At 50.5% G+C, this 69,731-nt stretch overlaps 2 protein-coding genes across 2 annotated transcripts; one reads left to right on the top strand and one right to left on the bottom strand.

Moving 5' to 3' along the window:
• The first annotated feature begins 13,208 nt into the window (after positions 1 to 13,208).
• Positions 13,209 to 59,768, top strand: PTPRJ (protein tyrosine phosphatase receptor type J). Its single transcript, XM_057749761.1, has 23 exons — positions 13,209 to 13,612; positions 15,897 to 16,103; positions 19,004 to 19,225; positions 20,618 to 20,836; positions 23,296 to 23,562; positions 26,215 to 26,466; positions 32,188 to 32,445; positions 33,221 to 33,499; positions 35,950 to 36,240; positions 39,798 to 39,929; positions 41,285 to 41,495; positions 41,599 to 41,723; positions 42,534 to 42,621; positions 44,782 to 44,823; positions 45,914 to 45,922; positions 46,020 to 46,107; positions 46,657 to 46,747; positions 49,103 to 49,176; positions 49,274 to 49,408; positions 51,867 to 51,986; positions 55,074 to 55,234; positions 56,514 to 56,649; positions 58,773 to 59,768. The coding sequence occupies exons 1-23, from the start codon at positions 13,261 to 13,263 to the stop codon at positions 58,929 to 58,931; spliced, it is 3,918 nt and encodes a 1,305-aa protein (XP_057605744.1). The 5' UTR covers positions 13,209 to 13,260; the 3' UTR covers positions 58,932 to 59,768.
• Positions 59,769 to 67,021: 7,253 nt separating this feature from the next.
• Positions 67,022 to 67,593, bottom strand: LOC130861275 (60S ribosomal protein L17-like). The gene has a single exon (XM_057749975.1). The coding sequence runs from the start codon at positions 67,591 to 67,593 to the stop codon at positions 67,048 to 67,050; it is 546 nt and encodes a 181-aa protein (XP_057605958.1). The 3' UTR covers positions 67,022 to 67,047.
• Between the last annotated feature and the right edge of the window lie 2,138 nt (positions 67,594 to 69,731).

Raw genomic sequence — 69,731 nt, 5'->3', positions numbered from 1 at the left:
GGGCTTTGCTGACAGTGTTATGATTCTGCATTCTTTTCATTGCTTAGATATCAAATAGGAGTGTTTACTTTGTGACGTCACAGGCTCCCCTGGGCGATGCACGCAGGTGCCATTTCATCAAAGGTCCGTCTTAGAGAAGATGACGGTATGGCCTTGCCTGGAAAAAAAATTTTATTTTTTGGCGGTGAAGGTATGCAGGTTGTTGTGAGAAGCGGACCGGAGAACCCTTGTCTGGATGCTCCAGTATCGTAGGCAGAAGAACCTGCGTAAGAACGGACCGGCCCCACCGCCACCCGGAGACTGTCCTGGCGCGTGCGGAGGAGCTGGGCCGCGTCCTGCGCCCCGTCCCGCCGGCCGCGTGGGGAGCGGGGCCGCGGTGGGTCTGCCGAGAGCATCCTTCTCCCCGGGCGGGCGCAGGACGGCCCCGGCGCAGCCCTGGCCGTGCCGGGTGGCGTGGGACGGGGGCGCGGCCAGCCCGGGGATGTCGGCCCAGGTCCCTCTAAACGGCATCCGAGACGCCGGCGCCCTTCTCCGCCCTCTTGCTGCTGTGTTAGCCGAGACGCCTCCTGGCGCTGCTTTTTGCTCCCCCCCCCCCGCCCCGCGTCAGCCCGGGAGCCCCCCCGTCCCCGCGCTGGCCAGCGTGCCCCGGCTGACGTGCGGCTCGTGGCTCGTGTCCCCTGGGCCCGCCGGGTGCCGGGCCCGCAGAGGCCGCGGGGACTGAGGCGCGCGGGCGCTCGGGACGTGAGCGCACCGGCCTCCCCGTCTCGCTGGCGCGCGGCGCGCCCAGGACGCAGGTCCAGGGCTGCGCGCAGGTCCAGGGCTGCACGCAGGTCCAGGGCTGCGCGCAGGCCGCGGGGCTTCTCCCACTTCTCTGTTCGCTCGTCCGCAGCGCTGCGGGGGTCCGGGGGGCGGGGCCCCGCTCCTGGGCATCTCTGTCTGCGGACCTCGGAAGAACACAGGGTTACTCCGGGACGGTTTCCAGGAGGGCGTGGAGGGCTTCCGGGTCTGTTGACATCGCTGGTGGCCCCGGTGGCCTGGAAGACAGAATCCACACGTGGCCTTTCGGCAGGCGTTCATGCATAGCGAGAGGCCCTTTAGCTCTTGTGGTCAGCTGAAGGCAGAGCGTGCAAAGCTGGCACCTGGCGGCCTGACGTGCAGGCCCCTCCGGGACGCAGGGGGAGGGGTGCCGGGGGCCGGGCAGCCGGGAAGGCGTGGACCGTGCATGCCCCCAGCTGGGGTGGCGGCGGGGAGGCTTCCCTGAGGGGCCGGCCCTGAAGGTAGCAGGCCCTCGGTAGATGGTGACGCTTCGCTATTTTCATCGGTACCCTGAGGTGGGTGGGCAGTGCAGGAGGGAACTGGTGGGATTTATGGAGTGGTTTTATTCAGATTCAAGAGGAGGAAGTGAAAGTCCTCAGCTGAAAGATCAGAACTGCCCACCCGGGCTTTGCGCCTTTCTGGGGGTGGTGGTGGCATGGAGGAGCAGGTCAGGGGACGCGTGGAGCAGTTAAGGGGCAGGCAGAAGGGTCCGTTGTTTCCATCTGGACATAATTCACATCTGACGTTGGCCGGAGGTCTCTTCCTAAGAGAGAAACTCAGAACTGGTAAACATTCCTTAATAATTGCAACCCACGAATTCTGCAAACTGCGCTTCAGTCAACAGTCAGAAACTCCAGTGGTGTCAGGGGTTGTTGGAAACATAAATAAATGGAATAGCCCAGGTGATGTAAAGTCACAGTGCCTCGTGATCTTTTAAATGCTCACGTTTGATAGAGAAAACGAACCGTGTGGGCGCCATGTTGCCTGGCAACGGCCGCCTGTCCTCGGCGTGGAGGCGACAGTGCTGCGGAGTGGTGGTGAACTCCAGGCACTTACCCAGGGAAGGGGGGCGGATGCTTAGATCCAAGTTGTTGCTTAAATGTGGCCAGATCTTCTTCTTCTTCCTCTTTTTTTTTTTTTAGAAGCTAAAAATCAGGATTTAGAAAATGCTGTCTCCTGATTTTAAAATATGTGCTTACGATTTTAAGAAACACTGTGGCATCATGTTTTATACTATAAATGGATGCACTCTTTATGTGTCAATTATATCTCAGTAAAGCTGGAAAAAATACAGCAAGGAAAATAAGACAGTGCTCTGATGGAGGTAAATTAAAAAAAACACTGTGAAATAAATAAGAACGTCAGTGAGCTGGATTTGGACAGGGGAGCTTCACCTCCGGACCCCCAGATTTATCGTGTGACGTGGCGGCAGCATTCAGACAGGGCCTGGTGCTGCCACCCCTGGTCCTCTCGAGCGGCGGGGAGGCGAGTCCTGCGGGCGGCCACGGGTCTGTGCTTTAGTCTCAGAGCTGGGTGGTCTGGGTCCCGTCGCTGAACCACTCGGGGACTGACGTGCTTCCTTCATGAGGTCAAAGGGGGAGGTCGATCGCTAGTTTACAAACTGCATTCCTTGAGGTGCATTCGGGGTTCCAGAAGTGTTTCCTGTGAGTTTCATAAAAAACACGTCCTCCTCCAACCCCTTCCAGCTTGGCTGTGTGAAACGGCAGTGCAGTCATAATGGAAACACTCGCCCAAATCTGTGTTACACCAAGTTTTATTACACTGAAGAACACCAGTGTCCTCACTTGTTCATGCATCTATTATATTGAAAATAAGAACAAAGTAACTTGAACTTTAAATGTATAGGGAAAAGATTGCTTTTATCCAAGTGTACATATGTACATATAGACATACCAACATAGACATATATGACATGTGAAACTCCATGCATAGAGTTTTTCGTAAGATTCTTTTTGAAAAAAATAGTTCTGCTGCTAAAAATACCTATGGAAACGTCTGGCCTGGGATTTCCAAGGTCATCTTCAGCTCTGCATCTCAGAGTTCACATAGCCTCACCAAAATAGCCCCTCTGCTTACTTTTTCCTCTGTGCATTTGAAAGGGAAATGTTCGTCAAGCCTTCAGGTGCCCCAAGAGGCAAGAGACGAGCCAGCTGGTCTTTGCAGGGTAGCTGTTGCTCATGCCTCTGTTGGAGCCTCACCCGGCTTTTTTTTTTTTTTTTTTGAATAATCTTTGGCTGTGTTGCATCTTCGTTGCTGCGTGTGGGCGTTCTCTCTGGTTGTGGTGAGTGGGGGCTATTCTTCATTGTGCAGGCTTCTCATTACGGTGGCTTCCCTTGTTGTGGAGCACGGGCTGTAGGTGCGCAGGCTTCAGTAGTTGTGCCGCGCAGGCTCAGTAGTTGTGGCGCACGGGCCTAGTTGCTCCGCGGCACGCGGGATCTTCCCGGACCGGGGCTCGAACCCGTGTCCCCTGCGTCGGCAGGCGGATTCCTAACCCCTGCGCCACCAGGGAAGCCCCTCACCTGGCTTTTTTGGGGGCACAGAATTATGGATCTTGCCTGCCCTCCTCCACGGTCCCTTTTGATGAGGGAGTCAGGTTCAGAGAGTCCTGTGTTTGCAGACGAGGCGGAGGCAGCCTGCCCGTTGTCGCCTTGGTGGGCCTGGCACCACACTGTCTGCCCCCGGCCGGTGGACCCCAGGGTGGAAACGGGTGCCAGGTGTTCAGGCCGCCCCGCGGTGCCGCACCTGTGTTCTGGAAGGTTTCCCATAAAGGTGTTTATTGCCTGGCTTCTGGGTTCCAAGGGAGCTCCCAGCCTTTCTACCATTCTCGTGATCTGTGATTTACCTTTTTATACCAGTTTTAAAGGGAGCTGTTGGGTGATCTTCACAAAGGAGACAAAGGGAAGGAAGAATGGCCCCTTAGAATGGAAGTTTGTGCGCACACCGAATCCCGTAAAGTGCTATTTGATTGTAAAAATCGCTTGAAGCGGTTCACATTTCGGTTGCTTACGTCGGTGGGTAGAAATAACTATTGTCATATGGCGTGTGGGCTCGGTTTTAAAGGACAGAGAATCTGCTGTCGCCCACTGTGTTATCCCGTCACTTACGACCCAGCTCTCAAAGCTGAACGTGTGTGACAGGAGACCGTCGGCTTTGCTGCTGGCCGGGACGCAGGCTCTGTGAGGTCGCCCTCAGGCTCTGCTCCTCCTGGGGACAGTGCGGAAGCCTTCTTGGTTCAGTCACTGTACGTGGGCGGGGGAACCTGTCCCCAGGGCCCGTGACCGGAGGTGTCTTCGGGTTCCGTGGTCTCGGGGGCAGTCTGTCCACGGCACAGGCGCCGCTCAGCGCCCCCGGGAGTGCTTCAGGGTCAGGCAGACCTGGGCCGGGACCGCAGCCTTGGGAGCTGTGGGATCCCGGGTCAGGATCTCCACTTTTCCAGGCTCAGTGTCTTCATCTGTAAAATGGGACCGACACAGTTCCTGTCGCCCAGGTCCTCGTTGTCAGGCTTAAAGGAGAGGGCGGACGTGGTACCCGGAGCGTGGAGGCGGGCCAGGAGGGGCTGCCGGGACTGTCACGTGCAGAGCCCACCAGCCTCCAGTTCCCGCACGAGATCGCTCTCAGCCGCCCGCGTCCCTCCCGCTCTGTCCTCCCGGCTCCCCCTCTGCTGTGCACTGTCCTTGTCTCTGCTGCTGCTCTCGCCCGTGGCTCCCGGGGAGGCAGAACCACCTGGTGTGCCCTGGTACCTCTGGCACCCAGCCCAGGGCCTGGCGCAGAGCAGGGCTGAAGGAAAAGGCACGGGTGGCGAGGGCCGAGAAGGGGGCCCAGAGCCTGGGGAGCTCCTGGGGCTGGAGGGGTCGTGGGTAGCCCGTGCGTAGCCGCTGCGGAGGTTCCGGGGGGCAGGAGGAAGGCTGTGAGGCTGGGGGCACAGGGGCCTTGCTTCGTGAGAGCCCCGGGAGAACTCAGACGTGGGATCGGTCCCGCGTACGTCCTTCTGCCGTTTTATACCTGACGGCACGGGAGCCCTGGTGAGACGGAGGCCCCGAGTTCACAGGTGTCAGGCGGCGTGCACCCTAAATCTCTTGATCGCCTGCTGGGCCGTGTCTCCCGTATTTGCGGGCTTTGCGGCGACGGGACGGGCGCTCTGTGCCGGGGCTCTTCCACGTGCCCCTGCACGCCCCCTCCCCCCCGCCCACGGGCACGAGGCTGCCCTCTGTGGTCTACACCAGCACCCGCGGGTGCCCTTGACCGGCAGCAGGCCCCACTGGAGACGGGCAGGCGGCCCTCAGCCTGGTTCCTTGTCCCGCCCGCTGCCGCCGCCTCTAGGACTCCTGCCGGCTCTTGGTGGCTTCCCTTGACTCCACCCTTGTAAACAGACCCTTTGAGACGCTCCTCAGTTGCCCTACGTTTTAGGAGGAGTAACCTAGCAGTTCTGTTCACGTGTTCCCCTGTGCACCGAAGGGAGAGACTGGAAGAGAGGCATCCAGCTGTGTGGACGAAGGCACAGGGGCTCGGTTTAGCTCTCGGCCTCTTGTATCCAGGTGAGGGATTTCCGACAGAGTCCCAGCAGTTCTCCGACAGGACTGCCACAAGCACATACTGCAGCAGATATCACTCTCTGCTGGCACTTAATTAAAAAAAATTATCCCATGCTAGTGATTGTGTGTGTGTGTGTGTGTGTTTTTGGCCATGTCATGCGACTTGTGGGATCTTAGTTCCCCAATTGGAGATCGAACCCAGGCCTCCTGCAGTGAAAGCGTCGCGTCCTAACCACTGGACTGCCCGGGGACGTCCCCTTCATTTCTTTTTGGTGTGTGTGCTCAGAGCTTCAAGATGTGAAAATGGAAATGATCTGTCTGTATCAGCCCGAGGATGGGGCTGTTCTCTGTTCGGTAGGGCTGAGGGTTGTGAGGTCTTGGTTTAGGTTGGCCACAGGACGGAAGTGGGACGTCCAGGTGCGCTGAGCAGGGAAGCCTCTTTAGGACGTGACCGCCGGGTGAAGGGTGAAGGGAGGGAGGAGTCAGAGGTTGTCCTGAAGTTTATGGACTGTGGACGGAGCAGCCACAGAGGGACTGGGAGAGGGGAAGAGAATAGGTACAAGTCTGTTTCCGTGTGTATCTGGGAGTAGTGTTTCGTGGAGAGGAGCTGGGGAGAATTTAGAAGTTTTAGGTAAATGCACCTAGTGAGATCCTGCGACTTAGGTGTTTGGTAGGAAGAATCCAGTGTTCAACGTGGACCCCTGATGTCATGACTGTAGCTTTGCCCAAGCTGGGGTGGCACTGAGGGCAGTGTCAGCAGTTTTTGTTTTCTCTGGGCCCGGAGGAAGATCCTTGTGACGGGAACCACAGTCTCAGGACTAGGGAGGTGGGGGTGGGGTTCCCAAAGAGGGGGAGGGAGAGCTCTGGCTCATAGCATAACCAAGGAGGTTGTGAAACAGGAACACATCCCCAGGGGAGGGGAGTGATGAACAAGGCTGAAAGTCTTGGTTGGGGCGGGGGCGGGGGCGGGGGGTGGGGGGAGGTTTGCTCCTTAGAAAAGAAGGCCGCTGTGCAGTGTTGGGCGATCTTGGGTGTGGTTAATGCCTGGCCATCTGGTCGACCAGTGGGTGGCCCGCACCTGGGGTATCTAGGTAACGGGAAGTCCTTGGCAGAACTGAGGACAGTATCATATTCTGTTTTCATGCGTTGGCATGTCTTCCTCCTAAGACAGCGCGCTTGGTCTCCCTTCTCGGTGTTTGCTCATTTTGCCCAGCTCTGGGGGCCCGCAGAGGCCTTGGGCCGCCTGTGTGGGTGATGTGCAGGGGAGCAGTGAGAAGGTGCGTGCTCCATCTGGGTCTGCGTCCCAGGAGAGGGGGCACCTGAGGCCAAGACAGAGGTCAAGATCTGGATTCCATGTCTGGTGCGTCCTGCCTGGCCGTGGGTCCTCGGGTAGGTGCCCACCTCTGCAGCTGAGTTACTGCCCAGCTGTGTGAGCCCTTGGGACGGTGTGAGTTTCAGGTTGCTCTTTGGTTTTATCGGTAGGACCTGAGCTTCCGTGTCGTCCTCTGTAACATGGAGATAAAAATACCTGGCAGAGTTGCTGTGACGATGCACAGGTGATGGTGGTAGTGATAGTGGCTAAATAGATGATTTAATTTCATTTTCCCTCTCACAAGGCAGGTGTGATTATCAGCCCTGTTTACGGATGTAGACCCTGAGGGACAGAGAGGTTAGGCTGCCTACCCAAAGCCACACAGCCAGTAAGTGGTGGCACTGAATGAGGTCCCCGGGAGGTCTTGTTCCAGAGCCCAAGATCCCGTGAGTCTGTGCCGGACAAGGGCTGTGGAAGGCCCAGCCCAGCGCCCGGCACACGGCAGGTGCTCCGTAAACTCGAGTCGCTTGCTCTGCGTCCCCAGAACGCACTTGGAAGCGGAGGCCCTCACTGTGCTCCTGGGCAGGTGGTTCTGGGCAGCCTGTGTTCTCTGATGTCCAGTTCTGGGGGTTCATCCCCCAACTGTCCCGATCTCCCTATGTGTTACCTTCCTCTTCTCCCCACCCCCCCACCCCAACCTCTTCCTTCCAGAAGCTTCCTTTCCCTCCTCCCTCCCAGTGGCTGAGCTTGATAATCAACAGTCATCTACTTACTGTCATGCTTTTTGAAAAACGGAGGTGAAATTCACATAAAGTCAGCCATTTTAAAGTGTGCAGTCGGGTGGCATTGAGTGCCTTCACAGTGTTGTGTAACCACCACCTCTCCCAAGCTGCAGAACATTTTCATGACCCCGAAGAAAATCCAGTAGCCGTCCCCCCCTTCCTCGCCCCTGGCAACCCCTGGTCTGCCTTCTGTTTCTACAGATTTCCCCATTCTGGACATCTCACATAAATGGAAGGACCACGTGTGAGCGTCTGCGTCTGCCTGCTCTCCTTGCACGCAGTGTGACCGCGGTGCGACCGCCCTGTAGCCTGTATCGGAGTCTCCTTCCTTAGGGCTGTGTAGGATCCCACCGTGTGTGTTTACCGCATCCTGTTAATCCGCGGTTAATGCGGTCGTTTCCACCGTTCGGCCGTTGTGAATAGCTTGACCCTCACCACCTGTGATGCGAACGCCATCCCCTGTTTCAGTTTGGGTGCAGGGGCTGTGACTCCTGGTGTCCCCTGAGTCCTAGACGAGGGGGGGGCTCCTTCATGACCCTCTGACGGCTGCGTCTGCTGAAGCCAGGAGGGAGGAGGCTGGGAGCGAGATGTGCCTCTCGCCCTCGGGCTTGGCTCTGCTTACTTTATCTGGTTTCATTTCTGCCCAGAGGGAAGTGGAGAGTGGAAAGTGCTGGTTTGTCTCCACCCTGAAGCACTTCTCCCTCCTGTGCCTGGGACAAGTTCCTAATAGCTAGCCGGGAAGTTTCTTAGCTCTGTGACCTGAGGGGCACTGTGACCTCAGCATGCTTATCTGTGAAATGGGGATGGTCACTCCTACTTCACAGAGCTGCGAGGGTTAAATGGGCTGGAACCTGTGGGACCCGTGCTTCTTTCCCTACCTGGATTTGGAGCTCTGGGTGAGGGGCCCGTTGGGGAAGGGCACGTGGAGGCGGGACAGTTTCTGTGGACTCCTTCTTGGGGACAACCACCGGTGCCTTTTGGGGGAACGGGAAGGAGCTGAGGTTATTCTTGTCGCCATATTTAGCTGTCCCTGCTGAGAAGTTGTCTCCAGCTTCTCTCTTCTGCGTTTAGCCACCTTGGATCCTCAGTGTGTGAGTCCGTGGACGTTTCTCCCATTTTACCCCCAGGCACAGCTAGGCTCTCACCTGACTTTAGGAAGATGAGCTTTCCTTTGGTTGTATTCTTTTAAAAAGCACTTATGAGGTGTCCCCCATGCCAGGTATCTTGTCGGGTGTTGTTTGCAAGGGTCTTTTTTGCCCTGTGGTCAGTGGAAGAGTTCGGGGGCCTGGCTTTACCTCTCACTGACTAGCTCTGTAACCCTCGATGACACATCACTGACCTTTCACTTTGTTTTAATCTATAAAAATGTGAAAATTAGTCGCCTTCCTTTCGGTTGCTGTTGTGTCAGATAATGTTCTTTTGGTTGCGAATCTTAGACAACCCAGACAAAAGTCGTTAAATAATAAGGGGTATTGCATTTCCCCAGGAAAGAAATCTGGAGGTAGAAAGAGTCTAAAATCGCTTGATTTGGCAGTGCAAGGGTCCAGGTGTTTTCTCTCTTTCCCCTGACAACCATCCTCCGCAGGTGGGTGATTTCTTCCCTCCTTGTCACATAGTGGCTGCAGCAGCTCCAGGCAGCATGGGCAGATCTGCTGAAGTCCGGCAAAGCAGGATGGTATTTCCTTCCATGTAATTCCTTTTTATTAGTGAGGAAGCTTTCCCCCAAGAGACCCCTTAGGTACCCTTGTCCTTTGTTTTCATCTGCATCCTTTAGGTCCCTGGGTCCTAAGGCAAGGATTAAAGTGCTGAAGATTTACTTGGGAAGTCAAGGCCTGGTGAGGCCAAGATGAGGGAACAGAAGGGGGAGTGAGGCCAGGTAAGACGTGAAGCCATGTGATGTAGTGTGTTATCACTCTGGCTACTGTTTCCTGATGAGCCTCAAAAAGATACCGGCTGGTGTGTGTGCCTGGCACATAGGGCTTTCTTTGGGAGGGTGGCCAGGAGAAACTGTACCCGGATTTGTGAAAGAAGCACAGTGATAATATCTTTGGAAATTAATTTTTAAACCTTCCTGAAGTCCTAGTACGTTTCTTGCCAGCTGCTTTACATTGGAAGGTAGTGTAGCTAGTGGTTCAGGACACAGACTCCGGAGTCAGACTGCCTGGGTTCAGATCCAGGTGCTGTAGCTGACAGGCCCAGTAGGGACCCGTGCCTCCCTTCTAGGGCTGTTTGGAGGATTAAGGATTAGTATCTGAAAGCACTTGAAACAGTGCCTGGCAGAGTCAGTGCTCTGTGCATGTTGGGCCAAATGTGTTGAGAATACAGAGTCAAAGCGTGATTTTAATCTTTGGAAGCTTGCCTTTTTGCCACGACCGTGATTCTTGAACTTTCATCTGTAGAACTCAGAACTCTTTTGACCCATTGTCCTGTGTAGTAACTCTCAGTCAGTCAATGTTTACTGAGTCTAGGACTGTAAAGGTCACAGATTGAGATGCACAGACACGCTTCACCTTCATGTACGCCCTCCTCTGACTGCCCTCAGTGAGTGGCACCTACCCCAGGGCATCCTCCGTCTGTCTTCCTCCCTCCCTCCCTCCACCGTAGCCCCCCGTGACTCGGAGCCAGTCTGCTTTCGCTCTAGGGCTCTAGCACAGCGCTTGCCACATGCAGGTGTCTGAGAATTGCTTGTTAAATGAGTCCTCAGTGCTTTCTACCTTGAGTTACTTATTTACAGAATGTCTAATTTCCTTTACTTGCCTGTAAACAGTTTGAGGCCAGGGCTGAAGTCTTTAGTGTTTTAGGCAACATTTGGTTGGATGGATGGATGATTGAATGGATTCCAGGCGAGGACACAACACACAGATGCCCAGGCAGAGAGATAATAACATGGCAGAGGGCTCGGACATGCCATCCTAGGGTCACGAGGTTATGTGGTTTAATGCTTTCCAACTGTGGGGCCAAAAAAAAAAAAAAAAGAGTTTGCTGCCCTGCGCTGCTTACCTAGCAACCAGCTCCTGCTTTTCCTCCGTCTCTCCTGTGGTCCATCCCGGACGATGTGGATGGACGCATTTCATAAATCGAAGGGCGGGGGCTGGAGGGAGGAAGATGAGCTGGAAGAGTTTAGGCCTGAGATGAGGGGGGCTCGAGGGTACAGTGCGGGGCTGGGAATGGAAAGTCTGAGCGTAGGGGGTGAGTGGAAAAGGAAATCAACAGGGCTGGCCACCGCGACCCCCCAGCAAAGGCTTGTGGGGAGTGAGGAGAGGAGGAGGACTGCATTCCTTTGAGTACCGGTGCCTGGGTCACTGGGAGACAGGACAGGAGCCAGACCCTCTCCTGTCCACCTCTCTCGCGAGATGAGAGTGAGTGTTGTTCTTGTCTTCTCCATCTGATAAGTGCAGCATTTCGGGATAGGTGGAAGGAATCCGGGCTGCGTCACCAGGCTCCTGGGACCTGACCGGCGCTTGGCCTTGGCTTTGCTCTGTAGCCTTGGGCAAGTCTTTCCCTTCTCCGGGCCTTAGGGATTGCCTCCTCTCCACGATGAGAGGCTCATTCTTTCCTTCCGCGGCATTTATTGAGTGCCTCCTGTGTGCGGTGTTCTAGGCACAGGCACAGACGAAGTTTCTGTTCCCATGGTGTGTGTGTTTCAGTAGGAGGAGACGAATGGTAGTTGAGGTGCATGTTGGGAGAGAGCTGAACAGTGATGCGATGGAGAGTGAGTGGGGCTAACTTGCATTGGTTGGTTGGACACGGACTTCATCCCAGGCCACCATCTGGGAAGGTCTGGGGGCAAAGTGTTTCTGGAGAAGGGAGTGAATACGCAAAGGCTTCCGGGGAGAACCAACCTCAAGAACATTGCAGAGGGCGTGAGAGGTGATGAGATGAGAGGGCCACATAGGCTGTGGTTAAGAGTTTGCATTTTATTCTAAGCATGATGGGAGGTTGGAGGACATTTTTTTCTGCTAGAGTCCCTTTTGATTATCTTTCTCTTTACAAGGACCATACTTTGAAATATCCTGTTAACCGAAAACGTGTATTTACTAAACAAGAGAGTGAACAATCTCGAATTATTTTCGGCTTTTAAAGTGTGGGGAAATAACACGTGGGTCCTGAGAAGTACCTCTGAGGATCCCCGGGGATCTAGAGATGGCAGACTGAGACGCTGTCAGCGAGACAGTCTTTAAGGTCCCCGTTTCAGACATTGATTCGTCTCAAAGCTGTTTGCCATATGATTAAAAAAAAAAAAAATTACTGCCACCTACGGATACCAGATGGATTTTTATACAATGAAAACCGCAAACCCGGTGGACTTCTTGTGTCGCACGTCTGGCTTCGTACCCTCTCTTCTCTGCCTGAAGTGGCTCTGGGGAAGGGGCGATGGGGTGATGCTCCTGCTTTCCTTTCTAACCCAGAGACTCTGAACTCGTTTCGACGTCCTCATGCCTCCGTGCGCCATGTAGCGACAGGAAGGGGTGCTGACCTGGGGAGTTGCTCTTGTTGGATGTCTCAGTGGGAAAAAGCGCCGGGTAGCCCACAGCCATTCGGTCTCCGTGTAACGGAGTCAGTCCTTTGTTCGTCGTTGACCTGCAGTTACCCTGCGTTTCCCCTGGTCCGTGGCCAGCAGGCCTTTGCTTCATGTATTTCTCAACACCCCGCCCCAGTTATTAAATTCTCAGCTGCTTCATTTCTGATTTGCCTCTGCCCTGGCTGAATGGGTCTGTTGACTTCCGTTTTCTTTTTCTGTTGCAGGTCGCGAGCGCAGGTGGCTGTAAGTACCAGGTCCCGCTCCGCGCGTGTGTTGTCCGCTACTGCCCCCTGATGGACACAGCGACGTTCACAGCAACGCGAAAATCACAGAAAATGCTCGTTGGCTAAAACTCGCTTAGTTTCCAGTCTTTCTTTAGAAGTGGCGTGAGGGTGAAAAAAGCATGTGAAAGAGAAGTTTTTTATTTGTGCAACCCTGCCAAATAAAAAAAAAATACTTTTTCTGTGGTTTTTTTCTAGCCCGCATCTGTAGGTGATAAAAAAAAAAAAACCACTTCCTTTTTATAATGCAGTATGATTTATATTTATTTCATTTGCTGTTACCCTATAATTATTTTCTTGTGTTGCTACATTACCACATGATTTTGGAAAGGTGTACAGGCTTTGTATAACCTTTGAAAAACCAGATGTGGCCTCCTGGAAATTTTACTTCCATGTGGAGCGCTGAATCCCAGTCGCTAACTAGTGCTGGTGCATTGAAGTCCTCCCAGGTCTATAGTAAGATGAGAAAAATAAGGGCAGTGTAGTAAGTTTTTTATGAAACTAAATATATTCAGTTGAAAGCACCATTTATTCTGGGATTATGTCCTTACTAATTTTTTGGATCATAATTCGTTTCTACAAGAAATGAAATTAATAGTATTTGGTAATTTTTTAATGTACCTTTTTGAAAAAAAAATTGGTAGCTTTTGTCCTCAAAATTCAATGACTATTTTTTTTTTTTTTCTGGTTGCTAAAATCTCCAAGTCTGTGAACCATAGAGATAAAATAATGAGAATGTTTTCACAGTGGCATGCAAAGGGGGCAGACCTTGCTGAAACCTTCTAATAAACAAAATCTCAGTTAGTAACAGTAATTATGCAAAGCCTGTGAAAACAATGGAAAGAGTTCTGCAATTGCTTTTTCTTCCTTGCTAATCAGTTTGGTAAATAAACTGGTAGGTTCCTTGTGCAGGCTTGAATCACTGGTGCAGGAGAAGAAAACCTCTGTGTGCGGAGGTGATATTGCGAAGTGGGGAAAGGGAGATGAAGGAACTATGAACGTTTTAAAAATTATAGTAAAAAACGCTGTTGTATGGCCGATGTACGGTGGGAGGTGCCGTTTTATAAGCTCGCGTGTTTGTCTTTCCTGTGTTCTAGGCTCCCCCTGTGATCTGATTGAATCTAATGCTACAGCCCATGAGATTCATTTTCTCAAGGTACCAGGAAACTTTTCAGTAATAAATATCACGTATTCTGGTGGCTGGCTGAGACCTTCTGATAGAGAAGATGTCGGGCGGTTTCCCCAAGGAGATGGGAAGATTTCATTTTCAGGGCTGGATCCTGGGACGAACTACAGTTTCACCTTCACAAATGGCTCCAGTACCTGCTGTCAAGACGTGCAAACCCGTGAGTGAGACTTTTCCTTCGGGATGGATTGTGGGTTTTAGAGAATGTCTGTGTCTTCTTATCTGCAGTGTGTTCGAGATCACTGTATCTGAGCTTCCGCAGCAGAAAGCAGCTCTCTTTGCCCCCCCATCCTCAGCCCCTCCGCTGGCTTGGGGAGCAGCCCGGCTCCTCTGGGAGCTGCTCTAACAGCTGCCTCTCTGTCTGCTCTCTGAGCACGACTGTGATGGCATCATGGTGAAGGGCACAGACGTCTCACAGAGTGACATCGGGGTCCCGGGTGTGTCTCCTGGGTCTGTCGCTGTCTCACTGTGTGAGTCAGGGCTAGTCGTTAGTCCCTTAGACCGCAGTTTCTTCATCTTTACTACCCAAAATACGTATACACACATATTTTCTTTTTATTTATTTCTTTATTTATCTGTTTTTGGCTGCATTGGATCTTTGCTGCTGCGCGTGGGCTTTTCTCTACTTGTGGTGAGCGGGGGCTATGCTTCATTGTGGCGCACGGGCTCCTCATTGCGGTGGCTGCTCTTGTTGTGGAGCACGGGCTCTAGGTGCGAGAGCTTCAGTAGTTGCAGCCCATGGGCTCAGTCGTTGTGGCGCACGGGCTTCGTTGCTCCGCGGCATGTGGGGTCTTCCCGGACCAGGACTTGAACCTGTGTCCCCTGCACTGGCCGGTGGATTCTTAGCCAGGGAAGCCCCAGACACATTTTTTTAAAAGATATTTGAAGATGTACTTTGCTGAACTACTGAAAGTTAAGAACTTGCTTTTCTAGGGAATTCCTTGGTGGTCCAGTGGTTAGGAGTCTGTGCTTTCCCTGTTGAGGGCACAGGTTCAGTCCCTGGTCGGGATAAGGTCCTGCAAGCCGCGTGAATGCGGCTTAAAGAAACAGAAACAGCCGCAAAAAAATTGCTTTTCTAACACCTTCCAAGAATCCCTGTTTGAATCAACAAAGTTTAGTTCTTGACGTCGTTCTCTTCCTTGAGATGGCGTGTGGCCTTCCGCACGACGTTGCCGTGCAGCGTGAGGGAGAAGGCGTGGGCCTGGTGCGGGCCTGGCCGCCCGCGCGCCGTGGCCCGCCGTGGCCCGCCGTGGCCCGCCGTGGCCCGCCGTGGCCGCCTGCCAGCCTGCTGGCTGACGCTGTGCGCCGGCTGCGTTGTGGAGAGGAGGCGCGCGTCCGGAGGGGCTCCCTGGCATGCCGTCTGCTGCGCCCGGCCCCTCTTCCTCCCTCCCGCTTCCGCTCCTGCCCTCCTTCTTTGGGTGAAGGCTCGCCTCTCGCGGCTTCCAGGGAAGGCGCACTCTCCACGTGGTCACGTGAAGGCCGCGTGCGGGCCGAGGCGCCGTCACCCGTGCCACCTACGCTCTTCTGAGATCAAGCCCCGGGCCCTGGAGAAGGGCCTCGTTGCCTGCGCTTGCTCTTCTGTGTCTGGACGGTTGTTAGGACACGTCCGTTTGAAGTGTTGGTCGCCGCTGGTACCCATCGTGGCTTCCCCTGTGTGACGGTCCCGTACACCTGCAGCTCGGCAGGTGACGAAGGGGAGGCCCAGGGCAGTGAGGTGACGTGCTAGTGACTAGCAGGGTTGCACCCTGAGCCTAGGGTCCTGAATGTCCAGATCCAGTGGCTTTGTTTACAGTGTCAGGGTGCCTTGACAATCGTCCTTTGTGTTTAATGTAAGGTTTTAGAGCTGTCAGCAGAGGAACCTGAGCCGGAGGTGTTTCGAGGGACCGACGGCAGGTCACGTAGCTGAGGGGCAGAGCAGGTCCTCACGTGCAGATCTGGATTCCAAGACCAGCCCTCCTCTCCCCATGCTGTTCTGTCCTGTGCCGTCTTCGTGCCAGACCACTGTGGGGCCTCCTGCTAACGTCTGGGTGTGGGAAAAGCTGCCACGTGCTTCTGCGCTGTACGTGCCTTTCCGTAAGCAGCGTTTCCGAGAGTCAGGAGATAGGCTTGGTTTGCATCTCAGGTCTCTCGTGTCAGCTTCTGTACAGACTTAACTCCGTGTTCACGTCACCGCCAGCAAGGCCAACCTCTGTTGTGGTTATCTTTGTGTCATAGCCTTCTGTTTCGCTAACACGCATGCGTACGTGTATATATGGGAATCTGACTGTATTTTGTGGCAGGGAAGTCCAGGAGGCAAATAAAGAGGAATGACATTCTGTGGTTGCAAAATTCACTTCTGGAAAAGAGACATACAGAGCCGTCCTTACTCTAACATTTCTTTTTAAAATATAACTTTTTTTCTTTCCTTTTTTTTTTCTGTTTTTTTGGAAACAATCTTAAAATAGTATCTAGTACCAGCACTGTGGGACCTGTTACCAGCAGTCCAACCAGTGCGAACCTGAGCTGGAGACATGACACGGCGACCTCTGCTCCCGTGGGTGGAGTGGAGCATGAGATGGGGGATGGGCAGAGGAGGCTTGCAGGTCAGAAGGACGGGAACAGCACAGACTCGAGTCCAGCGAGCAACGGGACTTCGGGCGATGCTGTGGCAGGTAAGACCAGCAGCGCCAGGGAGGATCACGGACCCTCCTTCCCGCCCTGTATCAAGGGCCTGGTCCGTTCAGGCTGCCTGTGGGAAGGAGACTGGCGTTAGCCGTGGAAGACGAGAAAAGATCCTGTACTGTGTCACGCCCAGGCGTTCAGGTGGCAGGATCGTTCCGTATGAAGGACCTGTATGTTTTGGGATATTTTAACGACTTCCAGCTGTTTGGTTTTAAAAATCTTTCATTATTATTGGTTAATACGTGCGTTCCTGCTAAGACTTGGGAACAGAGACCCTGTTAGAAGTGTGTCTCTATGGTGTCGGTGACGACTGGGCTGCGTTTAACCCCCCCCCAGGAGGTTGACGCTCTGTTCGTTTTCCCGGGAGCTTCTGTCGGGCGTGAGGGTTTGACGTCCTCTACAGAGGAGTGTGTGCTGCAAGTGAGCTCAGAGCCCAGCGACGCTGGACTCAGCTTGGGCCTCTATTTAGCGTAGATGTCAGTGCTCCGAGCCGCCTGCCACAGCTGCAAATCTAGCTTTTTTTTTTTAAGCTGAAAAGAACCAAAAATAAAGAGCTGAGAAGAGTGCCTAATTTAAAGCAGAGGCCCTGTGTTGGTGTTCGCACCCGGGGGTGTGACCTCGTGGGTGGGCGGAGGCCACGGAGCGCGGACCCGCGGAGCCCGCGGTGCGACGTGACCGCCGGGCACGCGCCTCCTGCACACAGCGCGGGCCCCTGCTGAGCCGGGGCTTTTCAGCATTTGTTTTTAAGCCAGAAAACTATTTCTTTAAATAAAATCTCGCCCAGGTGCCCAATAAATAAAAAGACCTGGAGAGAGAGGAGCTGCAGGGATTCAGTGTCACAGGTACCTGCCAAAACCTCCTGGAGGCTCTCAGCACAGTTTCAGAGAAAACAAAAGCCCACAGTAAAAATGTGCTATGTTGTGAAAGAGAGAGGAGAGGAAGGACAGGGCAGAGAGGAGACAGAAGAGAACTAAGGAGGAAGAGGAAGGCAGAATGTAGACATGGTGGTGGGACAAGGTGGTACACAGTTGGTGACTCTAGGAAAGGGGAGGTGGACAGGTGGCTGGAGGCACCCAGCCCAGGAGCCAGGACCCTCACGCCACCTTAAAGCCCCCAAGGTCAAGGCTGTGTTTGTCAGCTCCTGTTTACTGAGCACATACAGTGTGGTCCGCTGTCCCTCGTACATCAGGGTATCCTCACAGTAACTGTGATGCTGAGAAGGGAAGTTTCCTCTGGGCTCCCAGAGTTACTGAACAGCCCTTGGTGGGAACCTGGGAGCCTGATTCCAGAGCGCTGTGGTCCAGTGCCGGTCATAGCAGCTACCCAGAGCGTCACTGGCTGGGTTGTTCGTGTTATCCTTCTTTAAAAAAAGACACACGCGTGACCCAACGTAGAAACCTTAGCGTCAGGAACGCTTGACGTGAAGAGCAGAGCTGTAGATCAGCGCTGGACAGTGTCTTACTGTCATCCAGGCCAGCGGCTGTGAGTTCAGCCGCCTCAGGCCGGGCTGCGGGTCTGTCTGCAGCGCTCCCTGTGCCCGTGTCGACACACGCGTCAACCTGCAGCCCCGGGTTCTCGCTTCCCCGGTGCTGCAAGCGGTGCGCGTGCGTGAGCACGTCACCCTGCTGTCCTGGATCTCCATGTTCTTATCTCAAGGTTGAGGGCGTGGATGTCTTCTTGGCCAAAATGGTTTGGTTTATGCCACGACCAGCCAAATAAAGTGGTAGAAAGAACGGCGGGGGCTACTATACGTCGGAAGTCTTCTGAAAATTCCCCTTGGGGTTGGAATACAGAGGAGCATCTTAGCTGACATGTCTTGGTGCTATGAAGTATTATTTGTATTATCTGGAATTGAGACCTTTAGATGTAGCAGATAATCACTTTTTTGGATGCATATTCCTGATATCTAATTGATATATATACACTAGCAAGTGTAAAATAGATAGCTAGTGGAAAGGTGCTGCATATAGCACAGGGAGATCAACTCGAGGATGGGTGATGACCTAGAGGGGTGGGACAGGGAGGGTGGGAGGGAGGCTTAAGAGAGGGGATCTGGGGATGTATGCATAAACACAGCTGATTCACTTTGTTGCACAGCGGAAACTGGCACAGCAGTGTAAAGCAATTATACTCCAATAAAGAGCTGGAAAAAAAAAAGAAAATAGAGTCCATATAATAAAATATTGAAAGTAAAGCTCACATAATTAAAAATGTTAAAAAAAATAAAACAAATATGACATGCCCCTGTTTAAAAGGGCTGTTCAGAAGAGTGTCAAATCACTGTTGGAATGAACTGTCGTGGAGAATAGTTCAGATCCTAAAAAATTATGGCTTTAAGGTTTATTCTGTTCTCCTTTTTTTCTGCATAATAAGTGTTCTCGCTGCTGTGAAATGATGGAGTTGCACTGGACTCTGATATAAAGGAAGTATTTTTAGTGGGTCACATTGAAACATCAATGTCCCAGTCATTTTTTTTTTTTAGCTTTTTATTGGAATATAATAGCTTTACGCTCTTGTGCCAGTTTCTGCTGTACAACAAAGTGAATCAACTGTATTTATACATACATCCCCATATCCCCTTCCCCCTGCGACTCCCTCCCACCCTCCCTGTCCCGGCCCTCTAGGTCGTCACCCATCCTCGAGTTGATCTCCCTGTGCTATGCAGCAGTTTCCCACGAGCTATCTGTTTTACATTTGGTCGTGTGTATATATGTCAGTGCTACTCTCTCACTCCGTCCCAGCTTCCCCTTCGAGCGCCCCCCGCCTTGTCCTCAAGTCCGTTCCCTACATCTGCATCTTTATTCTTGCCCTGTCATCCCCAGTCACTCTTAATGAAGGGTGACTGCAAGGATCTCGTTCCATCAGTGCCCACTGTGTGTTTTTAAAATAGAGCCTCATCCCGTTTCTGATCTCCACGTTCCCTCCGTGGGTGTGACACACGTCGTTCTCACCTGGAAGAACGGTAACACCACTGACAGCTGCCGGTTGCTCCTTGAAGGAAGCCAGGAGTCGACTCAGAACCTGTCGGTCAATATTTCAGACCTGAAGCCGGGGGTTCAAAACAAGGTCACCCTGTATCTTTCAGCTGAGACACAGGGAGACCCAGGCTCAGGTGAGTTACAAAAGTGGGCTTCGGATCTGCCTCGCTGGTTTTGACTTTCAGTAACTCATAGTTAAGAAAAATTGTTCTTGTGATTTGTATAGAGTGTAGAGTCTATAGAGGTCTTGTCCTCCACATTTTAGTTTGACCCCACGCGTGTGTGAGGAAGGAGGGGAAGGTGTTCTTAGGTCACAGGTCAGCACGGTGGGGGTTGAAACGTTTTGGAAGCTGCCATTGCTTTAGCGTCTTCAGCTTTGAGCTGAACAGAAAACAGACGTGTTAACCCACGTCTCATTGGAGGAGCTTAACCACGTCCACTGAGAAAAGGGATGCTTATCAGGCGAGTCTAGCAGCTGTCTTCTGCACGGACAGCGGAGTCGTCATTTGCAGACTTCATAGAATTTTCAGGGGTGACCCTGTGAATGGAGAACACGTGCTCAGTCCTCATTTTGCACGTAAGGAAACAGACACACAAAGCAGATGTCAGGATTCTTGATGGCAGGTGAGAGAACAGACGTCCAAGAGCTTAGACTAAAAGAGCAACTCGGCGCGTGTACATTTCCCCGCCAGGGGCAGCAAGGCCTTGGAGGAGGAGACGAGGGGGCTCTTGTCTCTCTTTCCTGCCTCCCTCTTTTTACCAACTTTCCCCTGGTTCAGCAGTTCTACCTCTCACCCCCGCTCAGCGGGGGACTCGTCCAGGGAAGGAGTCCCTCGAGCGGCTCTGCCCAGCCAAGCATGAGTCATGGCGTTGTCCCTGGAAGTCCGGGGTTGGAGTTGGGTGGGAGAGGATGGTTTCTCGGAAGAAGCTGGGGGAGAGATGCAAATGGCTGAGTTGGAGAGAGAAGCACACGTGTCCGTGGTGCTACCTGGGCTAAAATAACAAAGCAAAGTACCTGCCCCCGGTCCGGACCCGTTGATGGAGGACGCGCGTGTAGACGGGGTTGGGGGAGGAGGGTGGGCTGACCTGGGAAACTGGGGTTGACACAGATCCACCACCACGTGTAAAACGGACCGCGAGCGGGAACCTGGTACAGCGCAGGGCGCTCAGCTCAGCGCTCTGTGGTGACCTGGGGGTGCGGGTGGGGGCCAGGAGGGAGGGCGTGTAGGTGTCCATGTCGCTGATTCACGTCGTTGTGCAGCAGAAACTGACACAACACTGTAAGACAGCTATACCCCAATTAAAAAAAAAAGGTAAAAACAATCAACAAAGCCCAACCCCACATCAGGGCCCTTTCAGGGGCGTGCATCTCTGACTGGGGGAGGAAGGGAAGGGGTGTTTGTGGAGTCTGGGCTGTGGGTTCTGCCTGATGCGTCCTCTCACGGTGGGGAGGGCAGCGGCGCTGAAGGAAGACAGGGAGGCACTTCTGTTGCAGGTGATGTCTTTGCCTTTTGTGTCTGAAACAGATGCCAGCAACACAGACCGCTCGCCCCAGCCCACCAGGAGCCCCGCTACCCCTGAGTACACGTACCGACTCGAAGTGTCCTCTGACCCTCCTCTGCCCCGAGACACCACGAAAGTCCTGCTTCTGGGGTTGAAGTCGGACACGCAGTACAAGGCCAGCATTTACCCTCGAGCAGCAGGTGGCACTGAGGGGCGGCTCCAGACCGCAGAGTTCAGAACAGGTAGGGACGCGGGGTGCAGAGCCGGGACGCGGGGCGGGGACGCGGGGCGCAGGGTGGGGGCGCGGGGCGCAGGGCGGGGACGCGGGGTTCAGGGCGGGGGCGCGGGGCTCAGGGCGGGGACGCGGGGCGCAGAGCGGGGACGCGGGGTTTTGCACAGCGGCTGCCGCCGGCGTCTTCTAGCGCCGAGGCTGTCATCCGTGGCTCTGCTTCCGAGTCCTCTCTTGCTTCATAAGGAGCTTTGTCGTCGGAGGGAGTTTTCTGGAAGAGATTTCGGGCAGAGCAGCTCCAGTGAGTTTCCTCTTCACTTTGTGGCCGAGCCCCTTCCCTCCTTGAGCGCCTTACAGCGGGTGGCGCCGCTACCACGTGCAGACGCGGGGGCCACCCCGTTGTCTCTTTCACGGCTCCGCATGCTGGCCGAGGAGGCAGGCTGCCGTCGCGTGTTGCTCTTGTAACCTGAGGTTCCTTTTGACTGTGTGGGTTAAGTACTTTCCCGGGAGAGAGAAAACGCACTTCCTTTTGTAGCCTGACCTTGGAGTCGTCCTGACCTGGAAGGCACCTGACCTTCCTGTGACACTTGCGGGCGCGCACACTGCTGCTTTCTACCTGTAATTTGTCAGCGCTCCCACGTTTTGTGTTTGGCCGCATCGCACAGCTGCGGGATCTTAGTTTCCTGACCGGGAATTGAACCCGCGCCTTCCGCAGTGAAAGGGTGGAGTCCTCGCCCCTGGACTGCCGGGGAATTCCCTCGCGCTCTGTAAATGGAACGATTTTAGAGACTTTTTGGGCGGGTGCTGCTGAGGGGGTAAAGAAGTGCATGGTTCCCACCCTCAGGGAATTTCGGTACAGATGGGTAATTGAGGCAGACGTGCGCGGAAAAGCACCTGGTCAGGCGCTGTGGGTTCAGGAACAAATGCTACCGCCTTGTGGCCCTCGGGGGCTTGGTTGTAGGCAGCAGAGACGGACTCTGGTTATCATCTCCTCCAAACACGTATCCGTTCTTCAAGGCTGTCCTGGACCCGTGGAGCGGAGGGGCTGAGGGTGCGGCTGGAGGACCGAGGACGGGAAGCCGTCCGCATCCGGGAAACTGGAGGGTTGGGCCAAGCTGGACTTGGGGCGCTGCCTCCGGGTTCTCAGCTGGAGAGGATGTCCACACTGTTCTGCACGTAGCTTCCTGGGTGGCTGTGCCGGGGAGGGGAGCCCCTGTCCCCCGGCTCCTACCTGGGTGCTGGGCTCTTCCCCCCACGTGGGGGATTGGGGTGCCTTGTGGGAGAGGGGCTTGGGTGCACCGGTGGCACGTGGCCGCCGTGCGCCGTGGCTGCCACGGAGGGCTGGACGTGGGAAGGCTGGAGCCTGATTTCACTATCACGCCCCACGGGAGGCCTCTTCTGCAGGGAGGATCAGAGCTTGCTCTGAGGGGAGGGGAGGGTTTGGATGAATGGAGAGGAGGACGGGTCGGCTGAGGAGAGGGCAGGTGATGGACACTGAGCTCTGACGGCGGAGGGGCACGGGGACGCGGGGGTGCCTCCAGAACTCTGATGGTCCTGGAGGGCTCGATTCCTTTCCTGGAGAGATGGTATATGTGTGTTTTGGAGGGGCGGGGAGGGTGTGCTGTGGGACACGTGGAGGCCCGTTTTGGCTGGGGAAGGAGGGTGAGGAGGGGAAAGGGGCCCCGCCAGGTGCGCCTTTGACAGTGGCGGGGCGTCCTACACACACGGTTCTTGTGCAGGGGGTGCGCGGGGCTGAGATCTAGCCTCTGGGCCTCTCAGCAAGCCATGCGCCTCGGGGGAGAGCCATCCAGAGGAGGGTCTTTTTCCTGATTTGCCGAGAGGGGCCTTTGGGCTCGTGTGGGCCTGGGCTCAGCCTCCCCGGGGAGCAGAGCAGGCAGGGAGAGGGCAGAGGGTGGACTGGGCGGGGGGGTGGGCAAGTGGTGAGTGACCGGCACTCTTGTGTTATCTTCTCTTGAGTTCGGGTTGTTTTCCTGATTTTATAGAGGAGGAAACTGAGCTCAGTGATTTTCCTAAGATCCACCTGCCTGTTCAAGCAGAGCGGACCCGGGAACCCAGACGTGCTTCGTGTGAAAGTCTGCGGTCCTTACTTGGTGATGTTCATTCTTGGATGGACGGATGCTTGAGACCGTTTGGGGTCCCCCAGCACCTAGGGGGGCGTGTGTAGAGTCCATGTTGTTGTCTGAGGAGTCCGTTGCGTCTCTGAGAGTCAGCTCACAGGAAGAACGAAGCGTGTCTATGCAGTTGCGATGGGCCAGGCTGTTTCTTCACTGGGGATGCTGCCTGACTCTTGCTGGGACCCCCTGCACTTGGGTTTGCTGCGGTTCAACAGGGTAGAGTAGGAGGAATCGCGCCGAGTGTCTCGTAGGTTAGAGGACGTTCCTCGGTGATCGCATCTCTGTCTCTCTGGCTTGGCCGTTCTGGGGGCTGATAACCGCTCTTGTGTCTTCGCAGAGCCCAGTCAGGTGTTTGGCCTCGAGGTTGTGAACATCAGCGCCACAAGCTTGATCCTGACCTGGAAGATCAATGATAACGAGTCATCATCTGTCTATACCTACAAGATACAAGTTGCTGGCGAGACACATTCCTGCAATCTCACCGTCCATGAGACTCGCGCCGTCATCACGCCGCTCAGCTCGAGCACCCTGTACAGCATCACTGTGTGGCCTCTTCTTGACAACAGTACCGAGGGCATGCCGGACTTTCTCCAGGTGTACACCCGTGAGTCCACGCGTTGCTTTGTTAGCCTTCTCGCCTGCCTGCTATGCGCCAGGCCCAGGTATAAGGCAAACTCTGTTCCTGCCCTCGAGGAAAGCACCGGTTAGCCTGTGGGTCCGCAGGGACTCCTACCACCTTCGGGGTGTGTGATCCAGTAACGGTGACCGTTGATTGACCCTGCCCACATGCCCAGCGTCGTGTGACGTGCTCTCCTTGCGTGGTCTCAGCTGATGTTCACAAATCTGTGACATGGTTGACACTGGCATCATTTTATGGATAAGGAGGAGAGAGAGGTGCTGTGGGCAGGTGTCACTCGTAAGTGTCAGAGGTGGAATTAGACAGCTGGGCTAGCTCAGCTCTAGCCTCTGCTGGTGACGACCGTTCTAGTTTGGTAGAGATGGGGAGCAAATTGATACGTGGAGACAAAAAGAACCTGGAAATTCATGTCCCTCTGTCCTTTGTGCTATAATGCTGACGCTATAAGGAAGCAAGACATAGCTATGTCTTTTCTTTCTTCTCATCCAACTATCCCTTAAAGATGAGATGATAGGCAGCAAATAGAAGCCTTTCTGTTCCAAAGAAGGTGCAATAACTGAAACAGTAATGGTGTACGAGTAGAGCAGTAACATGAGAACACAGCAACAGTGACACCGTGCCGTGCCAGGAGCTTTACGTGCACTGCGGCGGCCTTAGCGGGAGCCGTGAGGGTCCCCGTTTCAGAGATGAAGAAACTGCAGCCCAGCACGGCTCAGGAATTTGTGCAAGACCACGTATCTGGCAAGCAGCAGGGCAGGGACTTGAGCCCAGGCTGCCTGGCTCTGCACCCAGGGCTCATCGCACCAGAATGCTTTATTCGAGTGTCTGTTGCTTCCCAAGAAGCACACCTTAGGCATTCTTACAGATGTCTTTTTACTGGGTCTTTGGAGTAAATGAAATTTGCTTCCTTTTCTTCACCTTTTACTTTTTAATTTATTTTTTATTTTTTACTGTGTAATCTCTCTGTTGGTTAGGGTTAGGGTCATCGTGAGTCACAGATTTCCCAAGTGTCCAAGACAGGCGTTGACATCTCTCACGATAAAAGAAGCCCGGTGCTAGGCGGGAGGGGCTGGTGGGGTGTTAGCTGTGGCTCAGCTGCAAGAAACAGAAACGGTGAGCTGTTTTAAGCTGGGAAGGACCTAATCTTGGGAGCCGAGGGTTTCTAGCATCATTGGAAGGGCTGGTGTGTTAGTTTGCGAGGGCTGCCGTGACAAGCACGACAGATTGGGAGGCTTAAACAACAGAAATCAGCTCTCTCACAGTTCTGGAGCCAAGAAGTCTGAGGTCAGCTGACGCAGGGTTGGTTTCTTCTGAGACCTGCCTTCTTGGCTTTGTGATGGTCAGCGTCTCCCTGTGTCTTCATGTGATTCTCCTTTGGTCTGTGCGTGTCTGTGTCCTAATCTCCTTTTTGTTTTTGTTTCTTTTTAAATTTTATTGGAGTAGGGTTGACTTACGATGTTGTGTTTAATTTCTACCGTACAGCAAAGTGATTCCGTTGTACGTATATATGTATTTTCCCATATTCTTTTCCATTATGGTTTATCACGGGATATTGAATATAGTTCCCTCTAATCTAAGAAGGCTACTAGTCATAGTGGATTAGGGCCCACCTCAGTGGCCTCATTTTTCTTTAATCACCTCTTTAATCACCTTATCTCCAAATATATTCAGACTCTCAGGTACTGGCGGTTAGGACTTCAACATATGAATTTTGAGGGGACACAGTTTAACTCGTAGCATGTGGGGTGTGAGCTCTAGGCTGGGACCCAGAAAAGACTCTGAGCCTCAGGGTGCAGAACGCCCCACTCAGGGACCCCAGCCGTGTCACGGCCAGCAGCCCCCCCAGCCGTGTCACGGCCAGCAGCCCCGGCTGCAATTGCTGCCTCTGGGAATGTGAACGTACTGAGCTGCCACCCTGGCGTCAGGAGGCTGCAGCTACCGCCACGTTGTTGGTTCCAGAGCCAGGCAGTCTCTAGAGCCAGGCAGCCTGAGCTCCAGGCATCACACCCGCATTCCAGCGGCAAGGAGGAGGAAGGATGGAAGGTAGTGCTCTGCCCTTTAAGGATGGATGCTTATGCTCACGTCCTATTGGCCAGGACTTAGTCACATGGCTAGCCTCGTTGCAAGGGAGGCTGGGAATTGTAGTTCTTATTTCCAACAGCCGTGTACACTGCTGAGAATCTGGGGGTGTATGATTAAGGAAGACGGAGGCGGGGATGGGTTTCGGGGTCAACAGCAGCCTCTGCTGCACATTCTTAAACAGAGACTCTGGGAGGCTAAGTAATGATCGCACGATAAGGCAGCCCGCGATGGCCAGGGTCCTCCAGAGCCTGAGCCCCTGACCCACGGGAGTTCACGCCCCTTTTCATGGCCTTGGAGTGGCTGTGTGCACCTCACACGCCAGTTTCTGCACTCCTGTGCCCGAGTGTTCTCTTGACGATTAGAAACATGGGTTTCTGAGGGGCTTATGTGGTCGGTGACCGCACAAAGAGGAGAAGAAGCGAGATTGGGTGTCCCGCGTGTGCATTTAATCTCATTGTAAACATTTTGTGACCTTCAGTCACCCCTGCCTTCTGGAGAAATAGATTCTCAATCCAGTCGTTTGCTTTCTACCCACAGCCCCCAGTGCCGTTTCTGACTTCAGAGTGACCCATGTCGGCACAAGGGTAGTTGGCTTAGCATGGAGCAGCAATGACTCCAGTTCCTTTGAGATACACACCGTGTCGGATGAAGCTGGAGCACCTCAGACAACCACCAAACAAAGCATTGTCATTGACGGCTTATACCCCGGAACCGAGTATCATTTTGTGATATTTCCACAAGGACCAAATGGGACTAAAGGGGATTCCCAGACAGTTTACAGCACAACTGGTAAGCAAATAGGTTGTATTTTTCTGTAAAAACAGTCATGTTTCTTCAGGGAAATCGGTGTAATTTATAAATGTCAAGTTTTCCAAATATTGCTTTTCTTTTAATTGTCTAAGAAAACCCTTTTAAAAAATTTCTAATGACAGCAGTGCATATTCATTATATAAAATACAGACAAGCAAAAAGAAAAATCACATATAAACCAACAACCAGAGATAATCACGAATAGCTTTTGATGCATGATGTTTTAGAATTTTAGAATATATAAAGGTGTGTGTATGTGTGTGTGTATATATATATTTTAACAAATATTAAAATCCTGTACATGTGTTTTTATAATCTGCTTTTTTTCATTTGGAAGTTTATTATGGCTGTTCTTCCCTATCAGCGTAAATATTTCTGCAGGATAATCTCAATACCTACCTGGCATTCCATTGTCTAAGTCAGGAGTTAGCAGGTAACAATGGCCCATGGGTGACATCCGGCTCACTGCCTGTTTTTATAAGAAGTAAAGTTTGATTGGAACACAGCCATGTTCGTTTCTTTATATAAAGTCTATGACTTCTTTCGTGCTGGCAATGAGTAGTTGCAGCAAAGAATACATGGCCTGCAAAGCCTTTAGTATTTATTCTGTGGTCCTTATAGAAAAAAGTTCGCTGACCCCTTGGTTAGATGAGTGGTTCTCAGAGTGTGGTCCAGGGATCTCTGGGAGCCTCCTAGATTCTTTCAAGGGCGTCTGTGAGGCGTATTTATCATAATAATACTAGAATGCTCTTTGGCTTTTTCACTCTTGTTCTTTCATGGTGAGTGTACAGTAGAGTTTTCCAGATGCTGTGTGACATGGGATGACCTTTTTTCTGTTGGCTAATGGAATGCATGCTTGTATATTCTATTTTTTTTTTTAAAGAGCATTTTAAAAAATTTATTTATTATTTATTTATTGGCTGCATTGGGTCTTTGTTGCTGTGCACCGGCTTTCTGTAATTGTGGAAAGCGGGGGCTACTCTTCATTGCAGTGCTTGGGCTTCTTATTGAGGTGGGTTCTCTTGTTGTGGAGCACGGGCTCCAGGCACGCCGGCTTCAGTAGTTGTGGTGTGTGGGCTCAGTAGTTGTGGCTCGCAGGCTCTAGAGCGCAGGCTCAGTAGTTGTGGCGCGCGGGCTTAGTTGCTCTGTGGCATGTGGGATCTTCCTGGACCAGGGCTCGAGCCTGTGTCCCCTGCGTTGGCAGGCGGATTCTTAACCACTGCGCCACCAGGGAAGCCCATGCTTATATATTCTTATGTTTTAAATATTTTCCTCATTAAAAATTTTCTTTTACAGCATACCTAAATATAACCTAAATAAATAAAAATTGCCTGAGAACCTCAGTAATTTTTAAGATGCTAAAGCGGTCCTGAAACCCTAAAGTTTAAGAGCCACTGGTCTGGATGTGTTATAAAGGTTTTAACTTCTCCCTTTTGCTGGGCAGGTAGATTATTTGCAGTCTTTCATAAGCAACATTGTGATGCGATAGTTTTGTTAGGTCTGTGAAGCCGATTGATATTGATAAAAATCTTTCATGTAAACAACTTATTGTTCATTATTGTTTTTATTATTTATTTGTGTTGTAATAGTTTTCATTATATATTACATAAAAATACAGGATATGGAATATTTATTATGGCATTATATGTTAATTATTCCTAATTGAACTTGGTAACAAAACGAATTTTACGCATGTTAAGTCCAATATTGTTAGTATGTTTTAGAATGACCTTCAGTATTCCATCTTCAAAGAACATTTTTCAAGAATTATTTAACATTTCTACATATTAGAAAAAGATTGGGATGATGCTTTGTTTACATTGTGTCTTCCTCTAAGCAGCTTAAAACTTAGACTTTCTACCTATTTATTTTTAGAAATTAAAAAAAATTTTTTAAAGAACTTTTATTGAGATGTAATTGACATACAATAAATGCATATATTTAAAGTGTACAGTTTGGTATTTTTTTTCTTATTAGTAGTGTATACATGGCAGTCCCAATCCATCCCACCCCAACTTGCCCCTCCTCCCTGCCTTCCCCCCACTTGGTGTCCATATGTTTGTTCTCTACATCTGGGTCTCAATTTCTGCCTCGCAAACCGGTTGATCTGTACCATTTTTCTATATTTCGCATATATGCATTAATATACAATATTTGTTTTTCTCTTTCTGACTCACTTCACTCTGTATGACAGTCTCTAGGTCCATCCATGTCTTTACAAATGTCCCAGTTTCATTGCTTTTTACAGCTGAGTAATATTCCACTGTATATATGTACCACATCTTTTTTATCCATTCATCTGTTGATGGATGTTCAGGTTGCTTCCATGTCCTGGCTGTTGTAAACAGTGCTGCAATGAACATTGGAGTGCATGTGTCTTTTTGAATTATGCTGTTCTCTGGGTATATGCCCAGTAGTGGGATTGCTGGGTGATATGGTAGTTCTAGTTTTAGTTTTGCACGGAACCTCCATCCTGTTCTCCATAGTGGCTGTATCAATTTACATTCCCACCAGCAGTGCAAGCGTTCCCTTTTCTCCACACCCTCTCCAGCATTTACTGTTTGTAGATTTTCTGATGATGCCCATTCTAACTGGTGTGAGGTGATACCTCATTGTCGTTTTGATTTGCATTTCTCTAATAATGAGTGATGTTGAGCAGCTTTTCATGTGCCTCTTGGCCATCTGTATGTCTTCTTTGGAGAAATGCCTATGTATGTCTTCTGCCCATTTTTTGATTAGGTTGTTTGTCTTTTTGGTATTGAGCTGCATGAACTGTTTATATATTTTGGAGATTATCCCTTTGTCTGTTGATTCGTTTGCAAATCTTTGCTCCCATTCTGAGGGTTGTCTTTTCGTCTTGCTTATAGTTTCCTTTGCTGTGCAGAATCTCTTAAGTTTCATTAGGTCCCACTTATTTATTTTCGTTTTTATTTCCATTACTGTAGGAGATGGATCAAAAAAGATCTTGCTGTGATTTGTGTGAAAGAGTGTTCTGCCTATGTTTTCCTCTAGGAGTTTTGTAGTGTCTGGCCTTACATTTAGGTCATTATTGTTTTTAAAATTTGAAATGAAATTTTTGGGAAAGCTTGGAAAACATACAGTATTCCTTGATCTTTGACTGCAAAGGAATTGAAATCCTTTCTACAGAAGGGAAGAATAAAGAAATGAGACTGATTCCTTGAGCCATGTGTGAAGTCAGTTGGGCTCTTGAGATTCTCCTTGTGTAGGTTTCTTCAGTGCTGTTGGTTGGGCTAAGCGTTGATCATTACTTGGAAGATCTGCTTCCAAAATAAGGGAACTGCTAAAACGCGTCCCTCAGGTGAAGTGCAGTAATTCCTTTTCAAGTCCAAAGTTCAGATCAGACTGGTGAGATAGAGTCGTGGCATCAACATATATGTCTTTCTCTCTTTTTGAGAATGTTGTTGATGATAAGGGGATCACCGTTGTGCGGTCCCTTTGAAATTGTATGACTTGCCAATGCCAAGAATTTAATGTCATAATACCATACTGTACTGGGGGTCTACAAATTGCTGGGCTCTCGTCCTGTATTTAAACATTTCGAACACAGCTCCACGAGGGAGGGACTGTTATCATCTCTACTTTATAGAGTCGGAAATGGGGACTGTGTGAACTTCAGTCACTGGCCCAGGGCGACAAGGCAGGGAAGGTAGCGAAGTGGCCTCTGTCTGACTTTGGAGACCGAGGTGGTAACCGCAGCGTGGACTGCGCTCTGACGTGGCGCAGCGGCTGCCGTAGCTTAGGAGCCTTCGCGAGGGGAAGGCCTCTCTCCTGCCGTTGCCTGTGGTTGCCCCACTGAGTGGAAATCACGAAGACTTGTCACACGGCCCTGGGCTCTTGGGGCAGCCCCGTTCTGCTGTCGACCGTGCTCAGTGTTACTGGGGAGAGTCAGGGCAGCAGCGTGAAAGGCAGAGACCCTGTGACCGTGCACTTCCCCTCCTTCACGTACGTGTATTTCCCGCAGAGCTGGAAGCAGGGCTGGAACAGTTTCCTCTGCGCCGGTGCTCACAGGAGTGTGGTTCTCAGCAGCCAGAAGGTGGAGGCCGCCGAGTGTCCCTTAACCGATGAGTGTGTGGGCGAAGGTGGTGCCGCCGCACAGCGGACTGTCGTGTAGCCTTGAGGAGGAACGGAGTACCGCGGCACGCCGCAGGGTGGATAAACCTTGAAAACATGCTGCTGAGTGAAGAAAAGCCAGACGTAGAAGGACAGCGACCACGTGATTCCACGTGCACGGCGTGCCTGGAAGAGGCACATTCACAGAGACAGAAGGGAGACTAGAGGGGCCGAGAGCAGGGAGGAGTGAGGAGCTGTTATTTCAGGGGAACAGAGTTTGTGTCGGGGATGATGAAATGTTTTGGGTACAGATAATGCTGATGGTGACACAACACTGAATGTATTTGACGCTGCTGAGTTGTACGCTTGCACATGGTTGGAATGATAAATATTATGTCATGCTTATTTTACTACCGCAAAAAGGCAGGGAAACGAAAACAAGTCCACCCTTCTGACCCAAATGAATTCCTTTTCTATCTGTGTCCCCAGTCATACATTTAGTTTATATCATTGTGATGATTGTATGAATCATTTTATCTTGTATTTGAACTTTTTTTACTCAATATATATCATAACGTCCCTCCCGTAGTTACCGTGGTTTTCACGTTTCTCGTGGCTGCGGGCTGTTTCGTCCTGTAGCCAGATCACAGTGTATCCAGCCCTTCCCTTTTTATGGAATATTTAGGTTATTTCTACTATTTTTATGTTTATAGTACACTGCTGCCTTTCATGGTCTTCTGTCTGTGGAATCCTTTTGACATCAGGAATCTGGTGGTAGGGAAAGAAGAGTCTCAGTTACCTTCCTTTAAGGAGAACCCACTTAAAAATTATATGGGGATGTATGTATACATATAGCTGATTCAGTGGTGTACAGCAGAAACCAACACCACATTGTAAAGCAATTATACTCCAATAAAGAAGCGAAAAAAATTAATTTTGGAGCGGACGGTACAGGCATGTGGTACAAAATTAAGAAAAAAATACAAAGTGTTTTACAGTGAAAATGTTTCCCTCTTTTGTCCCGTATCTACTCAGTTTCTCTCTTTAGAGGTGACCTTGGTTACTGGGTAGAGAGAGCAAAGCTTTGTAAGCTAAGGGCAGGAAAGAGGCCCTCTTATCTAGCTGTTTCTGGCATCTGTGCATTTCAGGTTTTCTCTTCAGTATGCCATCTATGTTATACAAAGATGTTTTCTTTTGAGGGAGTGATTAAAAAAAACCAAACGACTTATTGAGATGTAATACACATCTTGAAAAGCACACACATGCTAAGTGCATAGTTTGATGCATCTTCACAAACTGAACCCCTCTGGTCACTAGCACTCAGATCAAGAAACAGCGTGATTTCCACTCCAGAACCCCCCCAAAGGGGACATCTATCTCTGTGACAGAAGCAAAAGACCCGAAAACTGATAGGATGAGCTGGTAAGTTCATCTGTGTTATAGAAGAGCCAAAATTCTTGAAAGAACTGAGCGTGTGTGTTTCTTACCTAAGTTTTGTAGTTTGCCCTATATGAGCGCATTTGTTTGATGGTAAAAGATCAAGTTCTCTTGAGAGACACCTTGGAATAAAGTTGGACGTTATGATGGTTGTTTACAGACTTCCTTTTTTTCTTCCTCTCCTCCGACCAGACCCCAGTGAAGTGTTTGACATCCGTGTGGTTAATGTCACCACGACTGACATGCAGTTGGAGTGGCAGAATACAGACAGGGCTGCTGGGTACACCTACCGTGTAGAGATACAGTCCGAGTACGGCTCTGAGCTGACAAACAGTTCTCGTGAAGCAGTCACTCTGGAGGGCCTGATCCCAGGCACCTTATATAACATCACAGTCTTCCCAGAAATGGACCACGTCCGGGGGATCTCCAGCTCCATTGCACAGTACACACGTAAGTGTCTCAGGACAACCCTCCTGAGGGAGTATTCTCCCTGAGTGTCACTTGGAGGATGGGACGTAAGCATTGGTTAAATGATGGGGTCAGAGGCCCTTGTGTTTCTGGGCTCCAGGTAGGTTGCGAAGCTGCGTAAGCGGAGAACATCAGCCTCAGCAGAGGTTCTGCTGTGCTCTGGGGGCACGGGTGCTGAGCCACGTGGACTTGGCATCGTCTTCCGAAGCAGAAAGCGATCCCATGAGCATGGGAAACGTGACTATTCATTCATTCCTTGGGAATACAGACCAGAGGAGGGTCACCCTGTCCTGTTGGCATTGGAAGATGCAGCGCCAATGAGGCACTTTGCATGCAGCAGTGAGGGAGGTGCTTTGCTAATATTTGACCTAAGTGTATGGTGGAAATGGTGGCTTGTAATGTCTTTTTTGTATATTTTTCTCTTTCATTAATCATATTTCAAAAACAGATGGCAAATGACATCTTGAAAATATATTTCAGATAAAGTATTAAAGAAGCCTGAAAAACTTATAATTCTTTTGAGATTTAATCTGCATAATTATTTTGTGAATGTCTCTTTTGGGAAGCCTTCCATCTTTCAAGCCCAGCAAATATTAGCTTTTTTAATTTTTTCCCAAAAGCAGCCAGGCTATTTTTATTTTTTATTAAATTAAATTAAATTAATTAATTTTCAGCTATTTTTACATGCAATAAATGAAATGGTTCAAGCTAATCCATGCTTTTTTTTTTTTTTTTTTTTTTTTTTTAAAAAACTAAGGGCCCAGCAACGTGTCTAACATTGAAATAAGGACCAACATCACGGCAGCAACCATAAACTGGCAGAACTTTGACGCAGCCTCTTCGAGGTACACCTACCGCCTTCTTATTGAGCAGGATGGAAACTCCAGCCAGGCCACACACAGAGCCACGGGCAGCGGCATCACGTGTGCTGCCGTCACCGAATTAACACCTGGCTCCTCGTACACTGTGAAGATCTTCACATGGGTGGGGAACGTCACCGAGTCGCTGGCACCTGGCTGGCAGACCTTCTGTACAGGTGAGTCGTCCCCGGTGCCTCTTGGACTCCTTGTGTGATGCTGGCCTTGCACGCAGCTCCTCGTAATAAGCTCTGGTTGATGAGCTTTCGTGTGATGTGTGCTGACAGACCCTGAGCCTCCGGGCATCCTCTTCGCGTGTTAGTGCTGTCCTGCTACACTCGTCATTGATTCATTCAGCGGATACGTCTTGAGCGTTTACTCTATGTCGGGCACTGTTAAAGGACGCAGTGTCCCTGCCTTTCTGGAACTTTTATTCTGGTACGAAAGGCATAATAAAGAGGATAAGTAGGTTATGAGGTGGTGATTACTAAGGAGAGGGAAATAAACAAGGACAGGGGAAATGAGATGTTTACCTTGGGAAGGCTTCATTGAAAAAGTGACTTTCGAGCAAAGCCTTGAAGGAAGGAAGGCCCGCCGTGTGGAGGCGGGGTGTAGAGCGTCGCAGGCGGAGGGGCAGCCGGTGTTGGGGTCCCGGGCCTGGAGGGTCCGGCTGTGCTGGAGGAGGAGCAGGAGGTCAGGGTGGCAGAAGTGGAACCAAGGGAGCACGAGGTGACGGGCCAGGGCGTGGGTGGTGCGCGGGCTTGCAGTTCATAGATTGGCTTTTACGCTGAGGGAGACAGGGAGGTTATTGTTAAAATGGATGCGCAGCTTTTTCACTTTTTTTTTTTTGCCTTTCAAAAGTGTTTTATTTTTCAAGTGTAAAAAAAAGGGATACAGCGTGCACAGGTATTAGAAAGAAATCGTGGAAATTATGTGATTACTACAGCAAAATGTTTAAAATTCTTTAGTATCGTGTGGGTATTGAGAATAAGCACGTGGAGTCCATACGCTCTCTGAAATCAGAGTGTCCGTGTCTTACGGTCAGAGGCCCTAGAAAATCTCTTTACCTTTTCTTTCTTTCTTTCTTTCTTTCTTTCTTTCTTTCTTTCTTTCTTTCTTTCTTTCTTTCTTTCTTTCTTTCTTTCCTTCTTTCCTTCTTTCCTTCTTTCCTTCTTTCCTTCTTTCTTTCTTTCTTTCTTTCTTTCTTTCTTTCTTTCTTTCTTTCTTTCCTTCCTTCCTTCCTTCCTTCCTTCTTTCTTTCTTTCTTTCTTAAGAACTTTTATTGAGATGTAATTGACATACAGTTTTTCACCTTTCTTGATCCTTACGTTTCAGTGCAAAAAGTGTGATCTTTTAAAGAGAAGAGCCCTGTGTTTACGTGAGGGAGCTTTCAGGGCGTAAGCTGGGGAATGTTTTGTACCCAGTAGCGAGCACGTCTGCTAGCAGCTCTGGTCGTGGGGCCCTCACCGCCTCCGTACCCGTGCACCGCCTTCTTCCCCACCCTCTCTGCACCTGCCTCCTCCCTTCCCCAGACCAAGCCATTCGCGTGCATTCAGGCTGACTTGGAAGAGGGGTGGCAGTCGCCCGGATCAGCCTCCCTGGTGGTGTGGGAGCTGGAACCTCGATGGCCTCTGTCTGACCTCTCATGTGGCATGGCCGCAGAGATCCCTGCCGCTTTGAGTGCCCTCTGCGTCCTCCGGCTCCGTCCACCGGGCGTAGGCTCTCATTTTTGGTGCTTGGGAGGCTTCGTCGCTGATATTTATCTCAGCTGCAGTTGTTGTGGCCTGTAGCAAGAGAAGCATACCTGTGAGCGTTCATGGAGGGGCGGACAGACCAGGCGCTGTGGGAGCAGGTGTGCTTCAGGCAGGGTCCCTTCCAGGCCTCAGGTGGAGGTGTGGGCCGGCGTTGCACCAGGTGACTCTTCAGAACTTTTCCTGCTTTAAGACACTGCAACATTGAAGTAATGATAATATTTCCTACCAGTACACTAATACAGAGTTTTCCATTTACATCGGTTTTTTGTTGGCCCTCAATAAAATGCTAGTGGCCCTCAGACAGGTAGAGACAAATCACAACCCATTTTAAAGATGAGGAAACGGATACCATTTACCATTGATTATTCAGCTTGTTGTGTATGTAGAAAACACCCTGGACTTGGATTTAGAAAACCTGAGATCCAGTTTTGGCTTCGCCCCTGGCCAGCCATGCCATCTGTAGCAAGTTACTTAATCTCTCTAAGCCTCTGTCGATTCATCTGCAAAATGGGACAGTATTAACCCTGCCTGTTCCAGAAGGATTGTCAGGGGGGCCCCGAGACGAGGTGACGCAGGTGAAGACGTTGCTGCCCCCCCAGGGTGTTGTGGCTGCCTCTCACGGAGCCCTGTGCCCTTCCAGCCCGGAGCCTGACGGCCCTGTTTCATGTAATCCTCAGGTAGTCCTGCGGCGGAGGCTCAGGGCAGTTGAGAGCGGACCCGAGGTCACCCAGTTCAGCTAAGGCCCAGTTCAGGGTCAGCCTGTGCCTCTCCCGCCATACCCCATGGCTCTGTTCTCGTCACCAGCGGGCCGGGACTGTTGCTCCCCAGCTGTCCGTGTTCCAAGAATCTCCTGACGTGCTGTGCTTGCTTTGCAGACCCTGCACCAGTAGCCTCCTTCCACTGTGAAGTGGTCCCCAGAGAGCCCACGTTGGTCCTCAAGTGGGCCTGCCCTTTCGGCACCAACGCAGGCTTTGAGCTGGAGGTCAGCCACGGAGACTGGAAAAATAGGACGAACCTGGAGAGCTGCTCGTCGGAGAACGGCTCTGAGTACAGGACGGAAGTCACACATTTGAATTTCTCTACCTCGTACGACATTAGAATCGCCGCCTGGTCCTGTAACAAGATGTCACTGCCCACCCAAAGCGCGTGCCTGACTGGCATCACAGGTGGGCTTCAGGGAGGGCAGGGTGGCCAGGTGGCATCGTGGTCACCCCGGAAAACTGACCCCGAGGGTCTGCAGCTGTGGCCTGGAGACCTGTTTCTAAAAAAACATATCCCCAAATATTTGTTTTTGTTGGCCTAGATGGTTAACCCAGTTCGATAGAAATCTAGTCTATATATTCTATAGAATCTATATAATCTGTAGAAATCTAGTGAGAGGGCATTTTTTACATGCCAAAAGTTTCCTTTGTTTTACAGAATAACTTGTTGCCACGTTTTCTTTTAGGCGGTACGTTCCCCTGCTGCATTAAAACAGAACGGTTTTGTAGAAACGTGCAAATGCACACAAAAGCAAAGGACAGTGTAATGGAACCCACGTGCCCGTCATCTCTCAGTTGACCATTTGTGAGCGTCTGACCCGTCTTGTTTCATTTATATCCCCTACTGGATTTCTTTGAGGCTAGTCCTGGTTAGCCTGTAATTTTATTTGTAAGCGTCTCAGTGTGTGTTGCTGCAAGATGGGGATTCCTTTTCACTTTCTCTCCAACATAACCACATTACTATTACCACGACACTTAAAAATTTAACACTACTTTTTTTTTTTTTCTTTTGGCCGTGCTGCGTGGCTTGTGGGACCTCCGTCTCCCGATTGAACCTGGGACATGGCAGTGAAAGCCCGGAATCCTAACCATTAGGCCACCAGGGAACTCCCAACAATACTTTTTTTTAACTATTATCAGAGAGATATTCAGTCAAGATTCATATTTCCCTAGAATCCGTGTTAAGAGACTTCCCAGCTATGTTGGGAAATGGATTCACTGACAAGAGATCCTCCTAGGTAATCTTTTCATGGCCACCATTTTTTTTCAACTTGGAAAAAATTGCTTCTTTGCTTTTTTTTAAAAATTGAGATGTGGTTGATTTACAATATTAGTTTCAGGTGCACAACACAGTGATGCATGATTTTATCGATTATACTGCATTTACCATTATTGTGCCATGTTGGCTGTATCCCCTGTGCTGTACAGTGTGTCCTTGTCACTTACCTATTTCATACATAGCGGTTTGTACCTCTGAATCCCCTGCCCTGTCTTGCCCCTCCCCGCTCCTTTCCCCACTGCTAACCACCAGTTTGTTTTCTTTATCTATGTCTGTTTCTGTTTTGTTACATTCATTCTTTTTTCCGTTTCATCTGTCTTTTGCTCGCTGTATCTCTGCCAAAATTATGTCTTAGGTCAACCTGGTTTGAGTTGGTTTTGCTTTGTGCTTTTTGGCTCCTGGGTATAATACTTCCTTTAGTGTATCAGAATGTTTTCAGCCAATTTCTAAAGAATTAGTGGTTGAAATAGTAAGAAGCAAAGGCTTCTTTCTTCAGGGACACTGACTTGAAAAGTGGTTGAGGAATTCTATTGACAAAGCCTTGGACTTAGGCAGACCTGGGTTTGATTCTAAAGTCTTCCTTTTACTAGCTGTGTGATCTCAGAGAAGCTCTTAACCTCTCTGAATCTCGTTTTTCTTAGTTTTTAAAAAGGGGAAATAATACCTACCTTCCTGGACTGTTATATGAACTAGATGAGGTAGTGTATGTGGAAGATCACTTCAGAGCTGCCATGTATGGCTGTTCAAGTTGTGCACTGCACAGTTCCATGGGACACCATTCATATAGTCTACTGTACACATGGGATTCCTTGGAGTTGTGTGGTACACAGCTATATAGGATGGCCCGGGGTCCCACTCTTTTGTGTTTCTGCAGCACTCTAGAGTGTGATAGAAACAGTGGACCTTGTTGGGTACTTTTTTGTAGTTCTCTGTTTTGTGAAGTCATCTCAGTGGGTACGCTACTGAGGAACACGAGCCATGTCTGGTCTGGTATCTCCAGGGCTGAGCACAGTGCCTCGTGAAGGGAAGGAGCTTGTCAGAGTCCGTTGCTTCTGAAGCTGAGCGGTGTGTGGTCGGGTTAGGTAACGACCACTTAGCGTTTAGGCCAGTGATTCCCTCACTTTCTAATCCGTAGCTCCCTTTCCTCAGATGAATTTTTATGTATAAATTTAGCATGCTTTTTAAATGTACAAATTTAACACTTTTTTAATTGAACATAGAGGCAGAGCTGCATTTTGTCTGAGCGAGGTAGGACGTGGCGGTGGCGGGGGTGAATCGGGGCGAGTCGGAGCCGTGGTCTTGCAGCCTCTGTCTGTGGCTTGCTTACTGTGTGCCCGGGGTCAGGGCCACTGTGCTGAGCGAGGCAGGCGGGCCCTCGACTGTAGGACAGAGAGGAGCAGTGGGAAGGGAGGGATTTCCAGGCTGGGAGGAGGGTGAGCTGACTTGGGGCAGGGAGCGGGGGCTCCTCGCTGGCCAGCTGAGAGGCGCAGAGCTGAGGGCAGCGTGGGAGCCGGTGTCAGTGGTGTCTGTGGAGGCAGTGGGCACGGAGACGCGGGCGGCACCTCCAGGTGGCCACCCCTGTCGGCTGCTAGAGAGGTTGCCGGAGGATGGCTTGGAGCCGTGCCTTCCAGTAGAAAACCACGTGAGCCTCCCGTATAATAAGAAATTCTCCAGGAGTCACAGTAAGAAACTGTAAAAAGGAGCCGCTGAAATGAGTTTTGATCACATTTTATTTAGCTCAGTATATTAAAAATGTTATTTCATGTAATTTGCATAGAGTAAGTTATTAATGAGATATTTTACGTCCAAACTTGGACGAATCACCTCTCAAGTGTTCAGTGGCTACGTGTGGTTAGAGGCTGTCATACTGGACAGTACATTTGGACAATTGTGTTGTATTTTTTTTTTTTGAGTTCAGTTTTCTCAGTCTCCCTGAATCTTTATTATAATAAAAACACACAAATTGTATGTGGGAGACAAACTCAGGTAGAGAGAATGTGTAGAGAGGGATCATCTTTAATTCAGCTTTCCCTTCCTTTTGTGTTAATTCAGAGAGTGGCTTCACAAGCTTAGCTCGGGAAGGAGAGGCACGGGATCAGAAAGGCCACCCACGGAATGTTCCCGGGGAGGCTTTTCTGGTTTCCTGGAAGAGGGTCCCTCGGGTTCCTCTAGGTGGAGTGTTAAGCCAACCTCAGCAAAAATGAAGATGTTGGTGTGGAGGGCACAGGGCAGGGATGCAGCCAGGTCGCAGGAGCAGGTGTGTCCTCTCCACGCATCTCTGCTTGCCTCTGGGTACCTGCTCCGTCGTTGTTCTCTGACCGACCCGTCCTGGGGCCACGTCCACGTGGCGGCGGATGTCTGTGCCGCCCCCACGTCCCCACACAGTCTCTGTCTCCTCTCCTCCTTCTCAGGATGAGGAAGCTGGCCTTTCTGGGGCGGGAGGGACTGGGGGACGACAGAAAAGGCAGGTTATCTTCTACAAACAAGGCCACCCTGGGGACGAGGCTGGAGCCCCTGAAGGGGGTGCCGTCAGCGAGGCCGGCGGCCGCCTCTCTCGCCACCGCGTCCCTTCCCTGCCCTTGGCCTCCGGGCTTGCGCGGCGGCACACCCGCTGCTCCCTGGCGTCGCTCCTTCTGCGGTTTTCCGTGTTGGGGGCATCGCGCTGTGCTCTGTTCCGTTTCAGACCCCCCCTCTCCGGACGGACCCCCCAACGTCACGTCGGTGAGTCACAATTCGGTGAAGGTCACGTTCGGCGGGTTTGAAGCCAGCCACGGCCCCATCACAGCCTACGCGCTCCTCCTCACCACCGGGAACGGTAAGCAGGCGCCCCGCGGGCTGGGCGGGCGCCAGCCTTTGCCTGGGGAGGGAGCCCCGCCGGCCCTGCGGCCGCAGCCCTGCCCCGCACCCGGCCGCAGCGCGCAAGCAGCCAGGGTGGCTCTTCCGGGAGCTCCCGCCGCTTTTGGGTGGCCGGCTGGCGTTGGCCTGTGGCCACGACGTGCTTCGCTCTGACCTTGGGTTTTCATCTCTTTTGCAGCACCAGGATATTAGTTTTAACCAACTTTGTCACACACACACACACACACACACACACACACACACACACACACACACACACACACACGTTATTCTCAAAGGGTGACTTTCTCTTGGAAGAAAACAAAGAGATTTGCATTTGTAGTGGGAACTTGAAAAGAGCATCCTCATAGCTGAGAGAGGAGGTGGCTTCAATGCTGCTTTTCCTTAAAGGGCTCCATCACATTCCTTGGAAGTAAGAAGGGAATGATTTGAGGGTGTCTTTGTTTGCTGTGCGTGGGTGCTTTGCCGAAGGCCTGGGTTTAAAGTGCTGAGTTTTGGAAATTCCCTGGCGGTCCAGTGGTTAGGCCTCAGTGCTTTCAGTGCCATGGGCCCGGGTTCAACCCCTGGTCGGGGAAATAAGATCCCTCAAGCCATGCGGCCAAAAAAAAAAAAAGACAAGTTTTGCTGCTTTTGGTGATTCTTTAAACTGACTGAGAGTAATGCAGTACTGCCCCGTCCAGTCTCGCAGCCTGCGATGCTGCCCTCGTCTCCCCGAGGAAGACAGAGATCAGACACACTGTCAGGGCTGCAGACATCTGTGAAGACAAGGGGTTCACTGGTGTCGTAAACCTGCGTCTAAATTTCAAAAAGAGACTTTGAGATCTTTCTCTCTTTCTTTCTTTTGTTTTGGGTTTGTTTCAAACACCTAGTCTTTTTGCTGTCAAGGTTTTCAGCAGATGCCAAGCTCAGACCTGTGCTGACCGGGCAGACGATAAATGACCCGCTTGACCGGTCCCAGCCTCTAATGGATGAGATCACACCCTCCACCTTACGTGGTCTGGGTTAGAAACTCGACTCTACCACGTAGGCCGTGCGGCTTTGGGCCCAGGCCGTGTTAGCTTTCTGTGCCTCCGTTTTCCCATCTGTAAAATGGGGGTGGTAAGCCTACGTGATGAGATTATTGTGGGGATTAAATGAGTTCATGTAAATGAGGCCCTTAGAACCTCACATGGGGAAAACCTGGCAGAGCGAGCGTGCCTGAGAGATGGCAGCTGTCCCCGCCGTCACCCAGTGCCAAGGCCGTTATTTGGAAATGCGGGAGACGTCCGTCTGCAGTCACTTTCTTACGCCTTTCCTTCTGTGTGCCGTGCTCAGCGGTTTACCCGTCGGCAGATGTTTTGAGATACACGTATGAAGATTTCAAAAAGGGGGCCTCGGATACTTATGTGACATACCTCATAACAACAGAAGAAAAGAGACGTTCTCAGGGCTTGTCCGAAGTCTTGAAATACGAGGTCACTGTTGGGAACGAGTCCACCACGCACGGCTACTACAACGGGAAGCTGGAACCTCTGGGCTCCTATCGGTAATGCCTGGCGCGTCCTGCCCTCGGGGGGCTGGGCCTCTGAGTGCAGATGTGTGTGTGCCTGGGGGGTCAGCCTCCTCTTTTCCCTCCTGTCATCCCACAGGGCTTCTGTGGCTGGCTTCACCAATATCACCTTCAAGCCTCGCAGCGGTGGGCTCATAGACGGGGCCGAGAGCTACGTGTCCTTCAGTCGCTACTCAGAGGCCGTCTTCTTGCCCCAGGATCCAGGTAGAGGAGCATCGGTGCTGTTTGCAGCGCCCTGCGTTTTTACTTCCGGCATCCACAGAAGGATGGGTGTCTGCGTGCCTCGCTGGGGCCCCCGGGGGGTTGGAGAGCCTGGGCGCGCCTCTCAGACGCTGAGACGTCACTTGGCCATCAGGACCCGGCTCGCTTCCTCCTCTGAGGACCCCGCAGCCCCTGCCCGCCACACTCCCTTCTCCGAATGCCGGTCACGCTTCCCGTCTGCAGGCGCTGTCTGGTCCTCTTTTCTCACTGTAGGCATGTGTGTGCCCGTGTCCCAGACACGCCTGTGACTTTTAGTGCCTGGATCCCTTGAATGTTAGCAGCAGAAGGAGCCATGGAGGTCATCTTGTCCAACTCACTTTTTATTTTATTTTTTAAAAATTTTGTTGAAGCATAGTTGATTTACAATGTTGTGTCACTTTCTGGTGTGCAGCGAAGTGATTGTTATGCATATATATATATTCTTTTTCATATTCTTTTCCGTTGTGGTTTATCCCAGGAAGTTGAATATCCTCGTTTATCCATCCTGTGTGTAATAGTTTGCATCTGCTAATCCCAAACTCCCCTTCCTTCCCTCCCCCACTCTGCCTCCCCCTTGGCAACCACAGGCCTGTCTTCCGTGTCCGTGAGCCTGGTTCTGTTTCGCAGATGGGTTTGCTTCTGTCTTATTTTCGATTCCACATCAACGTGCTGTCATGCGGCATGTCTTCCTCTTTCGGACTCACTGCCCTTAGTGTGATGCTCTCCACTTGTTTGTGACACCTCTTGACGCGCCTCCCATTTGGACTTTCCCAGGTGTCATCTGTGGAGCAGTTTTCGGATGTATCTTTGGTGCCTTGGTTATCGTGGCTGTGGGAGGCTTCATCTTCTGGAGGAAGAAAAGGTGACTGTTGCTTACGTTAACAATAGTGTCCTAATTTTAAAGGGAGCTTTTTGTTGTGGATAATAAGACATTCACATGGGTGGAAGGGAGCCTGTAATGAGCCCCAGGTCCCCGTTGTCCAGAGTCTTCACCATCTGGCCAGGCTTATTTCATCTTAGTCTCTGAGCTGGAGGGTTTCATTTTATTTTATTTTGTTTATTTATTTTTGATTAATTTTTTTAGCATTAAAAAAAATATATATATATATATATATTTGGTTGCGCCAGGTCTTAGTTGCGGCAGGCAGGATCCTTAGTTGTGGCGGGCAGGATCCTTAGTTGCGGTGGGCAGGATCCTTAGATGCAGCAGGCAGGATCCTTAGTTGCGGCAGGCATGTGGGATAGAACCCGGGCCCCTGCACTGGGAGCGTGGCGTCTTAACCACTGCACCGCCAGGGGAGTCCCCGTGAGCTGGAGGGTTTTAAAGCATCAGGTCAAGGTAAACACTGCAGCAGAGGGGGCTGCCTTCAAACGGGCGTTCTAGTTCACAAACCGGAACGTTAAGAGACGGCGTTTTAGCGTCAGCCAAGTTTGAACACGCGCTCCGTCTGACTGGCGGTTAGGAAGCGTGGCTTTAACGTCCTGGATAAGCTGTGATTTGGGGATGATAACAGTGCCTAACTCGTTTAATGCTGAGGAGCACTGAACACAAAAAAAGCGCATCGACAGTGTCTTATACCTTGTATGCTATTATTATTTTACCTGTACAGTTACTCTTTGGGGTAAATAGTAAAAATAGCAACCCTGTCTTGAGCACTCTCTGTGTGCCTGGACGGTGCTTTCCCTGAATTCTCTCGTGCACGAGGCTCTGTGAGGCAGGCCTCATAAGCCCCGTTGCGAGGATGCGGAAGCTGAGGGTAGGAGATGTGGAAACAGACTTGAACATGGTCTTTGCCTTTCATCGCACACCCTCCCTGCACGGCCTGACCGTGCAGGGGTGACGCCTGTGTGTCAGCTGGGCTTTATTTGCTGTCATCGGGGGCTGCCAGCCAGGGTGTCATCCTGGCCCAGGGTTTCTAATGCGTCCTTCACCTGGTCTGCTGCCACGGCCTTGCCCTTGCGGGTGGACAGGCAAGGCCTGTGTTCCAGCTTTTTGCATTAGATTCTGATTTTTGTGCGAGGGAGGGGCCCAACACAGCTTTATTGTTTCTTGTTAAAATTAAAGTTATACATACTTATGGCAAAAAATGTAAAGAGCAACAAGAAACAAAAAAAGAGCACAGAAAGGAAATAATTCATAATCACACCCATGTGAAACGGCTCTTGCGGTTGACGTGATCACGAAACACGCGCAGACACACGCGCAGACACACACGCAGACACAGACATGGCCTTGTGCTTGCTGTTTCTGGGCCTGCTCTGTGCACAGGGCATCGGGGCCGCCTCCCGTCCTCTCATTTTAAGTGGCTGCTGAGTGTTCAGCAAACTATTCAACCCATTTCCTGATGTTCTCAGGTGTTTTTTTTGTTTGTTTTTTCTTCTTCCATAATTACTTATCTTTGTGTGGAAATCTGGGCACATTCATGCCTGTTCCCTTAGGCTAAATTCCACGCTGGGCAGTTGCTGGGTCCGTGGGTGTGCATGTTTTCAGTGTTGATGTGTGCTGTGAAATGGCCTTCCAGAAGGTTTTCTTTTTTGTTTTGTTTTTTTTTTTTTAAAACACCGACATGGGGCTTAGCCAGCAACACAGGAGAATGCTGGGTGCCCTACCACCTTGCCAGCACTGGATGTATTTTCTGGTTTATTATTTTGGCTTTATCAGAAAGGCTGTTTCAGAACAAAAACAAAAGAACAAACAGAAAACCAAACAACAGACACCAGAGCCCTAAACAACGCGTGTGGCTCTGCACTCGGGTGACGCTGCGGGTGCGCGTGGACCCAGAGAGACCCCTGCAAGTTGCTGGACTAAGATTCTTCGGTACTTTTAGGGGCTGTAAAAGCGAGTAGCTTCACAGGCTTGTACTCAGCACTTGCTGCTGAGACCGTTAAGCTTCGTTTTCGTGAGCGGGATGTAACGGATGCACTAAAGCCCAGGGAGGAGGCATTTTGTGGATGCACGAAGAGGGCAAAGCACAGAATTACGCTGTTTCGATCTGATCGGTCTTTTTTTCTTTCAAAACAGGAAAGATGCAAAGAACAACGATGTGTCCTTTTCTCAAATTAAGTAAGTGTCTGGAGTTATGAGCCTTGAGACGTTTAATCCCCTAGTCTGTTCAGGGACTATTTTGAGATTTTTTTTCCTTTTTGGTGGAAGCTGCTGTTGCAGAAAAAAACTGATCCCACGAGAAACCAAGCACAACCCTCGGAGCGTTGGAGAACTCAGGTTTATGGAGCCAGTGGACCCAGACGAGCGAACGCTCCAAAATTCTGGGGCCCCGTTTCAGGGGAGTCTTCTCCTTATATAGGTTAAAACATACAGCTATCATTGTACAAACTGATTGGCTGCAAATTACTCTAGGTCACGGGGCAGTTACAGAGCGCGGCAGTTGCCAGGGGTTACACACATGGTAGGGGGTCCTGACAGGAACTTGTAGGAGCCGGACATTCCATTCCCATCAGGACGAAGGTCCCAATTTGCATTCTCACATTGGTTGTGGGTTGAAGGTAATGGTCACGTAACAAGTCTGTGTGCAAAGGGTCTCCAACAAAGGCTTGGGGTGGGTGCCTGAGAGCGAGACAGTCTTCCTTTATCTGATCACGCTTAGTCATTCATTTTACTGTGTCACTGAGAGTGGCGAGCAGGCCTTTGCAAGATAGAGGAGAGGAAGCAGTTACAAGTATGGAAGTTTCAATTTCCTCATCACTGCTGCCACTTTTCCTGATTGGTGCGTTTGCACCTGATCTTCCAGAAGTTCTTATCAGCCTTGTTATTCTGCAAGGAGCCTGTGTTGACGGGTCTCCTGAAGCCAGCTTCCTTGCCGTGTTCTGCTGTGGCAGATAGAACACTGCGTGTCCTGTTCTACCAATACATATATATTTTTTGATTTAAAAAATGGTAATCAAGATCTGGGAGGAGAGAACGTGCTCAGAGTCACAAAGCCAGCCAGTTGTATAACAGGGTCCAGACGTCAGATCTCCTGGCTCACGTTGCAGTATTTTGTAAATAACATTATCGTGACTCCCTCCCCCGTCCCCCCCGCATCATGCTATAGGTGTTCTTTTTTTGGGAAGATGTTTTCTGTCATCTCCAGAGTCATGGTTGAGTCATTTTTTCCTAACTGCTTGTTTTTTTTTCTTTCCTTCCTATGATGAAGACCTAAAAAGTGAGTGGACTCTCTGCTTTTTAAAAAAATAACTTGTATTTTTCTATTTTGAGTGTGAACGTGGTTAAATGCAAAAAATCCTGTTTGGTTTTCCTAGGACCAAGTTAATCAAAGTGGAGAATTTCGAGGCCTACTTTAAGAAACAGCAAGCTGACTCCAACTGTGGATTTGCAGAGGAATATGAAGTACGTGGCTATAAATGTGTTTTTAATTCCTTTATGTTTTTCCTGAAAGTTTGAAAACTGCCTGTTTGTTTTATGGTGACGCTTTGGGTACGAGGTGGCCCTCTTCGAGGGGAGAGAGAAGCTCTTGCATGTCCCCCGGCGGCCCCTCCAAAACCTCTCGGGGTGTCCCTCCTTGCTTCATCCAGCTTCTGGAAGCCCCAGGAATTCTTGACTTGTGGCTACATAACCTGCATCTTCGCGTGTCTCCTTTGCGTGTCTGTGTCTCAGTGTCTTTTCTCCTCTTACAAAGACACCAGTGATATTAGATTAAGGGCCCAGCCCTACTGCAGTAGGACCTCATCTTATCTTGATTACATCTAGCAAAAGCTATAATTTCAAATCAAATTGCATTCACAGGAACCGGGGGTTAGAGCGTCCGCGTATCTGTTTGAGGGACGCATTGTTACCCGTGACACCTGTGCATTCCCACTTTGTTCTGTCGTGCTCTCTGCACAGTGTAAATAGCATTTGAACGGGAGTGAATGAACAGCTCATATGTTCTGCTTTCAGGATCTGAAGCTTGTTGGAATTAGTCTACCCAAGTATGCCGCTGAACTGGCCGAGAACAGAGGAAAGAATCGCTATAACAATGTTCTGCCCTGTAAGTTGTTTTTTCCCACGTCGTTTTCCCTTTCCTCCCATCTCTGGCATCACTTCTCCAGCAGCAAAGGGGAGGAGAACCCGGAAGCTAACTAGCTACATGCACAGCCATTCCCTAGTCACCTGCTGGGCGCTTAGCACGGTGCTGAGGCGGATGTCATTGAGTTCAGTCCTCACGATGGTCTCAGGAAACAGGCAGTAGGATACGCGCTTTGCAGATGAGGAAAATGAGGCCCAGAGCGGCTGAGCGGCTGGTTCAGTCCCACCGGCGGTCAGGGCGGGACCAGGCTTGGCCGGGGCCTGTCGGTTTCATTCAGGGCACGGGCCGCAGCCTGTGCTGTGAGCGCCTTTATTCCCGTAGCGCCTTGATGTCCACTTGCGTGGTTCTGGAACGAAAGGGAGCAGGAAGAGGACGGGCAGGGGGTGATGCTTTCAGCTTGTCCAGAGGCGTCTCTGGTTGACCGAGTACATTCCACGGCGAAGGATGAATTCTGTTTGGATTTGCTGCTGTTTTTGAGAATTAACAGTGTCTGCAGCCTGACAGGGATAACCACACACTGAGTTTATTTTTTTTTCTGGCCATGCCGTGCAGCTGGTGGGATCTTAGTTCCCTGACCAGGGATTGACTCTGGGCTCTCAGCAGTGAGAGCACAGAGTCCTAACCACTGGACCACCAGGGAATTCCCACATCGAGTTTAAAATGAGAATTGTTTATCACCCATTAAGAGGAAATGTAAACCCATCTCCGTAGAAAGGTCTTTGTGGTCTCCCTCTCGGGTGGGAATTAGGGCACAGAAAGAAGTGTCAGTAGATCGTAGCTGTGTTCTGATTTAGCTGAAATTTATTGCTTTACTGGTAATTTTTACATCAGGGCGTTTAGAGACATTGTCCTTTTTACTTGAAGCTGTGTTCTTCTTTCCTGGCCTGAAGCGTCCACTTCCGTTTGGATTCAGGGTTTTCTAGCTTCTGCCTCCTTTCTCTTCCTCCGCGGCCCGCCTGGTGCTGACACCGACTCATGCACGTTCTGAGAAATGCTTCTAACACTGGGCTGGCGGGAGCCCCTCAGCTCTGCCCTTGGAGGGTTCCCGGGACCGTCTGTGGAGAGTTTCAGGTCCAGAGTTTGGATGTTGTTTTATTGGGAAGATTTTAGGCTGAAACTCACGTTGGTAACTGGGTTTAGGATTGTTATTTTGTCCAGGGGAGGGTGAGCTAGTGGAGCATGAGAGACAGGGAGACGTAAGCACGGCCGCTGGTGGCGCAGCCTCATGGCTGGAATTTTACGGATGTTATTTCATTTCTGGAGTTAGACAGTTTCGTGTGTGTTTTTGAGATGACAATATATAGAAAACATGAGAGTGTTATGTTCTGCATCCTTCCACTTCTAATAGTCTTTTAAAAAATATTGACGTGCAGTTGATGTACAATGTCGTGCTCATTGCTGCACAGCAGAGTGATTCTGTATTATATATATATACTCTGTATGGGTTATATGCATACATATATTTTTTCATATTCTTTTCCATTCTGGTTTATTACAAGCTGTTGACTATGGTTCCGTGTAAGGGTGCTGCACAGCAGGGCCTTGTTGTGCATCTAGTTGATCTGTAGTAGTTTGTGTCTCCCGATCCCAGACTCCTAGTTTATCCCCGCCACCCTCTCTCCCCTTTGATAACCGTAAGTTTGTTTTCTGTGCCTGTGAGTCTGTTTCTGTTTTGTAGATAAGTTCATTTGTGTCATATTTTAGATTCTACATATACCACTTATAATAGTCTCATACGTTCAGTTTACTCTTGCATTTGGGAATGTCTTTTTATAACCACTTTTTAATGATAATAGAGAACGTGTGAAAGGCTTAACTGAGTATCTACGCTGCTGTAGTGGAAAGGGCACTGGATTTGAATTCTGACTGACATTCACCAGATGAAAGTGCTTGGAAAAAGTCAATCTCTCTGACCCTCAGTTTCCTCATCTGTAAAATGGGCACAGAAGCTTGTAGGGTGGTTATGAGGAATAAATGCCTATGAAGGGCCTTCCCCGCTCATGGTACACACCCGCGGATGGCTTATAGTTGGTGTCATGTGAGAAGGGAGTCTGGGGTGGTTCAGAGCTTGGGACCTGGGGCCAGGCTGCCCGGGTTCACACCCTGGCTTTGCCACTTCCTAGCTCCGCCCAGGTGATCACGTAACTTCTGGTGACGGTGGGAATGAAATAAGGTCGTGGATGTAAAATGCCAGGCTGTGCAGCTCCAGGGTGTGGTGGAGGCCCTCTGTTGCCGTCCTGCACTCTTCCCTCTCTTTGCGTGTGGCACGTCCTCTTCCATATTCTAACGTGGAACCTTTTCCTTTGAATGTCACAGACGATATTTCCCGTGTGAAACTTTCGGTCCAGACCCATTCAGCTGACGACTACATCAATGCCAACTACATGCCCGTAAGTGGGGAGTGGGGCTCACGCTGGCCGGTTGTTAGGGGTCCTCGGAGCTCCGCTGGCTCTTTGAGGTCCCATATGTGCTGCTTTCTGTTTTCAGGGCTACCTTTCCAAGAAGGATTTTATTGCCACACAAGGACCTTTACCCAACACGTTGAAAGATTTTTGGCGTATGGTTTGGGAGAAAAATGTCTATGCCATTGTCATGTTGACCAAATGTGTGGAACAGGGAAGGGTAAGTGTCTTATTTTTATCATGATTCAGTTCAGTTCATTCTTTCATATTTACCGTGGTGGGAGGAGATCTTAAAAACCATTTGTCTTTTTAAAAAAAAAAAAACACTCCCCCAAACATTAGCACGTCTATTCTTAGAAATGTTTGTCTTTTTTTCCTCTAAAAGTTTAAAAAAATGCTTAAAAAAATCTATGTTATTATTACGTTTTTTGTGGACAGGGTGGTATGCTCTCTTCATTCAGTCACTGCTGCTGGCGTATCCGTGCACGGCAGGGGTGGGGAGCACAGTGGAGGCACTGGCGCGGCCCGGCCTCCAGCAGCTCTGTGAGTGAGGGCAAGCCCGTCCTGTCTCCGAGCAGCCAGCTGCACCTGGGAGAGGACCCCCTTCACCAACTCAGTGATTTTCAAACTTAGTCTTTAGCTTTGGGACCCTTTCTTTATGCAACATTTCTGACATATGCCCAGAGAAGTCTCAGCAGTTCCCTTTCCCTTCAGATGGCCTGGAATCGCCCTGGCCACTTCCATCAAAGACAAGATTTCTTCGAGGAATAAAATCCCATGTCGCCATAAATGGACCAAGGAGGACTGAGAAAACATGGGCTACATTCAGCAGTCCTCTGTGCCTGAGGAATAGGACCTAACGGGCTCTGTGAATCTTTTCATGTAGCTTCTTGAAGAACAGGATAGACGTCGAGTCCCCCCTCTTTCTGGGCAGTGCTCGTTCCCCAACCAGGGATCGAACCCGCGCCCCCTGCATTGGAAGGATGGAGGCTTAACCGCTGACCGCCAGGGAGGTCCCGAGGAGTCAAGTCCCTACGCCAGTGGTTCTGAAACTTAAACTGCATCAGAGTCACCTGGCGGTGGTCCTGCCTCCAGAGTTTCTAATTCAGAGGGTCTGTGGTGGACCCCAGAGCTGCCTTTCTGGCAGTTCCCGGTGCCTCTGCTCTGCCGCTCCAGGGGGCTCGCGCAGTCCCGGTAATCGTGGAAACCCGGCGGGCGGCGTTTCTTTCAGTGCTCTTTTCTTTCACGTTAATTCCGCAGGCGTTTATCCAGCCCCAGCTCTGTGTGAGGTCCTGCGCTGGGGGCTGGGGACAGAGCAGGGGAAGGGAACAAAGCGCCGCAGACGTGCTTCCCATCTTCACGTTATTTGTGACTCCGAAGGTTGGGTTCTGTACCTGCTTCTCGCATTAGAACAGATTATTATGCAAACGAAAGGCCATTGCTTAGGAATGTAAATAAACTTCATGGTGCTCTAGAGCCCAGGGCCTGACACTTGGAAGTCTCCTAAATATCTGTTATATAAATGAAAACGACACTCTTAAGTTAATGGAGAACAAGAAGACGAACTTGGATGGGCCCTTGTTCCTCTACGTCTTACTGACTCTGGGTGAAGGGGGAAGCCAGCCAGTGTATTTTCTGCACTAGGTTCTCCATATGTGTTGTTTTCTCCTGTAACAACCCTGTGAGGTGTTATTATTTTATAGATGGGGAAGCTGAAGCTTAAAGTTTAAGAACTTGCCCACAAGGTAGCAACATAAATCCAGCCAGTAAGAGACCAACCAGGGGAAAAACTCCATGTCAGCGCGTGTCCCACTCCTGTGTTCTTTCTCAGAGCAGTGGTCCAGAAGCCGGGATCTTCAAAAAAAAAAATACAGGTCCCCAGGCTAGAGTCAGTATCTCTGGAGGTGGGAAGCAGGTATCTGTTTTTAAAACAAAACAAACCTCTGAGGTGAGTCGGAGATCAGTCAGGGTTGGAAATCATGTGCAGGAGAGCACACTTCGGAAAGTTTAGGGAGAGAGTGTGTGTGTGTGTGTGTGTGTGTGTGTGTGTGTGTGTGTCTGTGTGTGTGTTTTAAGTCTGTTACTAAACAGGGATTCAGATATTCGCAGAGAGTAGTTGTTTCCTGATTTTTATTTCTGTTCACATCTGCCCATTGACGTCATAAAAATCAAAGACGCCCTCCCCCCAATGATGTAATCGGGTTCTCTTTCTTGGTGTCCGTGTTTGTACTGCCGTTCGTGTGTCTCTAGAGGTGCTGGGAGACGCTCTCATTTCTTCTGCTGCTTAGGGTCACGGGTCGGTCGGGGGAGCTCAGTTCCGTGAACAGCTAGTGGGGTGGCTGCTGTGGGGCCGGGGGCGCTGGGCGGGGGCCGTGGTGTCGCCTGTGAAGGAGCAGCTGCTGCTTATAGCTGTCAGTTGGTTTTCGTGCAGAAACGGGGGCCCCGTGTTGGCCAGATCGTCTGATTTTCAAGAGAAGCCAGAAATCTGGATTTTTATGGGAAGACGCTCAAATTAAAAAAAGTTGGCAGGAATTGTACATTAAAAAGCAAAGCCCAAGGGTCAGACAGAGCCCACCTAAGGGATGGGTTCCGACCCCAATATTTAGTCTCCTTGTGAGGCTTCAGGGATGGCAGACGGTGTGATCGGAGTCTTTGTATAAACACATGTTTTATTCTAGACCAAATGTGAGGCGTACTGGCCCTCCAAGCAGGCTCAGGACTACGGGGATGTAACTGTGGCAATGACATCAGAAATTGTTCTACCAGAATGGACCATCAGAGACTTCACAGTGAAAAATGTAAGTAAGAGGTCAGGGTGGATGGGTCTCACATCACATTAACATATATTAATCTTGAGGCGATAACGTTTTAGATTGGTGTTAACCAATTTCTTTTATACAGCAGAAAAACATTTTTGCTTTTTTCTTTACAGAATAAAACAGCCCATATCTGCATGTACCCTAAGGCGACCCTTTGGCTTTGCTTTCTTAAGGAGAATTTCCTAAGTTGTTCTTAAATACAGTGCATCTTAAGCGCATGGCTCAGCATCTGTAACTCCTTTCCTTCCACTTCCAGGTGACCTGCTCATAGAGTTTTTGTTACCCATCAAGGCCCTTTTGCATTATCTGGTTGGAAATACGGCATCAGGAGTGGCCATTTGCTGTTGGAGTAGTTTACGATGACAGTGACATGAATAGGATTCCAGGACGTATACACATGGCCTGTCTTCCCCCCAAAAGTTATGAAAACAAACGCAATTCAATTGTATAGGCATTTTAAGAAGTCAGTGTATGACTTTGCAGAAGTCTTTTTTAATTTTTTTAAGAATGTTTAGAAACAGATCAGTGCCGTGAGCAGCCCTGATGTCTCTTGATGGCCACGTAAGTTGACATGAGCCTCTGCAGTTTATATCGAAGGCATGAAAATACTCATCCCCCTTCGATCTGGTGGTTCCACCTTTGAGACTCTGACCTAAAGAAGTAATCTGAAACATAGGAGAAGCCTTATTATTCATGAAGATAAATCTGAGCATTATTTATCATGGGGGGAAACTTTGGAAACCATGCAAATATCTAGCTTTCGGAGAACAGAGAATGAAACCAGAGGGTATCTAGTCACCGTATCGTTCCTCAGCTGTTAGAAATGATGGCTGTGGTGCCTGCGTGATTACCAGGAGGAGTTGGAGTGTAATTGAGTGAAATGCACTAGGAGACAAAATTCTGTGTGCGTTGTGAATAGTGCATAAAAGAAAAGCCTGGAAGTAGATTTAGTAGCTTTGCATTTTATGACGGGTTGGCGGGCGGGTCTCTAGTTTATGAGAAATGTCCTTGAAGACTTCATAAGTCATTTCTTACTGTGCTGTTGTAGCGTATGAACTCTTTCCGGATTGCTGTGTCTGAAAGGCTCTGGCCTCCGTTAGCATTTACTTCCGTTCCTCTCCTGCAGACGCTGTCAAAGCAGTTAACCATGTACTGAGTGGGCCGCATAAATAATGCCACTCACAGTAGCTGAGAATCCCTTAGCGTGTCGTGCTTACTTCTGTACATTTCACCCATTTTAAACAGACTGCCTTATCCTCGGTTGCTTTTACTGCTTAGGGTTCACCCTTGTGGAGGGGAGTTGTGAATAGAATTGTCCACATCATTAAAAAATTACTAGTATTATTATTTTTATTAACTAAACCCCAGACTTTATTCTAATTTCATGTTTTTCCACTAAAGCCCTTTCCAGTTTGGGATCCAATCCAGGATACCACATGGCATTTAGTAAAATATTAATTTTATTTGTACACAATGCATGAATATATTTTCCCTTTAAACACACGGGACGTAACTGATAGGGCTGAACGTTTCCTTTGACTGACACCTCTAACCTGAGCCTCTTTGCTCTTCTGCGGAGATAATACTGAAAATCTGACATTCCCTTCTCCCCCCTTATCTCATGGCTGGTTTCCTTCTTTGGATGAGCACTTTATTTTTTAATTTTTATTTATTTATTTTAAGCTCTATATTGGAGTATAATTGCTCTACACTGTTGTGCCAGTTTCTACTGTACAGCAAAGTGAATCAGCTGTATTTACACGTATATCCCCATATCCCTTCCCTCTTGCAACTCCTTCCCACCCTCCCTGTCCCGGTCCTCTAGGTCATCACCCATCCTCGAGTTGATCTCCCTGTGTTATGCAGCAGCTTCCCACTAGCTATCTATTTTACATTTGGTAGTGTATATATGTCAATGCTACTCTCTCACTTAGTCCCAGCTTCCCCTTCGCCCCCCACCCCATGTCCTCAAGTCCGTTCTCTACATCTGCATCTTTATTCTTGCCCTGTCACTGGCTTCATCAGTACCATATCTTTAGATTCTGTATATATGCGTTAGCATGCGGTATTTGTTTTTCTCTTTAAATTAAATCTGTGAATGTTATGTTCGTGTGTGATGAGACTTCACAATACCCTCTGTCCTCACGGCCCTTTTTCTTACTTTTTTTCACATTTTTAATAATGTGAAGGTACAGCTTTTATAATGTATAAACATTTAAAAAATACATAAGCTTCCAAGGGTAGTTGTCATAAAGGAGAGGAAAATGCCTGCCGTCCAGCTGCAGGGGCACACGGGTGAGCCCAGGGCCCAGGTGTAGGCACACTGAGTGCAGCTGAAACAGGGATGGGAATGGCCCAGCCCGGGTGGAGCTCTGATAATTGAAGGTACGTGCTTCGGTCCATGTAGGAAACCAGTCTGTGTAATAACGAACTCTGTCTTGATGAGCTTCACTTTCTGTCGTGCATCTGAAGTTGAAATAATAGATGTTCTTTCGGGGGCGCGCTTTCTCAAACCCCTACAGTGTTGCCTATCACTTTATTAAATTCTTTGGAAGACGTGAATGATGAGGCAGTTTTTGCCCCAAAGGCACTGATTATCATAGTTGCATTTGTGTAGATTCATTTTTGGTCGGTGACATTCCCAGGTAGGGTCAGGGATGCAATTTATGAAGCTTTAAGGAGATGTAGGTGTACGAAGGTGAGCGCCTTATTGGCAGGAGGCTGGGTTGGAAAGGGAAGATTCTGAACTCAGAATCGAAGGATGAGAAGACTTCAGCCTCTGAGCTGAGTGTTAGAGAAGTTGCTTCACTTTTCAGAAACGTTGCTTCCCCTTCTTTAAAGGGGGATAATAAACCCTCCTGCTTGGCATGTCACGAGGATTTGATGAGTACATCGCAGGGCGTGCAAGCACTTTATCAGCTGTTGTGCCAACGTACAATTCCAATTTGTAGTCATAACCACTTCTGCTGAGCTGCCTTTCAGCTGTGCTGTGCAGTTCAGCCTTCAGGTACCGCTTGATCTAGCTTGCCTTTCTCTCTGGATCTAACCTCTTTTCTTGGCTGTTAGATCCAGACAAGTGAGAGTCACCCTCTGCGTCAGTTCCATTTCACCTCCTGGCCTGACCACGGTGTCCCTGACACCACTGACCTGCTCATCAACTTCCGGTATCTTGTTCGTGACTACATGAAGCAGAGTCCTCCTGAGTCGCCGATTCTGGTGCATTGCAGGTATGCAGGTGGTGCCCCGTGTGCGACAGATTTCAAACGTAATTATAAATATGCACACTTTGGAGAAAAAAAAACACACCAGAGAACCTAAGAGGGAATGCAATAGGTATTTACAAATTCAAAAGGCTTGGATAAGAGACCGTGGATTTATTTCCTAAGCCTTGAAACTTTAGAACAGCCTTGGCAAACCAAATCAGCCTGTGGGTCAGATTTGGTCACCTGCATGTATTTAAAAAAATCATAATATATTTTAATTTATTTCTTATTTATAATATTTTCTTTTGAAATATTTCAACCCCCAAACCTGTGGAGAATCCTAACAATGTAAAGCACAGCATGAGGCCAGGTATGTTTCCTTTGTTAATAGTACATGACAGATACAGTTGAAGTCTCTGCTTGCTAGTCTCCTGTCCCATTCTCCTTCTTACGGGGGTGAAACATGGGCCTGAAGTTGATCTGTATCATTCCCTTGCCTGCTTTTATATTTTATTACATATGTATGTAACTCTGTGGTTTTATATAGCTTTAAACTTTTACCAGATTTTATAATGTATACATCATCCTGCAGCCTGTTCTGTGTAGTGTTTTGGTTTGCTGTTTAGCTATGTTGAAACATGTAACTCTAGTTCATTTTATTTATTCAAGAATATTTTTTCCACATGCAAAAACCTGATGAGTTTGGAGTTGCGTATCCCCCTGTGGAACCCTCACCACAATCTGTTTGGCTGCCGGTTTTTGTAAATAAAGTTTTATTGGAACACAGCCACATCCATTTGGTTACATATTGCCTGTAGTTACTTCTGTGCTACAGTGGCGGAAAGAGTCCATTTGCAACATCTGCAAAGCTGAAGATACTTACTATCCGGCCCCTAACAGAAAAAGTTTGCCGCCTTTTCCTCCAGAACAATAAGAAATGAGCTTTGAAGCCGCAGGAATTCATGTTAGGACAGAAGGAGGGCGGGGCTTTGGTGCCCCTGGGGAATAAGTTGATGAAACTCCTAGATACAGTGGCAGCTTGAACGGGACTGAGATTCAAGCAGCTCTAGGGAGGTGTTTAATCTGTGGCATTTGACCGGAAAGTGACGTTAGGACTTGGGCCCCACTTCCGAGCTAGTACAGTCCAACTTGCTGAGGTTTCCGTTGAGCCCGTGGTGGGTGGTCCCGGGCCTGACCCTTGAAGCCTGGTAGTGGAGGAGAGCAAGCTGTGCGTGTGTGTGGAGATGGGAGCTTCACAGTAGCGGTGACCCACGCTGACCTGCTCCTTTCCGCTTTCTTTCAGCGCTGGGGTGGGAAGGACGGGCACTTTCATCGCCATCGACCGTCTTATCTATCAGATAGAGAACGAGAACACCGTGGACGTGTACGGGATTGTGTACGACCTTCGAATGCACAGGCCTTTAATGGTGCAGACAGAGGTGAGGCCCACGGCGGTGTTTGACAGCTCCGCCTTCCCGTCCGTGTTTAGAAGGTTGCATCGTGTCACATACTTGTGTTAAACTGTTCCACCCTCCCAGATCTTTCTGGCTCTTGGCTGTGGGGTGGATTTCTCTTAAGACCTTAAAGCGATGTGGGATCGACCTGGCCCACGGTCCCTGATGCAGTGACACCGTGGTCCTGGGAGCAGCAGTGGAGCTACAGACCGCGCCGGGGTCTGGCTTCCTCACCTCGCTGCCACTGACTCACCACATAAGCTTAGCAAGTCTCTGAACTTGGGCTTCTGGGTTTTAAACTCATAAAACTGGTCTTTTCAACTCTTGGTTTCTAAGAAGGTCTGACTATCCTTAAAATTAAGGAATTATCAAATACTGATGGTACAACATAGCACAGTGCTGCTTTAAGCATTAATGCAGCAGTGTATCCTCACCGCGCCTCGTACATGTTAAAGAACCTCAAAAGTGTCGTAGCTACGGGAGGATGGTGACCAGCTGGGAACGTGCGTGCTTAATAACGATGTGACTTTTGTAAAACTGTTGGGTTTGGCTTTCCCTGAAATGTTCCTGATAAACAGTGTATTCAAGGCATGTTCTCACCAGGCATGTTGGGAAGTCACCTTCCTGAGAGCTGTCGGGGTGAACGCGCCCTGACCAGGATGAGCGCAGAGTATTAATCTTGCATCAGGCTGTCCCCCTGAGCCAGTTTAGAACTCTGCGAGTATGTGCTGTGTTTCTGAGGCCGGCAGGGAATGTTCCAGAGGCCTGGGCACATTGTGTTTTGGGGTGAGCTGCGTGCTGTTGGGGGGAAGAGAGGAAATCACCTCCTGTGATCGCTGGGAGCGAGATCTTTCCGCTGTAGTTAATGTATAGTGTTGTAGTTCTCAATCTTTTATCTGGTTTTCAGAAACACAGAGCTTACACCTGCTTACAAAGTTTCTCGTCCCTTTTAAAAATATTTTGAAAATAACATAGATTTGTTCATATCGAAAAATATAACAGTACAGGATTATATAGAGAACATTCTTCTCTCTTACTTTTTCTTCCCCAATTCTACTCCCTAGAGGTAGCTAGTGTTTACAGTTTGCATATATCTTTACAGGCTTCTTTACGTACATCTGTTAAAAAACAAACAAACAACATGTATACACACACACACACACACACACACACACACACACACACAGAGTGTATTTTAAAAACTGAATCCTATTTTATATATAATACTGCCCTGGGATTCTTTTCCCCCTCTAACAGAATTACAGGTATCTTTGGACATACAGCTTTCCTGCCTCTTAAAACCTGCAGATTCTGATGTGCTTGCGTGAAGCGTGGGGACCTTCAGGTCTACCCCGACGATAACCCCTGTCTCTGCACCCCCATCAGAAAGGGGACCCCCAGCTCAACCCTGATCTCTCCCCTTTAACCCACCCCCTCTGCCAAGAATCACAGCTTACTCCTCCCTCTCCACACCCTCCCTAGTGAAAAAAACCCTGTTGGGCTTGTTAGTGGTTGAATGTACGTGTGCGTTATTTATTGATTGAGTGAGTGATTGATTGATTGGCTTCGTTGGGTCTTCATTGCTGTGCGTGGGCTCTCTCTAGTTGTGGCGAGTAAGGGCTCCTCTTAGTTGTGGTGTGAAGGCTTCTCACTGCGGTGGCTTCTTTTGCTGTAGAGCACGGGCTCCAGGCACACGGGCTCAGTAGTTGTGGCACGCAGGCTCGAGAGTTGTGGCTCATAGGCTTCGTGGCTCTGTGGCGTGTGGGATCCTCCCGGCCCAGGCCGGTGGACTTTCAGCCACTGCGCCAGCGGGGACGTCCCTGTCCGTGGGCGTTATTTCCCCCACATTCTCTCTTCGCCCCTCCGCGAGATCCCAGCGCTTCTCCTCGGGGAGGGGAGGCGTGGGGAGGGCGCCCCTCTGGTCGAGACTCGTGAGTGGTGAGGCCCTCGCTGTCTGAGGTTTCCGATTCCGCCTCTGGCCCACGTGGACTTGGAGTGCTGGCTGTGGGGCGGGTGGGGTTGGAGGGTGGTGATCTGTTTGAGAAAACCTCGGATGCTAATCTCCGGGGCTGGTGCTCCTTTGTTTTCTCTCTTTCTTTTCCTAACAGGACCAGTACGTTTTCCTCAATCAGTGTGTTTTGGATATCATCAGATCCCAGAAGGACTCAAAGGCAGATCTCATCTACCAGAACACGACTGCAATGACAATCTATGAAAACCTTGCACCAGTGACCGCGTTCGGAAAGACCAATGGTTACATCGCCTAAATTCCAAAGGAAGACCTGTCTGGAGTTAAGCAGACCGTCACACCCACAGCAAAGGAAAATGCCCCGAGGCTGGCCTGTTTTTGTGTGTCTAATATCCTAATTCTGTGTTCCGTTTTGTTAGAACTAATCTGAGAGTGTGAGGCTGCACGTGTGAAACGTGACAGGCGCGACGTCGGGGCTGTCAGGGGCTGTGGGTGGGCGGTGAGCGAATCCTGACCGCCAGTGGGATGAGTTCACCTTTTGGTTTGGTTTTTGTCTTGAGAATGACAGAACACCAGGAAAAGTGAGCTATGATTTTTTTTTTTTTTCTTTTACAAGGCATTCTTTTCTAAAAAGACTATTTTATATGAGTCACACGCGAAAGCCAGGATTGTGTTAGGTTGAATATATTTTAAGTATCAGAGGTCTATTTTTACCTACTGTATCTCGGAATCTAGCTGATGGAAACTACACAATTGTGGTGATTGTCGTGTGGGGAGGGCTACGTGGTACCTCTTCTGCCTGGGTTTTCTATTTGAACATGTGCCTTTTCTGACTATGCTTCCACAGGCAAAACTCAGTAGATGTCTCTATTTTTGTATTGAATCTCGTAATTGGACTACGTGGAGTATTTAAACAGTAGTTTCGTATCAGAGGTTCAGCCCTCTCAGTACCGTTCCTGTTCTCATTTGGTTAGAGGAGATTCCCATCCCCCCCATCCCCTGTTTTGTGCTCTATTCTTTCTTCCCTTTTGCTCCTCTTTTTCCCCAAAGACACTTCTGATGGCCACATTTTCTGCCCGTTGGTTGAGTGAGAGTGGAAACTAAATGATCACCGTGAGAATTTGCGGGGGGGGGGAGGGCGGGTCGAGGGGGAAGCAGAGGAACCCTTAAGTGACACGTAATCTTTTCTTGTCCCTGTTTGATCTTTTTCCTCATTTCTGTGTTTGGTAAGAAGGATTATTTAAAGGTGCAATATGTGACTTCGTGATTCAGGATGCTCTCAGCGTTAGGTTTTTGGTAACGTTTTACTCAGGTTGGCATTTTATGTGTCTCTGTGTCCGTGTGTGTGTGTGTGTGTGTGTGTGTGTGTGTTTAAAAGCGTGGCAATCTGTGAACACTTCCTTGTGATGATGGTGTCGGATGAATCCCTCCTTCCTCAGAGTCTGCTGGCTTTCGTCTGTATCTGCAGTGACACATACCCGTATCTACTGTATATATATATATTAAACTCTTCAAACGAGTCATTCCTTGGAATTGAGGTGTACAAAATTCGAATTTGTATCAAAGATGTAATTATTTTTAAAACCTCTTTTCACTATACTGCTGCTGTAATTACTTTGATTTTTTAAAACGTAGATTAATTTTTGTTGTTGTGTTTTGGCTTTCAGGTGTGTGTATCCAACCGAGAATTTCAGAATCTATGTGGATTTATTGTATTGGTACATAATCTGTAAACTTCTCAAGGCATTAACATGAAAGGATTTGTTTCTTTTTATTTTGTATTGTGGCTCAGGTTATATGTTGAAGATGTGTTGAGTTTCTCCTCCAGTAGGCAATGAAGTATACAAGGTCTTATGAAGGAACGACCACGTCCCTGGAGTCCTGTGGACGTTTCCCACAGTTATAAATCCTGCTGTAAACACAGGACGATGTGTCCTGTTGAAAATGGGAAGGGGGTCTTCTCCGAGTGCCCTGGTCCCCGTGGACCTGTGGGAGCCCGTCTCCTGACCCTGCCACGCTCCTCAGCTCACCGGCACTTTGATCACTGACTGGACAGTTGGGTATTTTAGGGTCAGGAAGGGGGGAAAGCACACGGAAAGCCCTTGATTTGGCTCAGAGGGGTCGAGTGCCGTACGTCCTTTGTCTCCCTTTCCCTTTGAGGTACTGAAAGGAATAAAGGAGAAGTGGTGATGGGTCGTGTTTTGGGAGAACCTTACTTCCCAAATGGAAATTGCACTTTTTGCTGAATCCTTTGCTCCCTTTGGTAGAAAGCAGTCCGTTCAGTATCAGGCCCTTCGAGGAGCGGGCTGGCCAGGCCAGGCCGGGTCCTCCTCTTCGGCTCTGCAGGTCTGCATCAGGGAGGCCATGCCATCCCAGGGTGTTGAGTGAGGCTGGGTTTGGGTGGTCACTTGCAAGCCTTCACGCTGGTCTGCCCCTCACATGCAGGTCTTGGAGAGTTCTCTAACTTCTTCAGTGACCCCTGTTCAGGCAGCAGTTCTGTGGGCCACACCCCTTCCCACTGCAGTTTGTCAGGAAGCCGTGGTGATGGGCGCCAGGGTGTCAGATCCCACGTGGATATGTGCCCTGCTCGCATCACTGCTGCTGCCGTGGAGAAGTCAGAGGGGAGGACTTGACTTGAAAAATTCCTTTAAGAGATGAAAGCAACAGTAATGGTACACATACTGTGTAAAAATGCAAAAACCAGAAATCCTCCTCCCTTCCGCCCGGGGCGAGCTCGGGAAATGGGCAGCGGCCTCACCAGCTGCTCTCGGACGTCATTCCCAGTCCTAGGAGGAAGGCTCGTGCTGCAGAGGTCTGGACTCCAAATGGGCAGGTCACACGAAGGTCACGGTGCTTCTCTGCATCCTGAAGAGGCTGGCGGGCGGGCCCCCGGGGCCGGTGAGGGTATTCACAGCACACTGGTTGAAGAGGGAAGATGGACGTGTAAATACCAGGGACACACAGGCTGGGCGTTGGTCACAGAAAAGAGACAGTGCTTTCGAGCTCCTGCCCCCAACCATTCCAGGACAACGACCTAAAATTTGAGGAGTCCAGTGGAATTGTGGGGATGGCGTGATGGCCCCTGCTTAGGTATCTGACAGTTGCACACAGAAAACCAGCCAGGACGGGATGCGTCGGTCTGGGGGATTTGGGCCATTGAGATCTTCTCGCAAGAGCAAGGACGTTCTTTCTGCCAAGTTAGATCGCGTGATGACTGGCGCCCATGTGAAATGACATTTGGGTGTGTCCCCTGGGGCCATGTGACACCCACCAGCTAGATTTGGGCATAACTGACACCCCTGGATTCGGGTGTCACCAAGCCGGAGACTCCTGGGAGTCGGGGCCAATGGTGCAGCTGACTCATGTTTGCTTTTCATCTGGGATGAAAAAGCCTGGTTTTCTTTTGAAATGCTTGACTGCACTTGCTGAGCTAAACAAGTCTCGGTGACGGATGTTGGTGTGCCTCCAAAGTCCAAGTTTTGAGTTTTCCGACGATGTGTAGCAGTCGCGTGTTCAACATACGGTGGCTTTTATCCCTTGGGGGCACCTGTGGATCGGATGTGCTGATGTGAGCTCTAAAACTGTAATTTTCTTGTAACTCTTTGGGAATGATGCATATTTCTAATGTTTGTTATCCGTGTACAGAGTATGGCTGTTGGTTGCTTTTTTTTTCTTTCTTGATTTGTTTTTTAAGGAAAAAAATGGCCTGAAAAAATTTTTAGAAAAGACTTATAAATACCAAATATAAAAAATGTCAACACGTTATGCTTCTGTTTGTCTGTTTGTCTTTCCCCCTCCGTCCTTTACATCCACATCATTTCGTTTACCGAGCCGTTTACTGGCTTGCATTCCGCTGGGGCATCCTTAGCAAAAATATGTCTCCCGCGGGATGTTCCCCCGTTGTTTTGGTTTGCTAGGGCTGCTGTAACAAAGTCCAGCAGGCTGGGGGCGCTCACACAACAGGAATGTATCATCATCTCACGGTTCTGGAGGCTGGAGTCCCGAGATCAGGGTGTCCGCGGGTGGGTTTCCTCTGAGGCCGCTCTCCTGGGCTGGGGGGTGACCGCCCTCCCCCCCACGTCTTCATGGGGTCGTCCCTGTGTGTGTCCTAATCTCTTCTTGTAAGGACACCCGTCACGATGGGTCACAGCCCACTGTCATGCCCTCGTTTTACCTTAGTTGCCTCTTGAAAGCCTCCAAGTACCTCTGCCTTCAGAGGCACCGGGTGATAGGACGGTAACGTGCACTTCGGGGGCACATAATCCAGCCCAGAACACACACGGAGGGCGCTGAAGGGAAGCGAAGCCCCGGCGGGGTGAGCGCAGCTGCGGTGAGGCATCCTGTGTCCCACAGGGTCTGACGCGGGTCTGCAGATGGACAGACACCCACTTGCAGGCGGCTTCCGTGCCCTAGGCAAGCCTCCAGGATTTTTAAAGGGTTTTTTGGGTGATGGATTTGGGGAATCTCAGAATTGCTGGGAGACCTTGGCAGTGTGGGTCGTTTTTGTTTCATCTCGCTCCCTTCTGCCTCTAAGCAGACGGAGGTGATTTTAAGATCTCTTATTCCTCTTGCTCGAAGCACATTAATCCATTCGACAGCGATGTACTGAGTACCTGCTGTACACCAGCCACTATACCTTGGTGGCTGAAGGTTCCGCTGTGAACAAAATGGACAGAATTCCCCGCCCTCGTGGAGCTCACACCCTGGTGAGAGGACGCAGACAAACAACATGTGTAAGTAAAATCTTCAGTCTGTTAGATGGTGAAAATAGGGAGAAAAATAGCATCTCACACCCGGATGCACGGACTGGTTTTCACACGAGGCAGCGCAGCTGTCGTGTCAAGGAGAACATGCCGCAGTGCGCACGCCTCAGGCCCGTCGGGGGGCAGAGGGGAACGCGGCACACGTCCTGCCCGCGGGAAGGGGACGGTGCCAGGGGCACGTGTGACGCCCTCGACATACCAGAGGTGATTTAAAGGAACAGGTGACGGGGTCCCGGGAGCACAGGAGGGGGTGGCCTGTGAGCTGGGTCTCAAGCAGGACTTCAGCAGGAGGACATAAGGGCAGAGGCCGGGGCGAGCGTGTCCCCTCGGAGGATGGTGAGGGCTTCGGGACGTGAGCGTGCGGGTCGGGCTGGGGTGAGGTGAGGTGGAGGTTGGTGCCCGTGGCAGCGAAGAGCCCTCGGATTGTAAGCGTGGTTGACTAAGATGGCCTCAGCTTTAAGATGCTGCACCGGGGTGTGTGTGTGTGTGTACATACACACAGAGACGTATATGCACACAATTTTGCCTTCGCTGTTTTCTTTGGATGGAAACTGCACGGTGGTCACGAGGGTGTGACCACAATAGGATGGAGGGACACCACCAGACCCTTGGCTGGTTAATGGGAGTAAAGGCTATACTTTCTCGCACAGAACAGGCCACACTGTAGCACGGACAGTGGGAGACATGTTCCCTGGCCTCCAGGTCCCACTAGGTCCTCAGCGGTCATTGCCATCCTGCAGGACAGGCAGGGTCCTATCAGATCTCTCTTGCCGATCGCACCCTCTCAACCCCTTTCTCTCTCTCCCCCTCTCTTCTCTTTCCCGTTTCTCATCCTTCTTGCCTGTCCCAACCATCTGGAGACTACAGCTAAAAGCAGGCCTGCTTGCGAAGTCAAAATAACTACTGACGATTCCAGCACATTGCTGAGCTGTTTATTTGAAAATGCTGGGTGAAATCAGGTCAGTTACCCAGGCATGGATTCCCGTAGTATGTCCAGGTCTGCCCCAGATCTGCTGCTGTAATTGCTTCCCTGATTAGGCAAGAAGCGCAGATCTGGAGCACGTGACAATGTCATTATTCCAGATGTGATTACTTGCCTCATTGAGGGTGGGAAATATTTAGCTTTTAAAAAGATGCTTCCGGATACATGGTGGTAGGAAGGATGGTGCGGCAGTTCTCCCTGTGCCCAAACTGGCCGAGTGGAAATCACAGAACTTTTCTACTTTTGATGAGCATCTTTTTTTTTTTTTTTTTATATTTACAGGTTTTAAGATATAGACATGGAATGATAAGCATCTTTTTAAAAAAACTTTTATATTCAAATATAGTTGATTAACAATGTTGTGTTAATTTCAGGTGTACAGCAAAGAGATTCAGTTATACATACACATGTATCTATTTTTCAAATTCTTTGCCCGTTCGGGTCATTACATAATATTGAGCAGAGTTCCTGGGGCTATACAGTAGGTCCTCGTTGGTTGTCCATTTTAAATATAGCAGTGTGTACATGTCAGTCCCAAACTCCCTAATTGTCCCTTCCCCTGCTGGTAACCATAAATCTGTTCTCTTTAAAAAAAAAACAAAGAGGATAAGCAGGAGGTGGCGGAGAGCTGCAGGGTGCCCAGGGTGCCTGGAGGGCAGCGTCTGTGGCGGGTCGCGTCCACAGCCCTGTGTGTCCGAGCGCATGTGGGCGCAGGTGGATGTCTTGTGAAAGCTGAGGAAGTTTAGAGACTTCCTAAGAGGGCATCGTCCCACAGTGTTCTGAATCCATCCAAGTGTTTTGAATGGTCACCTGACCATTACAACTCCAACCGGGAAGTTTCCAGGGTTTACCTTTACGTCCCAGCAGAGAGGAGCCTTGAGGGCAAGCTCAGGAAGGAAGAGGATGGCAGGTAACCCTTCTGCCCTTAGGAGTGTGGTTATGATTTTGATGCTGTAACATGCTGAGACACAGCGTATTGCCTGGGACAAAGTAAACACCCAGTAGGTGTAGCTATTTATCAACTTCAATTTGTGTTGATGTACTACGGCCTGGCAGTGGGCCCTCGGTACGTTCATATGTGAACAGAACAGGCGTGATCACCGCCCTTGCGGAATTTAAGGGCCTACGGGAGAGGCAGGAAATTAAGAAGGATGCGAACACGTATCTGTTGACACGCTGCGGCTGGAATGAGAGCGCATCCCAGGAGGGAGCGGGCAGGAGGGCAGCCTGCGCCAAGACCCTGAGGCAGGCATGATTTTGGCACCTTTGAAGAGCAGTGAGAGTACTACAGTCTTTAGGGTCTTGCTGGTGAGGAAGCTAAGGGCACAGTATGAAGCTGGAGACCTAGTTGGGAGCCCAGTGAGTCGGGCTTCGTGAGCCGCGGTCGGGACGTGGTAAGTTAGTCTATGTGCCGTGGGAGGCCAGCAGTTTCCACAGCAGAGGTCACTGCACGGAGAATGGGTGGTAGGAGAGGGGCCTGGCAGCAGGGAAGCCTGTGACAGGCTCTGGTTTAGCAATGGTTTTGGAATTAGATGATGGTCACTTGTCGGGGAAGTGGGAGAGGGGTGGATTTGAGGTCTGTGATGACGTCGACCTGATGCAGTCTCTCTCACTTGTCTCGGACCTAAGACATGGCTGCACAGTTTGTTTTGGCCCATTGATGTGAACAGAAGGACTCACTCCACACCTAGCCCCTGTGAGACTTCACTTGATTTTGTTTTCCCCCTTGTACTTCAATCACTGCCATGAAAAAAACCTCCCCTGGGCGGCTGCCCTGTGAGCCTGGGCCCCAGAATGAACAGAGCTGCCCAGCCAAGCCCGCCGAGACTCCACCTTGGAGCAGAGCTACATGGCTCAGCTCTGCTTAGGTCAGCCGGCTCCTAGCTGAACTGCACATCCATGAGAGTAATTTATTCCATGAGAATCTATGACTTTGGGGTCATTTTTTTTTTTTTTTTTTTGGCTGTGCCCTGTGGCATGTGGGATCTTAGTTCTCCTGCCAGGGATGGAACTTTCACCACCTGTATCAGAAGCACAGAGTCTTAACCACTGGACCGCCAGGCACGTCCCTCTGCTGGGCTTCTTGCTGGGCTAGGGGAACGAATCCATACTGTTCATGCTTTGAGTCAGGCCGAACGTGTCCCAGAACGTTTCGCACAGACTGTTGGTTTGGCTGAGGCAGAAGGTACAAGAAACCTTCACATTCTACCACTGATGTCAACTGGGTACTGTCTGAAAACCAGGCTAACCCGCAAACGGACCAGCATTCGCGTGTCACCTGCTGCTAGCACCTCATTGGATCAAGGCTACCAGGTGCAGCCTAGAAACGGCGGCAGCACGGGGTCACGGAGCCCAGGTTCAGCTGCTCATGCCTCAGGCATCCAACACGGAGAGACAGGTGCTGGGTAAGAGGAAAGAGCGCTTTATGGAGGAAGCCAGCAGTCCTGGGGGGAAGGACTCAGGTCCCAAAGGCCCACGTCCCCACTGCTGACGGGGGGGGGCAGGGGCTCCTAAGGGGGAGCTTCCGGAGCGCGGGGGCGGGGGCCTCGTGCAGAGCCGCTCCGTCCGCTCTGACAGTCGTCTTGAAACTGGGCACGCAGAGGTCCGCTGTGTCCTCTTGATTGTTTGTTTGTTTTTTTTTACATTTGCATTTATTTTTTTTGTGGCATTTATTCCCAGGCCATAAGTTTCTGTTTCTTCAGTTTCTTCTGGGATATCTTTTTCTTCTGTGCAACCTCCTCTTCTGGTTTAGGAACAGTCTGTTCTTTCTCAGTAAGAATCATCTCAGTGTGGCAGGGAGGGCTCATGTGCGGGTTGACCCCTCTGTACGTCCTTCGCCGCATCTTGGGGGCTTTGTTCACCTGGATGTGCTCAATGACCAGAGAATCTGCATCTAAGCCCTTAAGTTCAGCATTACTCTCTGCATTTTTGAGCATGTGCAGTAAACATTCGGCACTCTTTTTGGGCCACCGACCCTGTGTCCAGCTCCACTGTTTGGCCTGGGCACACCTACCAACTCCACCATTGTAAGGACGGAATGGCACACAGTGTTTCTTTAAAGTGACATCCTTCAGATACTTGGTGGCTTTTCGGATGTGCATACCCTTAACGGCCTGGGCAGTTTCACGAGGGTTCTTAAAGTGAACGCGAAGATTTGACCCTCTTGACGTGCATGACTTTGTGGGGTTTTCTGGGTCAAGTGAATAGCGAACCATTTTCAGAGGTCACCTCAGGCCGCTTGCCGGAAAAGCATATTGACTGTTCCAAACGCGGCGCGCCCCCCGTCCCGGGGCCAGCCTGCTCCGGCTCCCGGAGGCCAGCTCCTCGAGCTGCGCAGGTGCAGCGGCGAGGTCGCGGCCGCAGCCTGGGCGCCGTGGGCGACCGCCGGCGGGGGTTTCAGCACCTGCGGCACGGCCCCAAGGCTGCGGCCCAGGGTTTCACCCACAGCCCCCGAGGGGGCCCTGGAGGCCCCTGGCTGCTGATCACCGTGCTGCCTTGGGCCGCCGTTTTCTGGCTTCTCTGATCACATCCGCTCGTCGGCGGAAGCTGCTGTCGCCGCAGGCGGAGGCCGTGGCGGGGGGTGGGGAGGTGTGTCCCGCGGGGCCGCGCAGGGCCGGCGGGAGACGGCGCGGGTCCCCGGCTGCCGCGGCGCGCGGGCCCGGAGGGCGGAAGGCGAGGCACAGGCTCCGAGGAGGCAGCTGCAGAAGCCGCGCGAGCGCAGAGGCCCGCGGAGGACGCCGCCGGAGACGGAGACGCGTCGGCGGGGCTGTGGGCGGCGTGCACGTGCCGAAACGGCCAGGTTTCCCGAGGAGTACGGGGCGCTCGTTAAGATTAATCACAACCTTGTCATCGTTCCTCTTGAATCAGAAATTAAAAAAGCGACAACACATTCCGAAGCACGTCGGTCCGGCTTCACAGCGCTCTTCACAGCGACCCTGAGGGGGCCTGCGGGGCGGGGACGGGGGGCGGGGCGGGCGGCCCCTCGCGGACGCAACCACGGACCCCGGGCGACGCCCTGGGAGTGGCGCTCGCGTCCCGCCGGCAGGGGGCGCCTTGGGGCGCGCGGGGCCGCAGCTCCGGGGCCGCCGCGGTTCTGCCTGCCGCCACGAGGAGGCGCCGGAGGGCTGTGCGGGAGCGACTCCGCGGGCGGCTGGCGGGGTGGGGCCAGAGGCCCTGGGGGGCGGGGCTGGGGGCGGGGCTGGCGCGGCCGGCCGGGCCCCGAGGGTTGCCGGGAGCGGTCGCGCCTCTGAGCTCGCGCTCCCCGCGCGGGAAGCCGCCCCGGAAGCGCCGCGCCCTCCGCACCGGCTGAGGGGACGGACCCGGGGGCCTCGGCGCCCGTGCGTGGCTGGAAGCCCGCGCTCCCCGGCGAGGACCCGCCCACCCCGGGGGTCGCCCGGCGAGCCCAGCCCGGGTCAGCCTCCCTTCACGGCCTCGTCCCCGCGGGATCCGTGGCGAAGCGGGCTGAAAAGGCGGCCCTGAGCCTGTCAGAGAGCAGCCTTGGTGGAAAGAAGATGTAGTGTACCTGGTGTTTCCTGGTCTCTCCTGTTACTATTATTTAATAAAGTATTTATCTGTTTGGCTGTGCTGGGTCTTCGCTGCGGCGCCCGGGACCTGGTTCCCCGACCAGGGATGGAACCCCGGCCCCCTGCGCCGGGACGGCAGAGTCTTCGCCGCTGGACCACCAGGGACGTCTCCCTAGGATCCTTGGGTCTTTTTTAAAAAAAAATTAATTAATTGGCTGTGTTGGGACTTCATTGCTGCACACAAGTTCAGTAGTTGTGGTGCACAGGCTCAGTGGTTGTGGCTCAGGGGCTCAGTGGTTGTAGCTTCTCAGCATGTGGGATCTTCCGGGACCGAGGCTCGAACCCCTGCCCCCTGCATTGGCAGGAGGATTCTTAACCACTGCACCACCAGGGAAGTCTGTATCTTCCCATCTTTATCTTTCAGTAATGACCAAAGGAAGATTTCCCCAATATGTAGTTTGTCAATCAACATAATTTAAAAACAAATAAAAGTTATTGATGATGCTGATTAAACAAAAAGCAAAGGGCTCAGGAGTTGGTAGCAGACGCCTAAAAATCGGTAGCAGGGCTAAGGAAGTGCCCTTCCCAGTAGCTTTTTTTCCTTATAATTTAGTATATGTGTTTATGGTAAAAGAAATTTTAGGAAGTGTAGATCTGAAAAAGAAAGGAAAAAAAGCCCGTGTGGTCTCCAACAACAAGATGGCCCCGGCGCTGCGTGGTACCCACACCCCTCTTGTCCCCTCCCGCGTTGTACCGGGGGTGGTCTGTGTGACTGACAGAAGTCAGCAGAAGTGACAGTATGTGACATCTCTTGTTTTTTTCAGGTTTTT

The sequence above is a fragment of the Hippopotamus amphibius genome, chromosome 9 (assembly GCF_030028045.1).
Source record: "Hippopotamus amphibius kiboko isolate mHipAmp2 chromosome 9, mHipAmp2.hap2, whole genome shotgun sequence".
In the NCBI taxonomy this organism is placed as follows: domain Eukaryota; kingdom Metazoa; phylum Chordata; class Mammalia; order Artiodactyla; family Hippopotamidae; genus Hippopotamus; species Hippopotamus amphibius.
The sequence above is the reverse complement of the archived record's forward strand: the minus strand, read 5'-3'. Positions and strand labels throughout refer to the sequence as shown.

Bases quoted from the DNA above. Each gene is read 5' to 3' on its own strand.
- LOC130861275 (XM_057749975.1), bottom strand. From the start codon at position 67,593: ATGGTTCGCTATTCACTTGACCCAGAAAACCCCACAAAGTCATGCACG.
- PTPRJ (XM_057749761.1), top strand. From the start codon at position 13,261: ATGAACGTTTTAAAAATTATAGTAAAAAACGCTGTTGTATGGCCGATG. The intron at 41,496-41,598 runs GTAATGCCTGGC...GTCATCCCACAG, and splicing joins GAACCTCTGGGCTCCTATCG to GGCTTCTGTGGCTGGCTTCA. The intron at 49,409-51,866 runs GTAAGTGTCTTA...GTTTTATTCTAG, and splicing joins AATGTGTGGAACAGGGAAGG to ACCAAATGTGAGGCGTACTG.